Below are 51,439 nucleotides of genomic sequence, written 5' to 3' on the forward strand. Positions count from 1 at the left end.
TAACGTCAGGTGACAATTGCTTAAAAATCTGGAAAAAAATAAAATAAACCAATAGTTAAAGTGACATCCTAACACAAACTCCAAATCTAACCCCAAACTCAGGCGAAAATGGTTTAAAATTAAGAAAAACAATACCAAAATCACTATCACTAGTAACCAATACATGAAACTGAAAAGAAAAAGAAAGTCCATGGTACGGACACGGAAAAATGCAAAGATCCGTTACAATGACATGAATAAATTAGCAAAATATTGATGTCTGCCTTCATCGGCTGAGGTGCCCTTCTCATCAACCCCCAACCTCTCCTTAAAGTGTTCTGTTACTACTTTGCTAAAGATCCACTGACTCCGATAATCCACTTGGTCTTTTTCTGGCCGCTCCAGTGCATCTCTCACAATCTGTGTCCGGTCTTTGGAAAGTGGAGACAACAGTTCCCTAAGTTTGTTACCAGGGCCGTGCACAGGGGGGTGGCCCGGTGGCTAGAGCAACTGCCCTTCTGCCCTAATCGGCTGAGGTGCCCCTCTCGCCAACCCCAATCAAAGTGTTCTGTTACCGCTCGTCTAAAGATCCACTGTTTCTGGTAATCCACTTCGTGATTTCCCATTTGATAGCGCGGTGAATTTAGGGAACGTCTTTAAAGTACTCTATATACGTTTCTACTTTAAACAGCATTAAAATGGAATAACTTAAAGTCAACAAACAGTCACAAAACCCACTGTAAAGTGTTCGTGGTTGTCAACTATAATGCACACTTTTTTAGATGTTTTATATTTATTCAAATAAACTGTTAAATACTATTGAAGATAGAAACGTGTACAGTGCACTTTAGAGATGGTCCCTAAATTCACGAACATCAAACTTTATTTATTTATTAAGTCTATCGACAATTAGCTGGGCGTGGTAACGGCAAAGACTCCATATGCATCAGCAGTCCACTTTAAAATAAATGAAATATTATGGACAGGGAATTACATTATGACATTTGGATTATTATGTCTGGATAGCGAGAAAACAACTTTTGTTATCTCGAGATCATGAGAAAACAAGCAGCAAAAATAAAAATATGGATGACCTCTCTCGGCTTTCCTATGTTTTTGTATTTCTGTGGATGATTTCCTCTCTGTCTTCTTAAAGTGCTAACAACTTAGCAAACATTTTTAGAATTACAGTGATTGTCTAATTAGTAATTTACCCAATGAGATCTAATATAAATAACACCAAATTTGCTGTTGTTGGAACACTTTGTCGACAAAAAATAAAAAACAATGTTTTTTTTAAAAAAGTCAGAGTTGGAAGGGAGGCTGCAAAAGCTGTTCAAAATTGCAAACATGGATTCAAAGCTTCAGCATGTAAATCATATAGAATATTAAGAAGTTTTGTCACACTCTAAATCTTGTTATAAAGTCTATTTTCCATTATAATCACTTATATTATTTGATACTTATCTATAACACATCATATTGTTAAAACCATATAAATTGTGCCCCCCATGCCCCCTTTTTGGTTTGGGCCACTGCCCCTCAAAATGTCTGTGCACGGCCCTGTTTGTTACCTCATAACCTCATTTGTTGATCAGCTGAATTAGTAATTTGGTATTTTGTTTTTGTATTTCGGACGGTAATGATTCGCTCTCTGTCATCTAAAATTGCTTTCTACTTAGCAAGCAAACAGGTACGTCTGTAAGATGTCTGCTAAAGAGCTGTTTTACATACATTCTAAATCAAAGACTTCTTCAATATGTCTATATGACATCTTTTAGTAAACGTCTCAGAGAAGTATTACAGATGAGCAAACAATCAAAAAACAACATCTTGCAGATGTAAATGCAGACAGCAAATAGACATATCTGTATGTGTGCTTTCAGTAACAACAAAACATTCACATTCTTAGAATTACAATGCTTGTCTTATCAAATTGAAATACCCAATCACAAATATCACCAAATATTGGCACACTTTGAAGAGAAAAAAATACAAAAAACAAAAAGTGGAAAGGGTAGGCTTCTAAAGGCAGTTCAACATTGAAAACATTGATTCAAAGCTTTTTTTGGGGGGGCACTGCCTGTGCAATGTCTGTGCATCGCCCTGATCTTAATTCACCTTAACATCTGCCAAACATTGGGTATTGACATGAAAAAACGCTGGCCCTACTTCAAAATCTGACGTAGCTCTGATGTCAAGACCCAACTTTGGCCTAACGTCAAGACCGAACTTTGCCCTGCTGTCAAAATCCAATGTTAATCTGACGTCAGAATCCAACATTCATCTGACATCAAAATCCAACAGTGATCCGATGTCAGGATCCAACGTTGATCCGATGTCAAAATCCAACATTGATCCGACGTCAGGATTTAATGTTGATCTGATGTCAAATTCCAACATTGATCCGACGTCTAGATCCAACGTTATCCAACGTCAAAATCCAAAGTTGATCTGATGTCAAAATCCAACATTGATCCGACGTCAAAATCCAACGTCAGGACCCAACGTTGATCCGACGTCAGGACCCAACGTTGATTTGAATTCAAAATCCAACACAAGTGGAAACAGCAATCTGACAACATAAATGTTTTATCCAGTATAAGTCTGTGGACATTTATTATGAAATATTTGCTTACAACCTAAAGGGTTTCTGCAGATATTAAATAGTCTTAATTCACCTTGAAATCTGCTCAAAATTGGGTATTGACGTCAAAATCCAACATTAGCCTGATGTCAAAATCAGACATTGATCTGACGTCAAGACCAATGTTGGCCTGACAAGTACCAACCCCCTTAGTGCCCCCTTTTTTTTTGGTTTGGGCCAAAAAATGTCTGTGCACGGCCCTGACACCAACACTACACATTTTCCAACTCTTCCTATGCAAACACACCTAAATCCACTCAGCTCATTGACTCCAAGATGTAAAATATTGTGGGAGACATCCAAAACTTGCACCGTTGTTGTGCCTCCAGGATCAGGGTTGGAAAACGCTGCAGTAGGGCAACAGTGTCAGCACTCATAACCATCTCATGTGGAGAAATTTCAGCTATTTTAAATACATACGTTCAAATCTGAGCCACACGCCATGATGCAATCAGTAAGATTGAAACTCGAGCCACCGAACGTGATCAAATCGTCATTTATTTGACAAGCGCATTCATCATTCAATGACAGATTTTTTCCTTCTTTACACCATCTCTAAATCCCTTCATTTGATTTGCTGCACTGCGTCCATGACATCAGTAACCAAAACAATCTTTCAAGTGCTCTGCAAAAGATTTAGAAAAGGTATGCGTTTTTGATCTGCGTAAATCAAATTAGGTCCGCGTATGCGCATATTTGCATATCTGCCAGTCCAGATATCTTCTGTTTTACAAACACTGTGCTTAAACTGCTGGAGTAATTGACAATTTGGCTCACATGAAGTAATATGGGTATCACAGGGTTAAATAAATGCATGAATGATCAAAATACTGCATGTTACACCACAACATTTCTTTCATACATTTATATTCAAATCCAGATGATGCACACCTGCAAATTAAAAACAGGTTATCTAATATTGGCGGTCCTTATATCCTAATTAGGCATATTTACTTAGGCAACAATCACATTCAATTTCACGCCATTTTAACTTTAAGTTAATTAAAACCTGAATGTTCATTTGCACATTGCCAACCCCTCGCGCTTCCACCTCTCTCGCACACCTGCAAAACTGCCAAATGAATAAAGGACACAATTTTGCTGCTTTTCTACAGAACAAACTCACCTAAAAGAGGAGAATTTCGAAGCATGAAAGCAGAAACTTAAATCACCTTTATAAAAAGAGTTAGATGACATTATCTCCAGGTAACCTAATTAGTTTACGAAATATCACTGTTTGTAAATAGCAGGCCATTTCTCAGATAAATTGCTTATTGCATGCGTTTTTACCTAAATAAATCACGGAAGCAAACAAATAAGAGGGGAGACTTTGTCTTTGTACAGGACCCATGCATATTTCTCCAGTTTACCTAGGAATTATTATTGCAAGTTATATGTAAAATTCCTATATGTATCATTTAAATGTGATTAGCATCGTTAACATGCTGGCAGTAGTTATCACTCTTCTACGCGACTAATAATTGTGAGGGAAATACATATACCAGAACCATAAACCATACGACAAGAAGACGTGCAAATGAGAGAACGAGTCATCTAGATTCACAATCATATACATATCTGCATTTTTATGCAAAGCAAATAGTTACCCGTGCATTATGATTGGACTATTTATTAATAGGTCAACAGCCGAATCATTTGGATAGGGCTAAATATATCAGATTTTTATTGTCATATGCATTCGACATATTTATGCCCTCAGACTCTCATTTAATACACTCAGATTCTGCATACAGTGATTAATGCCTCCACGAAATATACATCAGCATCATTTTCTAAAAGCTAAAACTGTGACATCCATCACTGTGCGAGAAAACGCAGCTAATCTGTATTTTAGAGATTCTGCTTTTAAGGTTAGTCTGCTTTACTGTCTGCTGTCTAGATAGGCAGCAAAAATATAACCTCATAAGTAACATATTTGAAACACTCTTTATGCCATAGAAAAAAACAGAAAGTGCACAAGACAATAAATTGTCTGACTTACAGTGCAGTTTAACAATGGTGTATATAGGATAAATACAGTACTGTAAATATTAAATGAGTTTATATATTATATATTATTTTAAACCTAGCCCTGTGTCAAAAAGGGACAAACCCACCCAGGCATTAGCGAAGATTAAAGGGGACATTTCACAAGACTTTTTAAAGATGTAAAATAAATCCCAATATGTACATATGTGAAGTTTTAGCTCATGCTAATTTATTATAACATGTTAAAATTGCCACTTTGTGAGCAAAAATGTGCCGTTTTTGGGTGTGTCCTTTTAAATAATGAGATGATCTCTGCACTAAATTGCAGTGTCGTGGTTGGATAATGCAGATTAAGGGGTGGTATTATCCCATTCTGACATTGCAGGGGGAGTCAATGACCTATTTTTTCATATTCTTGCGAGAATGGTTTACCAAAACTAAGATACTGGGTTGATCTTTTTCACATTTTCTAGGTTGATAAAAGCACTGGTGACCCAATTATAGCACTTTAACATGGAAAAAGTCAGATTTTCATGATATGTCCCCTTTAACTGAAAAATATTTATATTTGACCCAATAATGGGTTAAAACAACCCAGTATTTCGAACTGACCAAAAACAACCATAGGTCAAATTATGGCGCTTTTTCATTGCATAGTACCCCACGGTTTGGTTTGGATTAGGTCGTGTCAGCTCACCTCACTTTGGCTTGGTTAGCTTTTCCATCGAGTTTAGTAACACTTCGGAATGGGAGGGATTATAGGCGTGTCATTATTTTATTTGCCCTGCCTACTGCTGTGACATCATACTAGTGATCGAGAGCATCATTGTACTTTAACATACATTCATTTATTTCTCAGTCTGCCACAAATTTAAAGCTTTTTGAGAGAGGTTTTTTAGGAAGCTTCTAAGGGCGCACTCACATTATCGATACCGCGATTGTCACCCCTCCCTACTCCCCCAGGTGCACGCACTCACACTGTACTTTTTATTGATCCGAGTCCGGGTGCGCTTTCGTCATTAAGATGCGTCTGCAACCTGGCCGCGGTGTGATTAACCAATCCGCACCCGGGCGCGGAACGGAGCGATCACACTAGTCAAACAAACCAGGCTTTGGGGGTCAAACGCGCCCGAACGCGGTTTGGTTTGGATAGTGTGAGTGCGCCCTAAGGCATTACAGACCCAACTAAAATTTTGTGTCTACATGTCACATCACAGAACAAGGATAAATACCCTGTTCAATCATTCTGTGTCACCTTTAAAATTGAACACCACAAATATATGTTTGCACATCGTTTTTATCACTACCTCTGTCTCACATAACAGTTTCTGTACAAATATGCGAACGTGCATGTTGCGAATGTGCCGCCACAAACGGCAAGTCTGAAAAAAACTGGTATGGTATTCCTGATTCCCAACATGTGGATGTTTTTCATCGCTAAAAAGGAGTTTGGGAACTTATAGCAAAGCACAGATGACAACATGTTTATTTGAGATACCGCAAGCTAGCATTAAGGTAAAGCTAATCTTTAACATTATAGCGGTGACGCTGGTAGTGACGATTCTCTCAGACCAATGACTGATCTACAGTGTTTTTGCGTCACGTTTTGGTATCAGCTCGGGGTGCTTGGAACCCCGTACTTGTTGGTGGTACTAAACACCCAATGGAAAAGCCCCCAAAAGTAAGCTAACCCTACCCAAAACAAACCGTGGGGTACTATGCAATGGAAAAGCGCCATTACAATGCAATAGGTTAGATTTGTCCCTTTTTGACCCAACACTGGGTTAAAAATAATCAAATTCTTCCACTTATATTTTCAGTAGTTAAAATGCCTTTACAATTGACTTTTGAAGAGTTTTCACAATGCATTACATTACATGTTGCCTGCAGGAAACATAACACTGCCCTAGATTTTACTAAAACAAGGTTTCTCCCATTTAGCATCCTGTAAATCCTTATAGTGCATATAATGCTTATGTTGTCTATATAGGTTTTAGAACAGAGCAAAAGTCTCTACTAAATGTGACAGAAACAGACACGTAGAGAAATACTGTTTCAGTGTTTTAGTTGAAAGGTGGCCACGGCCTCTTACATTATTGACGTTGTGCTTAACCCGTACCAGACCAGCTCAGATGAACATCTTCATTAGGAAAGCAAAACAGGCCTGGTGAAACCTTTCCCACTATGTCCTGATGGTGCTGCCACATGGCCGTCTCCAGCCTCTACTACAAAGCCTTTGATTGATGTTTTTATAAGTAAGACCTTGCTCTGCTCTCCCCCTTCCGGGTCTGCCCTATGCTTCCTACCATCAATCAGGTGTCATTTCCTTCATCGGTGTCTCTGACAGAAATACAGTGAGCGTGATCCATGCGTGTGTGTATTTAAGTAATTATTAAATGTCTGGCACCTCAAATAAATCACTGGCATTGCCTCTTACTCTTTCTCTCAGTTTCTCTTGAACTGTATTTCCTCTTTTTCAAATATAATAACAGCTCAAATAAATCACATCTACTGTATAAACACTGTGTCCTAACCAGGCATGTCATATCAACTTTCCAGCGAATCAAAGAAATGTCTCTGTCCACATGTTGTACGCAGCACAATAACAAACAAGAGCACATTATGTGTATAGTTGTGTCAAGCAAGATTTTAGTCCAATTACAGTGGGCGAAGCTGCAGAAATATAAACCACCAAGCAATTTACAAAATTCCTACCTTTAGTGGTTAGTTAGTTACACTTTAGTTTATGGTTTGTGACTTTATTAAGTTGTCACTACAACCAAAAATGCTCCCAGGTGGACATAAACAATTATAGATTAAACTCAAGAACGTGCCTTGCGTGAATACTCCCTTATTCATTTTAGTGACTCAAAATCATATTTTCACTAAGCTAATAAGGACATCTTTGCTATAAATAGCATGGGCAATTTAATTGAAGCTATGAGTGAATTCTTAATCAGTTCTTCTAAATTCTGCCCCAGCAGGTTTCTGGACACCTAACCGAGCTCTGGTATAGGAAACACTGATGGATTCTGGCTTGTATGTTAGATCCAGAATAAGCGTACTGCTGCTTTGGAATAACTGAGAAACTGGCCATGACTGTAAATAACACAACAATTACAGACAGGAAGTAACAGACAGGAGGCACTTCCCAGGTAAACACGTATCAAGGTGACAGAGGGGTCGAAGCCAATGTAAACACCACAATCCACCCCATCAGTACTGATAAATAAAGTTTAAGTGCTAACTACCAATGCTACACGGTAAAAAAATCTTTGCTCCCTTAATTTTTTTTAATCAACTCAGATTTACAAGTCATGTCAACTTATGCCGAGTTCAAACTGCATGATTTTCAATGTAGTCAGGTCACAGATCTTTTCACACTGTGTGACTATCTGGAGTAGCGTTCAGTGAGTCATTGCTGTTTTCACACTGCACAATGGATTTGTGAGAGGGGGTTTCACACTGCATGACTTTATTATAGGAAAAATCGCCGGCAACTTTGTCCCGGTCCGCAAACTACGTCTCACAACCAAACGCACGCGAGAAGTGACAAGGGAACAATGCAAGGTCATGCGTGCAAGACCGGAGTTCTCACGTGAGACTGGGATCATACTGTAACTCCTCCCCGAACTTCCAGCTGCCCTGTATGTTGCTCTCTTATGGCTGTAGGTCATCGGCAATGTTATTTTACAGTCAGAACACATTTCACATGGCGTGATTTTGGTCCAGATATCTAGCATGCCAGATATCTTACGCGTGTCAGCGACTTATAGGCGATTCTGTCAAATCGCATCTTTGATAATTCCCACTGTTTTTGTCACTTGCGTGCACGAGCACTGATTTGTCTGTGATTTCTCAAAATCTGTCTGCAAGTCAAAATCAGGGCTAAAATCGTGCAGTCTGAACCAGTGTTGTTTTTGGCAGCCCTTTTAGTTTTAGTCTTTTGGAAAAAAATGCTTTTTAGTTTTAGTCACATTTTAGTCACGTATTAACTTGATATTTTTAGTCAAGTTTTAGTCGACGAAAACACAAAAAGGTTTAAGTCAATTTTAGTAAAAAAGTAGTCTTTAACAAATTAATTTAGGTTAAAAAGTATTGGAAATGGGCTTAGGTTTGACAAGTAGATACATGTAAATCCTTAAGCTTACCATGAAATGTGTCACAAGCCGATTGTCGAGTAAAATTTTATGTATATGTTAACAACGTGACTTATTAGTTACCTTTAAAAAAATATCAGCGTGATGAGCCTTCAGGTGCAGCTTGAGGTTAGTGGTATTCTTCCCACCTAGTTTGTGGCCATATTTACCGTTGTCTCCCAATATGCATTCCGTTTTTCTTTCTGATGGATCATACTGAAAGTATGTCCATAAATAAGTTCGTCATTTCCGTTTATTGGCGTCACCGCCACGGTCCTTCGAACTCGCCACAGCCGCAGGTGTGTTGTTGTTTTGTGAAATCTGGTGTGCGTCATGGTGGCAGCCGGGTGGTGGGCCAAAACAAGGATAGGAAGCGGCAGCATGTCTGATACTTTTAGCTAAAAACAGACAGATTTTATGCAAAATAGGCAGAAATGACATGCATTGTGAACGTCAGACTTATAATCATTTTCGTTCCGTTTCGTCTTGTCAACGAAAACTCGAAAGTGTCTCGTCATGTTTTAGTCACCTTAGAGCCATTTTTAGCTAGTCATCGTCGTGTTATTGTCATTATAAAAGGTGTGTCAACAAAATCATTTTGCTATCGTCATTGTTGATGAAAACAACACTGGTCTGAACTTGGCATTACTATTATTTATCTTGACAAGAGTTGAGTTACTACAACTTATTACACGGCTCTCTGGAATGCTTAATTCTGATTGGTCAGTTGAGACATTTGCAGGTTCGTTCTTTTCAAATAATAACCTCTCCAAAGTAATAACGCATAGCGGGTACTACTTGTACAATTAAAATCGCTCCGCGCGAATAAAGACCAATAAAGATTACTGTTTGGCGCCATCTTGTGACAAACACTGGACAACCACAATTTAGAATGGAAAATTTTGACATTCATTTTAACATGTACGGAAAAAAACAAAACATTTAAACAGTCGATAGAAGAACAAACAACGACAAGACACAGAGAGCTTACTGAGACTGAACTTGACAAAATAGAGCATGACAGCTACGAAGCCAACACACAAAAAAATACAGAATGGGCACTAAAACTTCTCAAAGACTGGCTAAAAGAGAAAAAAATGGAGACAGATAAGTATGAAGCAGAGGATCTTAATAAGGTATTACGATCATTTTATGCATCTGTGCAAAGTTTCGCGGAAGGATAAAAATGTTAATTTAAAACAAATATGCCAATAAAATGTTTCAAATTCATATTCATGTCCGTTTTTTTTCTTATGTGACAAGTAGCCGTGTAATAAGCGGGATAATGTAGAGGCAGCCAGTAGTTATCGGGAAATAAGCCCCTTCAGTGTGATACAAGACCCTCCGCTTCTCGTCGGGTCCTGATCACACTGTCGGGGTTTATTTCCCGATAACTACCGGCTGCCTCTACATTATCCCTTACTTATCAAATGAAGTAGATTTTTTTAAGCTATAAACGTTATAACAACATCCTTAGTCAAGATAAATAATAGTAAGTTGAACTGATTTGTAAATCTGAGTTGATTCAACTAAAAAAATTAAGACAGCAAATATTTTTTTACAGTGTACCAATTTACATATTTTAGGAATTCATTACACCACATTCTTACATTTTTGTACGATTTGCTTATTGTCCCTGTGATGCTGGAGTTAGAGGTGGGGTTTTGTTATATTTGTTTTATGTTATGATAATAGTATGTTTTTGTACGATTCATATGAATCATATGAATTTGGCAACTCGTAAAACTATCATGAGATCAGGCTGGAACTACTCTTTGCTGTCTGCAAAAAGAAACTACAACTTTTTTGTTGCCCAAAGTGCTTCACAATTTGAATAATAAGGGAGGTAGAAGTCTAACATGCACACAAAAGAAAGAAACCATAGTAAAAAATAAGTTACATGACTACAAAACTTCTTAGGAGTCCCTTCCTTCAAAGGCCAAGCTAAGTTTTAGCCGAGTTTTAAAAACGAATGTAGAGAGGAAGACTGGTCCACAATTTCTGAGAATAATCGGTTACCCTTTGACTTCTTCTTTGAATGAGGAACTATCAACAACATTTAATCTGCTGATCTCAGCTGTCTCACTGATATAGTGTATCCAGTATTTTATTTTTTATTTTTACAAGAAACGAAAGAAATAAAAGCGAAATACTAAATCGACTGCAAATTGTTGACTTTAAAATTCGAAGATGTCTTGCCGTAGATGTTTAGTGTGCTAAAGAGAGCGTCTTCTAGTCACTGCTCTTAGATCTTAATCTAGATTTAAAGAAGTTTGACATTTTGGTGCATTTAGACAGATGATGTGATAACACTTAATCTTACTGAGCACAGGTAAGCTAACAAAATCCACTCAGTATGACGCAGCAAAGTGATCCCTTTATCCTCTGTACCAAGACGTATTTTCAATCAACATCATTAGATTCCTGGGGTACCTTAGTAGCAGCATCAGACATTGACATTCATTGACGACATTCATTATTTATTTTTTGTGTATTAATGCTCCGCACAAGCGTAAATTGCTTCTCAGCACACACGTTTATAGAACTGTAACCTTTCATTATCTCTCTCCGTATGCATTGGGTTTCCTTGCAAGTTTTGAAATGTTTGAAGTTAATTCATTATCAAATTAAAATTAAATTACTTTTTTGGGGGGGGCTATTTTATAGTAACACGGCAACTTGCACAGAGGTCACATTAGGTTACCATTTCACAGTGAGGACCGCAGTAATGTTGGGAGGATGATTTTCATCATTAATGTTTAAAAAATATTTGCCCAGGTTTCAGCTAACCATTAAGATTTGAGACACACAAGGCCAGACAAACTCCGGAAATTAAAATTGTACTGAATTTAAAACAAGAAATGTAGGACATACACACAAAAGAAATGCTGAGTCTTAACGCTAAAACACAAATGGCTTCCCCAAGGGCATTGAAAAGAAAACACATTAACTCATTGGGAGGAAGTGCACGGAGTGAACGTTTCTAATACAGATTACTCACAAATATTACTGCTTTCATTTACAGCATTAGGATGATTGAGAAATAAATCCAATATAATTGTGTATTTAACTGCATTTCAGATAAGGTATTTTGTTTCCCTGTGTGCATAGAAAAATAATAATCAAGTTGTCAACATTTGCTCCTAATCTGAAAATAATAATGAAGTAAATAATGTCTAATACTGCATCTGAGAGGTGCAATAAGTCCAGTAAAGGAAAACAATGCTGTTTCATTTAACCAGAAAATGTCCTGGAGCCAGATTTTATGAAATCAGCATAGAGGGATTTTTGCACATTTCAGGTTGTTTGATTAAAAGGGATCAAGCAACACAACAACATAACACAAGGCACATGGAGACATAGCTTGGACCGCTCAGAATTCTGACCATGAACTACACATTCAATAATATGTACCATGGTGATGGAGATATACAAAGAAATCATGTTTTTTTTTCAATTTAATTCTTCCTAATTGCACAGCAAAACACCAACCAACCAAGCAGATTCTCCCAAACATAGCAAATATGTATAAGTGCAATGACACGTGAGATAAAATAATGGCTTTATATAGCTTCAACAGTAGAAAACAAGCATAATTAAGTTTTAGTCTATGTTTGAAGCAGTTCGTCTAGTTGAAACAAGGGAGGAAAATTTGCCAGTCCATCTGTTTGGCAGGGGGGCCCGAGCCCCTGCGGCTTCCGTGGGAGTCTGAAACAACCTCTGACTATAGAGCGCTTGCACAGACCTGCATTCACACCAAATGAGAGTCTGAGTCTCCCGAGGCAGATGAATCTTCAGACAAGTTCGAGATCCATATCTTCCAAACCTACAATCTAAGCCACTAAAATCAGTGGCCTGGATCACCGCCTGGAACAGCTCTGGCACAAACCAGGAAAACAAATCTGTTTTGGTAGAGATGAGATCAGATAAGGCAAGACAGAGCAAAGAGCAAATAGCGATGATCAGGAGGAGTGATATTTTTGGTTGTATGATTTCAATCTAAAATGTTAGCAAGAGAGCGTGTTTAAATTGTACGTCTATGTTACACGTCCAGGGGTGGCGGGTAGAATACAATAATGTAAGATGATGGCATGTAGCCAAAGGCTGAACAAAATGATTACTAGAAAATAAATGATGCTGTCTGTAGAATCTGAAGAGTCATGTTCGAAACTTGTGTTGCATCAACAAAACGAATACACCTGTAACTGCACATCAGTTACATTCATTTCTTCTACAGAAGTCGGAAACTATACATTAAGCCTCAAGAAAACAAGTATTATGGTAGTTCTACTGTATGTCACATTAGTCAAGCTGGGAATTAGGCAAAAACTCGACTGATTCATGATGTTTACCAATGCAATTTAGTTTTACTTGGTTTAACTCCCACTTTTATTTCAAGTCCCACCTCTTGTCTGAAAGATTAAGCTTATCTCTTCAACCATAAGACCAACACTAGAATTGTTTTAATGGTGGACAAAAAGAGGCAAAAAATGGTTACAGATGCACATACATTACGTCAAATATGTTAAATGCTTTGTTTCATGGTTGTGAAAGGAATAGTCTACTCATTTTCAATATTAAAATATGTTATTACCTTAACTAAGAATTGTTGATACATCCCTCTATCATCTGTGTGCGTGCACGTAAGCGCTGGAGGGCGCTGCGACGCTTCGATAGCATTTAGCTTAGCCCCATTCATTCAATGGTACCATTTAGAGATAAAGTTAGAAGTGACCAAACACATCAACGTTTTTCCTATTTAAGACGAGTAGTTATACGAGCAAGTTTGGTGGGACAAAATAAAACGTATCGCTTTTCTAAGCGGATTTAAAAGAGGACCACCAAACTTGCTCGTATAACTACTCGTCTTAAATAGGAAAAACGTTGATGTGTTTGGTCACTTCTAACTTTATCTCTAAATGGTACCATTGAATGAATGGGGCTAAGCTAAATGCTATCGAATCGTCGCAGCGCGCTCCAGCGCTTACGTGCACGCACACAGATGATAGAGGGATGTATCAACAATTCTTAGTTAAGGTAATAACATATTTTAATATTGAAAATGAGTAGACTATTCCTTTAACAAGTCTTATGCAGAATCTGTGTATCAACCTTATTTTTTGACATAAATGCGGATGCCGCCATCTTTGAACTATTTTGTGGAAGACTTCCAGTGAGCCACCAAAGTTAATGGTAGTCTATTGCGAGTAACACGAGTGTGTCGTTTGACTGGCTAGTTAATTTTTATTATGAAATCCAGAAAGACTGGCATAATTTGTGCATTTAGGGGTTGCCATGATAGCTGGTAAAAATGCAGTAAATCTTAACAAAACATTTGTTTTGACCATAATCCACGCACCAGAGCTGAATGTGGCACATGTGCACCCATGGCCTGTATCCACCTTCATCCAGTAATTTTATTGAATCTGCCAGTAAACAATAAATACTATAATTGTTTAAAAACAACTAATATTATTCTGATTTGGCTGGTTTATTTATTCTGCTATATATATTACTTAAAAAATGTGCTTAGGGGGTGTGTACACCAAAGATTTAAAGGAACATGATGACTTTTGGGGACTTTAGCTCATTTAACGTATCCCCCAGAGTTAAATAAGACCATACATACATTTTTCATCTCCATACGTGCCGTAACTCTGGCTGATGCACCCACTGCTAGCCTAGCTGGGCGTGATTGATTAGCCAAACTGATCTCACAAATTTCCGTGGCATTGGCACGGAGCTCCGAATTTTTCTGTGGCCGTACCACAGACTTTCTTTTCCGTGTCATTGTCACGGATTGGTTACTCAACTGTTTTTCCGATTTTCTTACCATTGTCGCTTCGGTTTAGGGTTAGATTTACATAAAATGACATCCTACCCAAACCCAATTCTAACCCTAACGCCAGGCGACAATGGTATAAAATATAGAAAAAATAAAAGAATAAATCAGAAAAAAATAGTATAAACCAATACTTAAAGTGACATCCTAACGCAAACACCAAATCTAACCCTAAACCCAAGTGACAATGATTTCAAATTTGGAAAAAGCAGTTGAGTAACCAATCCGTGACAATGACATGGAAAAGAAAGTCACTGGTACGGCCACGGAATAATTCAGAGATCCGTGACAATGCCACGGAAAAATGAGCGGAATGTTCCGTGACTATACCACGGAAATTTGTGAGATCATGTTGTAACCGTGCAATACTTGCACAAACTTTCTCATCCTCAATACAGGACTTCTCAGGTGCTGCAAGCGATTTAAGTAGCAGTGCTTTGCCTTTTGAGAATATAGTTCCCAGTATGTATACGGTTCAAAGGTGACTGTGTCTCATATGACCTTGTTATCTGTACATGTGACTAAAAAAATCACAACATAAAAATAAAAAAAAATTGGCTGTATTTTGTCACTTATTGGGAGCAGTATGCTAGCTGGAGCCATTTACTTCCAGTCTTTATGCTAAACTAGGCTAGCAGTGGCTGCGTCATTAAACGATGCACTGGTTGAAAAGCTCCGCACTTCCATTGGAAACAATTTAAAAAATAAATTCTTTGGTGTGCACGTTACCTTTCAGTACAGAATATACGACATAAACTGCTTATTAGCTAATGTTTATATTAGTTCTTAATGTGTTATTTGAGCAAACTTTTATTATGTTTTAAATGAAAAGGCAAATAATTTCCTAGAGTAGCTGCCCATGTCTCTCCCTAGTGCGTAAGAAGCTATATAATAATATTTTTTCCTAAAACGAAAACAATACTGAGAAAATGTAATTAGTTAATATGTTTATTATGGTTTGTTCAAATTTCTTAAAATGTGTTGAATGAGAAAGATACTGCTGCTGACTGTCAGGAGGGAGCACCACATTCACGTGATAAGCTTGATGTGTCACCATAGAAACTCTATAACAGTCGATTAAAAAAATGCCATTTATAAAACTCACCCCGGGGGACAGTTGGGACATTTTAAACATACACATGAAAAATGTGTATTTCATGTACAAACACTAGTTGCACAAGACCCATCAACTATTTATTAACTGTTTTTAATTATGTTTTGTGCGTGCTTCCACCAAATTGTTTCTTTCGTCCGGCTATTGAAATGGAAGTCTCGCACAAAAAAAGGAAATATGTCACATCACTTACTTCCGCATTCGAAAATAAGGTGGGTATATCTCCACAGATTTGATTCATGAAGTTTCACATTTGAGAAGCTCATGCAACACTCCGAATATAAAAACTGATGACTTACAATGATAAAAGTGCAACTCTTGGCCAGAAAAAGCCACAAGTATAAAATGCACCACTGCAGCTTATATACACACAGCTCTCTTTCCACTGATTATAAAAAAAATCCAAATTTTTGCTCTCACAGCTCTTCTCTCAGTGATCCTTCTCTGTGGACATGTTTACCTCTTTCACATTAAGTGTTGGGTGTGTTTCAGATGTAGTGTAGGCAGTACGTGCTGCAAAATTCAGTCCAACTGTTGCATCTGGGTGGGACCCCAGCCATAGTGCTTCTTCACGATGGCGTTAATCATGAAAGCCGATAATGGTGCAGACTGGCAGACATGATCCACAGAGATAACCCAGGCATGACACTGATGGAGTTTCTCGCCGCCATTACAGTCCATCAGACGGAATTACAGGGCAAAAACCAGCAGCAATATATGTCATTAGTAGAGTCATGGTTCAGCAGACAGCCGGCTAAAACAGGGGATGAAACTATAGACCCATCAAACACTGTATCCATCTCTCTCTCTCTCTCTCTCTCTCTCTCTCTCTCTCTCTCTCTCTCTCTCTCTCTCTCTCTCTCTCTCTCTCTCTCTCTCTCTCTCTCTCTCTCTCTCTCTCTCTCTCTCTCTCTCTCTCATACAGTTGTACACCTGCTGATTTTATAAAGGTAGAAGTTATTTTTTGTTTGTGTTGTGCTGACCTATATGGCATTCATCTTCGGCTTTATCTGACGCCCAGCAGCCATGAAATTCTCATTCGTAGTTGGTTCTTAATGTTCATTCAATTCATATAAAAGCATTTAAATTTTTCATGTCTTTAAATAATTTTAAAAGCAAGACGAAACCATTTACAAGCAGGCTGTGGACAATTAAGATAACTGTGAACTCATGAAATATTCATTCCTTAAGTGGACCTGGAGAAACACACACACACACATCTTTAGCTTTTCTAATATATATATGGCCTTCGTGTTGCTTTCATGTCAATTTAGAGACTTTATATAGCAATAAATTAATAAAAAAAAAATTATGAAAGGTACTCTCAAAGTTCTCACCATTTATTAATATTGACACATTTGACTTTAACATGCCATTAAATGCCTTTAAAAGCTAGACATGATCATTTGTAGGTTAATTAAACAGGTTCAGGACAAATACTTAATCAAGATAATTATTACAACACATCAAATATTCACTTCTTAAGTGGTCCTGGAGGTGCTCAGAAAAGAATTCAGTGAAATAAAGTGTATCGTGACACAGGAATTAATATTGGATACTTTGAAGGATTTATATTGGTATTGATGAAGTGGAGAGAGAAGTCAGAAAATGGTTCAGGAGGTAACAGAGCCTTTAAAGAAATACATTTTGTGCCAGTACACTATATAACCAAAGCAGTCTGTGTGTGGATGATTTGCTCCAAAACAGGATTATAAATCAAGAGAAAGATTGATTCAGAGAGAGAGAGAGAGAGAGAGAGAGAGAGGGCATGTGCCCCTGTGTAAATCTGCTCTGCCCCAGTATAAATATTAAATGTAAGAATTTACTTAAATTTTAAGTGTATTCGTTTACATTGATAATCGCGGCACAAAAAAAATAAGTCTGTATGCACTACAACATAGTAGTAACCCAATTCACTTTACAAAACACTTGAACCAAAAACATGAAAACTGATGCAGAAGTCCACATCTGCGCGTGACTGTGTTGCCAAGTCCGCTGGCCTCAAGTGGAGTTAAAAATTAGGCTACTTTTAACTATTTCCAAAAGGTTTTTTTCATTCATGAATTGTTGGTATGTGGGTTGTGAATGGTCAATGGGATGCCTTTGTAAGTTTTTAAAGGTCACATTCTTCCTGATCCCATTTTCAAACTTAAGTTAGTGTGTAATATTGCTGTTAGAGCATAAATAATACCTGCAAAATGATAAAGCTCAAAGGTCACTGCCAGGCGATATATTTTCTTTAACAGAATTCGCCTTTCAAAGCCTTCAGCGAACGGCCGGTTTGAACTACAGCCCTCTACTTCCTGCTTTAATGACATCACTAGAACAGTTTTCTGACTAAACTCCGCCCTCATAAGTCAGTCGCCAGCTTTGGCTCGAACAGCTCTGCTAAGCTAAACTGCTATCGAATCACATCACACTAAACAAACTACACAATCAGAACTCTTTACGTATTTCTGAAGGAGGGACTTCATAGAACAAGAAAGACATCAGCCCGTTTTTAAAACATTGAAAAATTGCGGTATACAGATAAGTAAATTGTGTAAAAAATATTGCGTTTTTTACACGTGAAACATAAACATGTTATTTTGCGCACGGTACACACAATCAAAGCTTCAAAAACACAGAAAGAATGGGACCTTTAATATCCATTGGGCTGGTTTTGTTACAAGGATCTGGCAACCCACAGCAGCCCGCACACAGAAGTCCAGGTGACGGTAAGTGATTGAGGTACTAAACTAAAGTGAGATTCTAAAAAATATGAATAATCTTATTTTGACTAGATCATTATGGCTCCTGTCGTTGGACATTTGAATTTCTGTGCGAAGCAGGGAAAGAGAATGAGAAAGGAGATAAGGTGAGGTAATGATAAGGTAAGAGTGCATAAACAAACTAGTCAGGTCAAACGTACATTGTACGTTTCAGCATCTATTCAAACGTACAAAAAGTATGTTTTGTGTTTTTCAAAGTAAATACATATTAACAGTGAGACCAGGCTGTCAGGTCAGTTTTAGATATTAGCTAAAAAAGTCTCAGGAAAACCTCTGTCAAGTCTATCGATTTGAGACAAAACATTTGTCTTTGACTGTGTATGATAACAATGAATCAATTTTTCAGATTTGAAATGAATATTTAATTCACAATTTTTGGATACTACATAAACAGTTGGCAGTAACTACCTGTACTGTATATGGCTGAGAACCTCAGTATTTTAATGCATACATGTTTACCAGTACTTGTTGCAGTGAAGGAAAAGTGGGTTAAGCAAGCATTGTACTGCACACTTCGGCATGCATAAGGCTTTTAAGTAAGTGTTGTAGAGCATACACACCAAACACGAGTTCAACAATTTGCACGAGTAGATTACCTACAAAGTTATTTCAAAGGCGCGATCAGACGCGTCCTCGCATGGGGCGATGCAAATGATGCGGTATGGGCGGTGCGTTTGCCGCGAAAACACGCGCTTATGCGCCTCAAACGCGTCTTCGCCCAAGTTGAAAATATTCAACTCGAGCGAAAAATTCACATGACACGAATTTAAATCCCACGAGTAATCTTGAGCAAGTAGCGCGATGCCCCGGGTTTGGTATATACGTAGCATAAGAAAACATAATAGGGGCACGTACCCCAATACAGCTTTATGTCTAGCAATGCTCCTGAGATTTCATCAATTATGAGCATGATGGCAAATGGTAATGTTTACAAAGGTTTGTTTCCAGTCCTGTGGTGGATATGTGACGCAAACTCGCAGCAAAATGACCAGACACAGACTTAGGGCGTACTCACATTATACAAATCAAACCAAACCGTGCCCCAGCGCGATTGTCCCCCCTCCCCTACTCCCCCTCTGGCCTGCACTCACATAGCGTTTCAGCATTCGTGCCGGAGCACGCTTACGTCATTATGGCGCGTACCGGAGCACGCTTACGTCATTATGGTGCGACGGTTTCGGGATAAACAGGAAGAGCGGCGGTGTGACTGAACACAATGGAGTCCATCGCTCTGTTTACTCTGTGGATAATTTTAAGTCGGTTGGTCCACGGTGGTCCACAGCCTTCTCACAGCCTGTTGCTAAACAAATCTATCGCCTTTGTGGCACGAAAATGGTCACGTAATCGTGCTGCTTGTATGAGGAGGTTTGCAAGGTACCAGCTGAAGTGCAGCAAGGACTTTGCAGCTTTGATTACGGACTACAGTTCCCGTACACCGACAAGGTAAGAATTAAGATACTGAAATGTCATTGAACACAAATGAAAAGTGTATTGTGAAATTTGAAATTCAATATGTTTATATAATATATGTTTATGTTTTTTTATTATTACGACAGTAGCGTTCTAAAGCTAATAATCATGTAACTTGTTGGTTTTGGAGCGTCGCAAAACCGTGACGTCACGCGTCCTGTTCCGTACTCCAGCACAGTTAGCGCTCATACTGCATGCGAACCGCGCCTGAGTCCAACTGAACCGTGCTCTGGCCCACCTCTTCCAAGCGGGCCAGGGCCGGCTAATCGAGCCGCGCCCGGGCACGGTTCGGAGCACTCACACTAGTCAAACGAACCGCGCTTTGGTGGTCAAACGCACTCGGGCACGGTTCAAACTGGCTAGTGTGAGTAGGCCCTAATAGAATCAGGTACGTGTTATTTTTAGAAGCAGAAAGATGCTTCAGTAAGCTTGATGTCCTCCGAATGAATTTTGCACTGATGGAAATGAAACAAACTGCCAGACAGATGATAAGTTGATAAGTACTGAAGCTCATTGTCTGTGTGTTTATTCTCATGTGTTGTAGTCTCGTACTTAAACCGCAATTTTAATCATTTATTAAATGGTTGGAGCATCAGGCCACAAAAAACTCTGTGCACATTGTTTGGGTATTTTTGTAGCCATATTTATTTACTATGCTAAGAATAGTAGGGCTGTGGTTGACAGAAGTGGGGAAAGCCTAAAATATTACAGGAACCCATAACATTTATTTTCTGCGTTCCTCTTATGTTATGCACTACGACCCAATTAATGTTTACTGATCTAAAAATTGAACTAACAGCACTTTAAAATGTATGATCTCAGGTGTAAGGCTAACTTGGAAATATTTGTGAACCTGCCTGTGAAAACCCAAGATTTTTTGTGATTTACCTTTTTTACACAAAACATTATTATTTTTTGAGGACAGTCTGCATATTTAATTTAAAACTATTGTTTATACATTATACCAATTTCTAGCAGCTGGGAGGCAGCATGCATCAAAAATACCTGCTATCCAGCCCAACGCAACATGAACCAGAACTTACAAAGCGCATCTTTAATCTAATAAAAAATGAAACTTCAAATAATTGAAACCATAGCTTCATATTTTCTGAAATAAGAACACTGTAAAATTACAAGATTTTATGAAAATCCCAAGATAAGTGCACCCAACCTATGTGAACTCTTCAGAGGTTTGGTTTGCTCATTGTGCAGTTCTGAGATGTCATTTTCTGGTCCAGTAACATCACAGTGACTTTCATTTTGAGCACCCAGTGGCTCTGGTTCATGACTGGCATCTCAGACACGCATTAAAAACATTCCCTTTAGTGTGTAGATGTTAGGTTTGCGATCTGAAGCGCACTTTTCCCGCAGCTGCTGAGATGAACTCCAAGTGCATTCTGGGAACTCTGCAAGTCAGCCTCTATTAAAAATGACAAGATCTGACATGCACAAACATTCAGTGGCACACGCTGACATGCACCCTCCGAATGTGAACGGGTGGTGTCGTGTCACCTCTTTCCGCAAACAAGTTCCGGAATACATCATCATGCCGAAATAAAGCTCATTAAACACTATTAGCCAGTCATTTCAGCAAATTAAATCCCCTCTCAACGACTCCTGGTTAACAAACAGCTCTAGGGGGGAACTCAAAGAGGGAGGGGAGAACTCAGACCTCCTGTAATGATGGAACATCTGGGATAAACAGACATAATGTGATGTGTTTGGTAATGATCAGAGGCCAAGATCTGATGGTAATTATTTAAAGAGGTCCATAATGTTGATAGAATACACCTGTAATTGGCTTCAGGCATTTGTGAAGACGTGTCCTAAACAAGAATCAACATAAAGACATTACCGAGGAGCAAAATTAGATCAGTGTGTTAAATTGAAATCAAGCTGTAGACACAGGGGGCACAGGGGTGGGAATGAGGTATGTGTTCACATCAAATGACTTAATGGGTTTTTCATTAACAAAGTGCTTGGGAATTTATATCAACTGTTCCTTTTCAAAATGTGTAATCAACCATAAAATATTGCAATTTATTTAAAACAGCAGCTGTAGATGGGATTTTGTGAGAGGCATAAAGGCCAGTGCACATCTGAGAGCATTGGGGAAAACAGAAGGAGGGGCAAAAGAGACCGAGAGAATAAAAGAGAGAGAGAGAGAGAGAGAGAGAGTAAGCTGTGTGCACAGAAAAAGTAATTGCTTATCAGAAGCAGTCAAAATGTTGTTTTGATACAGCAAAATTGGTAGCTAAAACCTACACACATAAGGCTTGTACGTACTGATAATCTCAATGGTACGCACACTGACAGAGCTTGTGCAAACATAAAGAACTTTCTGAAGTAATTTCTTGTTTACTGTGATGTCAGGAGGATTGAAACAGCTCAGAAGACAGACACTTTTTTCAATCAATCCTCTTTAAAATAAAACTTTGTGTTTAAAAGTTAGAGATTTTCATTTTGTAAGCTTTTCAAACTTACAGTCTCCCACGTCTGCCAATACAGATCAACCATTTTATGACATCAATCTACACATCATCTTCTCATTAGAATTTAGACTGTGAAGTAAACTAAATGCTACTTGCTATATTAAAAAGGGGGAGGAGCCACTCAAAGGTCAACTGGGTAGATACTGTTTATGCGGCATCTAGCAGTAATGTGAATTGCAACCATGTGACAAACATGTCATTGTCTGAGACAACGTAGTGACCTAACGCGCTATATAGAGCAATTTGTCCATTAAGGGCTACTGTAGAAACATGGCGTTGACTTACATAAGGGGACCCACCAAGTAATAAAAGCAATACAAGTTTATTTTGTAAGGTCTTTATACACCACTAATATTAAAGTTATGTATATAATATTGCATCTCTGTCATGAGATCCTTCTAAAAGTTACACAATGTACCTTTAATATAAAACATATTTTTTCACTGGAAATTACATGGGTGTGACCAGAGCCGGATTATCCATAGACGGGATTGGGCGAGTCCCATGTGTGGGCACCCGTGACAAAACTACGGAATGCGCAATCGGGTTTTAACCGCTCAATTTCATGACGCATCAATCGTTTAATACGGGTCTTTGAAATCCTTGAAAGTTTGTGAATCTGGGAAAAAAATTAAGGCCCCGGAAGTTTTGAAAATATACATACATAGATACAGGTCATTGAAAGTGCTTGAATCTATTTTATGCAAGAAGTTTTCTGGAAAACATCCATATTATTCCTGTGTAGTGTAGGATAATATCATACAAATTCTAGACTTTTTAAGCTAAACTGTTCGCTTTAAATGCTTATATATTCTGTATGTGAATGTTGATTCATACCAAAATGCTTTTTTGCATAGTTGTGTTTTACACATGAAAACGTCTCGAGTTACGTATGTAACTGTTGTTCCCTGAGAAGGGAACGAGACGCTGCGTCTCCTTTGCCTTACTTCCTGTGTCCCTGTAACGCCGTCTTTGGCAATATTTCAGATAGCAATATACTTCCTGGCTCTCCAGTCACCGTGTCTTCGTGGTTTAGCCTCACCATTGGTTGAATTTGATATACACATTCAGATGCACTTACCCCTGGAGGCGTCCCAAAAGTGTCACCGCAGTGACGCAGCTTGAGTTTCCTCGAAAGGGAACTGTAACAATGTATCTTAAAAGGTAACACGATGTAACCTTGCTCTCACTTGAAATGTGTCCCCACATTTAGTCTTTGAATTTGAGAGTATTGGACCTGGGAAGTCCTTGAAAGGAACCCTGTTTAATGTCAATTAAGTATTTTTTCAGTAATGCAACTATTTTGGGAAAATTAGAATAATTGCATTGCAGTATATATATACTGTATGTAGTCACCCTGGGGCACTACACTGTCTTAATCCGTGCCTGGGTGTGACGAGATCTCATGCGACAAGATCTCATGAAATTAAAATGTCACAAGATTTCTCATGGAGGTGTAATGCTGTCTCGTAAAATCAGCATAAAGTTAAGTTTGTGGCAAAACCTTTAACAGTGCTTGCACTATATTATTCTGTATTTTGTGTGTGCTTTTTTGTTTGGGTTTCCAATAATGTTTGTTTGGGAACCCATACTACAGTCATTGACATGTGAAGTGTCTCAGCAGTTTAAACACCCACTCTGACTTTACATGATTTAGGGGTGGTTTCCTGGATAGGGATTATCTTCAGACAGGACCAGTGTTGGATGTAACAAGTAACTAAGTAATTAGTTACTGTATTTTAATTACTTTTCCCTTAGAAAAGTAAAGTCAGGGATTACTCTTATTTTTCTTGTAATCTAATTACAGTTACTTCTGATGTAACTAAATACTGTGTATGGACTCTAAAACAATAGTGGACTTAACATGGTTTAAGTTTACAATTCTCACTATTAACTGGTTGAATATTAGCATTAATAATAATGAGATGCTGGCTGTTTATTAATACTTAATAGCACATTTTAATGCCTGATTCTGCAAAACCTTATTCTATGTCATTAACCCTCCCCATTTCTACCAATACTTAATATTAACAACTTCTTTAGTACTGTATTAATAAGCAGTAGTTGGAGTATATTGAGGCAGAAGTAGTTAATAGTTAGTTAGAGAGAATTGGAGCTTAGGTGGGACCAGAATAATTGATGTACTTTTATGTATTATTTCTTCAAGCCATTTCAAGCCTATCTTTGTATCGTGTACTAAATAGTGTTACAACCCAGGCTCTAGGGAAGCAACACAAAGGACACAAAACTAGAATAGCCAAACAGAATAACATTTATTGAATTACAAACAAGTTAAAATCAGAGAATGTTAAACATCATTGCTGCTCCAGTGCTGGTTGCCAGAGAGAGAGTGTGTGGAAAGCTGACCAGGGTTTAAATTGGCTTCTCTCAGGTGATGCCAATCAGCCAGTTGATTGTCAATGAGCCACCACTTAACTGAAACAAATCACAAATTAGAACAAAAACCAAAATACAAACCCAAGACATAACACCCCCACCCATAAAGTGTTGCTATTGGACAACCAAAAGCAACATTGTTTACAGGACATGAATCATCAAAATATATCAAAACAAAATAAACAACTTACGACCTTGAAAGTGCATCTGCCAACACATTATCCTTTCCACGAATGTGACAGATCTTGAGATCATACCCCTGTAAAAATAAACTCCATCGCATCAAACGTTGATTTGTATTTCTCATGTTATGGAGAAAAACCAGAGGATTATGATCAGTGTACACAATAAGTGGAACACTGGATGACACATACACATCAAAATGATTTAGTGACAAAATCAGGGCCAAAGCCTCTTTCTCAATGGTAGAGTAGTGTTTTTGATGGACATCAAATTTCCTAGAAAAATAGCAGACTGGATGCTCAATACCCTCTAAATCATCCTGAAGCAGAACTGCACCCACCCCAACATCACTAGCATCTGTAGCTAGCTTAAAAGGTCTATTAAAATCAGGGGCAGCAAGAACAGGAGAATTGCTCAACAACGCCTTTAGGTTGTCAAAGGCCACCTGACATGACTCAGTCCAGGTAAACGAAACCTTTGGACTAAGCAAGTTAGTTAAAGGTTCAGCAACAGTGGCAAAGTTCTTGCAAAAAGCCCTATAATACCCTGCCATGCCTAAGAACCTTTTCAATTCTCTCCTAGATGATGGTACAGGAAAATTCACAATGGCTTCAACCTTTGCTCCTATTGGAGACACATGTCCATGACCAACAACTTTACCTAGATAAGTTACTGTGGCTTGTCCAAACTCACATTTTGAAAGATTTAAGGTTAAATTTGCAGCCATTAGCCGTTTGAAGACCTCCTCAAGCTGGACCAGGTGCTGAAACCAGGTAGAACTAAAAATAACCAAATCATCAAGGTAAGCCTCACATCCAACAACTCCCTCCAACACTTTATTTACCAACCTTTGAAAGGTGGCAGGTGCATTTCTCATTCCAAAAGCCATAACATTATAATGGCAGAAGTGGTCTGGAGTCACAAAAGCAGAAATTTCACGAGCCCTCTGGCTAAGAGGAACCTGCCAATAACCTTTCAGAAGGTCCAACTTGGTGACAAAAGTTGCAGAACGTCTCGGTTACGTATGTAACCCTCGTTCCCTGAAGGAAGGGAACGGAGACGTCACGTCGTGACCGACGAATTGGGAACCGCTTCGCGGGTGACCTATCTACTTCGAGAACTATCAAAAACGCCAATGAACTTGGCATGCAGGTATTTGCATAATGCCGGCGCCGCCCCGCCAGGTGCGTATATAAGGCGCAGGTGCATAATACCAAATCAGCTATATTATTGCTGAGAAGCCGAGCAACAGTGCCCGGCCTGAAACAGCAATGGAACAGCAAACTGTGGCGACGGGACGTGACGTCTCCGTTCCCTTCCTTCAGGGAACGAGGGTTACATACGTAACCGAGACGTTCCCTTTCAGTCGGTCACTACGACGTCACGTCGTGACCGACGAATTGGGAATCCCTACCAAAACGCCACTGCAGCTGAACCCTTCCAGTGCCTGCAAAAGCCCTCCGCCCTCCACATAAAGGGGCGGAACCTAAGGCAAAATGCAGAAGGCTGGTCACTACCTGTTCCTTAACCCACGATAGTGAAGCAGCGAACTGGGGAAGCGTCTAAACTGAGCGGAGTTAGAACACTGCGGAAGCCATCCCCTAAGAAGGTTAAATGGATGACATAAAAATATATGAAACAACCAACAGGTTGCTCAAAATAAGTCTCTGAACAATACATGGTATGTTGAGAGATGCAGAGCAGGCTCTGCTAAGGAAAAACGTGGAGGATTAGAACCCCACGGACTTTACACACAAATGAACCCCACGTAGGGGACAAATGTGGACGCCTAGCCTACACAGGTTTACAGAGAATACATCAGTGATAGGTTGACAGCGGATGCTCCGCAACACCAGCTATCAGGGCGGTGGAGGAGAGGCAAAAACAGTTTTTGTGACATTTTTGCCCCGATGGCCTTCCATATTGGTGCAACTGTACAGCACCAAAATAGAGGCTCCAAGCCGACACACGAGCCGACCCTCGGCATTCTTAACTAGTTAGTAGAAAGAACCCGAGTGGAAACCGGTTCGACACGAACACTATAGAATCTTGTGAACGTATTAGGTGTCGCCCAGCCTGCAGCTCTACAAATATCTGTTAGCGAGGAACCGTGAGCCAGTGCCCAAGATGATGCCACACTGCGTGTAGAGTGGGCACGTAAATTAAATGGACAAGGCACATTCTGCTTTTGATATGCAAGGGCTATAGTATCCACAATCCAATGGGACATCCTCTGCTTGGTGACAGCTTTTCCTTTCTGCTGACCACCGTAACAAACAAAGAGCTGATCTGAGGTCCTAAAACTTTGCGTCCTGTCTATATACACACGTAGTGCACGCACAGGGCATAACAAAGCCATGGCTGGGTCTGCCTCCTCCAAAGGCAGTGCTTGGAGATTCACCACTTGATCTCTAAAAGGAGTGGTGGGAACTTTGGGCACAAAGCCGGGCCGGGGTCTCAGTGTTACGCTGGATGCAGCCGGCCCGAACTGAAGACACAATTCATCGACCGAAAATGCATGAATATCCCCTATCCTCTTAACAGAAGCCAAAGCAAGGAGAGTTAATGTTTTCATTGTAAGAAATTTAACACTCACACTATGCAGAGGCTCAAATGGGGCTTCCTGGAGTGATTTCAGCACCAAGGACAGGTCCCAAGGAGGAATAGAGGGAGGACGCGAAGGATTCAGTCTTCGAGCGCCTCTGAGAAATCTAATGACTAGGTCGTGCTGACCCACTGTTCTACCGTTTACGGGTGAATGGTGAGCTGATATCGCAGCGATATCGACCTTAATAGTGGATGGTGACAGCCTATTCTCCAAACGACGCTGGAGATATAAAAGCACAACACTAATCGGGCATTCTCGGGGGTTTTCACTTTGGGAAGAACACCAGTCGACAAACAGGTTCCATTTAAGCGCGTAAGCCTGTCTCGTAGACGGTGCTCGCGCAGCAGCAATAGTGTTAGATACCTCTTGCGGTAAATCACTCATATCCTCCGTGCCCCGTCCAGAGACCACACATGGAGGTTCCACAGGTCGGGGCGCGGGTGCCATAATGTGCCCTCTTGTTGAGAAAGAAGGTCCTTCCTCAGGGGAATCTTCCACGGAGGGGCTGTCGCGAGGAGAGAGAGTTCTGGAAACCAACTACTGGTTGTCCAATACGGTGCCACCAACAGCACGCTCTCCTCGTCCTCCCGGATTTTGCATAAGGTTTGCGCAATGAGGCTCACCGGAGGGAACGCGTATTTGCGCATGTTTCGCGGCCAGCTGTGTGCCAATGCATCCACGCCGAGCGAGTCGTCGGCTAGTGAATAGAACAGGCGACAATGGGTCGTCTCTGGGGAAGCAAACAGATCTATCTGCGCTTTGCCGAAACGTCTCCAAATTTGCTGAACCGCAATGGGGTGGAGTCGCCATTCGCCGGGACGCGCAGCCCGAGAGAGCGCATCCGCCTCTACATTGAGCGTGCCCGGGATGTAAATGGCACGAAGAGACCTCAAATTCTTCTGACTCCAAGTGAGGAGGTGACGGGCGAGATGCGACAGGTGACGCGAGCGTAAACCGCCTTGACGATTGATGTACGCCACGGTCGCAGTGTTGTCTGTTCGAACTAATACATCTTTGCCCCGTAACTCGTTGCTGAAACGGACGAGCGCAAGATATACAGCCCACATTTCCCGGCAGTTTATGTGCCAATGCAGCTGGGGTGTCGTCCAGACCCCCGAAGCCGCAAGCCCATCGTACGTGGCCCCCCACCCCGTGTCTGACGCATCTGTGCATACTATCGCATGCCTGGAGACCTGTCTCAGAGGCACACCGGCTCGGAGAAACGCACGGTCTAACCACGGAGTGAAAGTGCGACGACACGCAGGTGTACTGATAACACGGTGAATGCCGCGCAGCCACGCTCTCCTCGGGACTCGATCGTGAAGCCAATGCTGAAGCGGTCGCATATGAAGCAGTCCGAGCGGAGTTACAGCTGCGGCTGCTGCCATATGCCCCAAAAGCTTCTGAAATTGTTTCAGCGGGACCGCGCTCTTGCTCTTGAATGTATTCAGGCAAGTCAGAATCGACTGTACACGCGCTTCTGTTAGACGAGCTGTCAAATCGATCGAGTCCAGTTCCATACCGAGAAAAGAGATTCTCTGCACGGGGCAAAGCTTGCTCTTTTCCCAGTTGACCCGAAGACCCAAACGAGCGAGGTGTTTTAAAGTTAAATCTCTGTGATCGCACAGCGTCTGACGTGTTTGAGCTATTATTAGCCAATCATCCAGATACGCGAGAATGCGCACACCTCTCTCTCTCAGGGGTTTTAAAGCCCCCTCCACTACTTTGGTGAATACACGGGGCGACAGAGAGAGCCCGAATGGGAGGACTTTGTACTGGTATGCTCGCCCCTCGAATGCAAAGCGGAGAAACGGCCTGTGTCGGGGGAGAATCGATACGTGAAAGTACGCGTCCTTCAGGTCGATAGATGCGACCCAATCGTTTGGACGAATGCATGGAAATATGCGTTTGGGCGTCAGCATTTTGAACGGCATTCTGTGAAGTGCACGGTTCAGCGAACGCAGGTCCAGGATCGGTCGCAAGCCGCCGCTTTTCTTGGGTACAATAAAGTAAGGGCTGTAAAACCCCGACCTCATCTCGGCTGGAGGGATCGGCTGGATCGCGTCTTTCGCCAATAAGACAGCGATCTCCGCACGGAGGACGTGCGCATCGGCAGCTCTCACCGTAGTGAAACGAACGCCGGAGAATTTGGGGGGACGCCGGGCAAATTGGATCGCATAGCCAAGACGAATCGTGCGTAAAAGCCAACGCGACGGGCTGGGAAGCTGTTCCCACGCCCCCAGATACCGTGCGAGGAGGACTAAAGGCACGATCGGTGTACCCGCGGCGGGCGCAACGGAGGTGATCGCCGGTGTGTGCGTAACGGCCGCACCGACAGCAGTGTTGTGTGTGATAACACTCACCTGAGTCCGTTGCTGGGTGGTTGAGTAAGGGAGGCTCTGCTGAAGACACCTCACACCACTCGATGCACCCTCTGGCGAAGGAGGAGGGAGATGATGGGTTATGAGCCCGTAGCTGTGTCCTACCGCCTGAGAAGTTGGAGAGCGCGGTGGGGTTATGAGCCCGTGCGTCGCTCTCGTTCTCCTCTGATGAGTCGGAGAACGAGGGGGGGTTATGAGCCCGCTCGTGTCTCCGGCGCTCATCTGAAGACCTAGAGATGGAAGTGGAATTCGCTCTTTTTGTGGATTTGTGGGTGCCGACTGAAAAGTCGGCGGAACAGAAAAAGGAAACAAAAGATTCCCCAACCGGCCCTCCTCCGGTGGGGGGAGTGGTGCCTTCACCATCTCCCGAAGAGCGATCCCCTCCATCTCTAGGTCGCCCGTCTCAGGGCCGCTTAGATCTTCTTTTACCACCCTTTGAAGCGGGCTGAGCAGGCGGGGCGGGCTGCTGACGACCGGTTCCTCGCTTCTTAGAAGAGCCCCGGGGAGGAACGGAGGCGGCCGCCGCAGGACGCCCTCGGTGAGGAGCAGGCTGAGGCGCCGACGTGGATGGGGCAGGCGCAGGACGCTTCCGACGTGGCATGATCTGAGCGATGGCCTCAGTCTGCTTCTTGGCCGCGGAGAATTGCTGCGCAAACTCCTCGACCGTCTCGCCGAACAGGCTGGTCTGGGAAACCGGAGCATTCAGGAGCCGGGTTTTATCGGCGTCCTTCATGTCCGCCAGACACAGCCAGAGATGGCGTTCCTGGACTACCAGGGTAGACATCGCACGCCCGACGGCGCGTGCGGTGACCTTGGTCGCACGAAGCGCCAGATCTGGGGCCGCACGTAGTTCAGAGAACTCCGCCAAGTCGTGACCTCCCGCGTGCAGGTCCCTCAGAGCCTTAGCCTGGTGAACCTGCAGCAATGCCATGGCATGCAGGGCAGAGGCTGCCTCCCCACAAGCCTTGTAAGCAGCACCGGACAGCGCCGAAGACTGCTTACAGGCCCGTGAGGGGAGAGTAGGCTGGTCCCGCCAGGAGGAAGCGACACCGGCCGGACACAACTGCATCGCGACCGGGCGCTCCACTGACGGGATACCAGTGTACCCCTTGGCATCCCCACCCTCGAGAGAGGTGAGAGGCGAAGGCTGATACGGCCGGTTCCGGGCGGAAAACGGGGTTTTCCACGACCGCGTCAGCTCTTCATGCACCTCGGGGAAGAAAGGCACCGGGGGCGAGGACTGAGAAGCCCTGGCACCCCCGAAGAACCAATCATCGAGGCGGGACGGTTCAGGTGGGGGAGGTTTAGTCCACTCCAAGCCGACCGCCTCCGCCGCCCGAGCGAGCATGGCTGCCATCTCAGGGTCGGACGTTACGGTGGACATCGCGTCAGGTGGAGGCTCGACAGAGCGCGAGGACACCGTAGAACACGGGCCGCTCGTCTCCATCGGGACCTCCGCTGGCAACGGATCAGGGCGCTGGGAGCTACTGGACGAACCCAGCACCGTTATACGGAGGTCATCCTTCGCAAGTTTGGTAGCTGCGCCCTTAGCAGCACCAGACTGGGAAGGCGGGAGCCGTTGCCGGAGGAACGACACCCGTCTCCGCAAATCCGCCATAGTCATGCCCTCGCAGATGGGGCATGAGCTATCACGCAACGCTGCCTCTGCGTGCTGGAGCCCCAGACACGAAAGACAACGCTTGTGGCCATCCTGGGGGGCGATGAACACACCGCATCCAGAAACGGAGCACGGACGGAAATCCATCTTTAAAAAGACGACCCCGACCGTGACACGAATGAGTGGCTGTCTTTAAAAAGACACAAAGCTCAAACGTGCTGCTCTTTTAGGGAAATCACTCTTTGTGCAAGCTGGTGAAACACACAGGGAGAGGCAACGCACTCACTCGAACTCAAGTCCTAAATTAAAGAGACAGAGAGAGAGAGAGAAAGGGTGGAGAAAAAACACTGCGAGCCTCCGCTGAGGTGTCTTCGCCCAACCAACTTTGGCAAGCTGAGATCTTTTTTCTTCCCACAGAACAGGATCTACGAAGATCAGTTTAGAATAGCTTCTCGTGAGCAGATGTCTGCCGGCTTCGAAGCAATAAAAAGCTGATTTGGTATTATGCACCTGCGCCTTATATACGCACCTGGCGGGGCGGCGCCGGCATTATGCAAATACCTGCATGCCAAGTTCATTGGCGTTTTTGATAGTTCTCGAAGTAGATAGGTCACCCGCGAAGCGGTTCCCAATTCGTCGGTCACGACGTGACGTCGTAGTGACCGACTGAAAGGGAACCAACTCGGTCAATGCAATCATCTAAACGTGGAAGAGGATAGGAGTCAGGCTTAGTGATGGCATTTACCTTGCGAAAATCTGTACAAAAACGATGTGTCCCATCAGGTTTCTTAACCAACAAACATGGAGAACTCCATGCACTAGAAGAGGGTTCAGCTATGCCATACTGTAACATATACTTTACCTCCTTACACAAAAGCTGACGCTTACCAGGATTCACCCTATATGGATGTTGCTTAATAGGGATTGCTTGGCCCACATCAATGTCATGCTCTAAGACATTTGTACAAGAGGGAACATCAGAGAACAGGGACAAATGTTGCTGAACTAACTGAATAATATCAGAACGCTCAGAGGGATTAAGATAGGACAAATAAGAGTCCACATCAGCCAGAATTTTTGAATTTGGCAACCTACTTTGAACAGTCTCAGAAACAGCAGCAACTTCTGACTCTGTAGATGGAGCATGCAACATTGCTAAAGTCTTGACATTTGTAAACCCTGTTTGACTACGGTCAACATAAGGCTTCAATAGATTAACATGGCACAATCTGGTTTTCCGTGTGCGATCAGGTGTCTGAACCAAATAGTTAAACTCTCCCACTTTACGATCAATAACATATGGTCCACTGTATTTGGCCTCCAACGCAGAACCAACTATTGGTAAAAGTACAAGGACTTGGTCTCCTGAGCTAAACACACGTTCTTTAGCCTTCGATCATACCACAACTTCATCTTCGTTTGAGCTGTCTTCAAGTTTTCCTTTGCCAGTTCACATGCTCTACTAAGTCTGGAATTAAAATTAGACACATAATCCAAGAGGTTCATTGGAGCAGAATGCTCAACAGCTAACCATCTCTCCTTTAACAGCTTCAAGGGCCCTCTCACTGTATGGCCAAACACAAGGTCAGCTGGACTGAAACCAAGGGACTCTTGGGCCACTTCTCTAACAGCAAAGAGGAGTAATGGAATACCCTCATCCCAGTCCCTTTCAAATTCCTTGCAATAAGTCTTCAACATTGTCTTTAAAGTTTGATGGAACCTCTCAAGTGCTCCTTGAGACTCTGGATGGTATGCAGAAGAGATGTTATGCTGAATTGACAATTGCTTTAACACCTGAGAAAAGAGGCGGGACACAAAATTAGACCCCTGATCAGACTGGACTACTTTAGGAAGTCCAAACAGTGTAAAAAACTTAATAAGGGCTTTGGAAATGGCAGGTGCTGTAATCCTACGCAAAGGTACAGCTTCAGGAAATCGAGTTGCTGCACACATAATTGTAAGCAGGAATTGATTACCAGACTTAGTACGTGGAAGAGGTCCAACACAGTCGATCAAAACGTGTTCAAATGGTTCTCCAATGGCTGGAATTGGATACAATGGAGCAGTCGGTATCAGCTGGTTAGGTTTTCCGACAACCTGACAAACATGACATGACCTGCAATGCTGAGCCACATCGGTTTTCACTCCAGGCCAGAAAAAATGCCTTAACACCCGATCCAAAGTTTTCTTAACACCCAAGTGACCAGAAAGACAGTGATCATGAGCAAGATACAGGATGTCAGATCGATAAACTGCTGGAACAACAACTTGAAATACACTACACCAGTCATCCTGACTTGACATTTTTGGATCTGTCCACTTTCTCATCAGAACACCATCACTAACAAAATAGCCAGAAGCTACATCCAACTGTGCTTCTTCCAACACAACATCCTCAAATAAAGATGCTAAAGTAGGATCCTGTTTCTGCTCATGAATTAATTTCTCACGAGATGGAAACATCTCTCCAAATCCTGTCAAACTCATCTCATCTTTGGCTATAAAAGTATCATAAAGTGAAACTTCAGATTGATTATTGGAAGGTTTACACTTATGCCTTTTAGCAGACATGGCACAAGTAGTTACACAAACGGGAAATGTTTCTGGATATACCAATTCAAGCTGATCTGGTCCATCTGATTTATAAGGAGTAACCGTAACTTCAGGAGCAGGTAGCACTTTACCCCCAGCTAAATCATTTCCCAAAATAAAAGACACTCCATCTATAGGGATTTGGGAACAAAGTGCCACCACAACATCCCCAGTAATCAAATCTGATTGAAGATGAATATTGTGTAAAGGCATTGATAAATAATCAGCACCAAAGCCTTTAACTAGTACCTCAGAACCAAGGGCTGATCTTTCTGCAAATGGCAAGATATCCTGCAAAATTACAGACTGAAAAGCTCCTGTGTCTCTCCAAATCTTTATAGGTTGTTTAAATTCAGGGTCTGAAGACAAACAAACAACACCATCCATTAAAAATACTGAAGAACCAGCCAAATGGTCTTTCCTAGGTTGAGTTTCAACAATTGATGGTACTAGAGACACAGAATCAATATTATTCACAGGACTTACACAGGCTACAGTCTTGGAGGACTTCTGTTTTTTACTTAAAACAGGACAATCTGCAATAAGATGGCCGAACTTCTTACAGTAAAAACAAGCTCTTTCTGAATTTAAGTTATCGTTAGTGCTTTTCTTCACAGATGGTAACACAGGAAACACAGATTTTACAAATCTGGATTTGTGCTGACCTTTGCTCTGAAACTCAGCTTGTCTATCACCAAAGTTTACCTTATGGGTTAAAACAAACTCATCTGCTAAAATTGCAGCTTGCTCTAGAGTTTTTGGCTTCTGCTCATTTAAATAAACAGACACAACCTCAGGCAAACAATTCTTAAACTCTTCAAGCAAAATGAGTTGCCTCAGTTCTTCTTGACTTGTGACACCCTGAGAAGTACACCACCTATCAAACAGATTTTCCTTCTGCTTTGCAAATTCAACATAAGTGTGCTGAGCCATTTTGGTACAACTACGAAAACGTTGGCGGTAAGCCTCAGGAACCAACTCGTATGCCTTTAATATAGCTGCTTTAACCTCATCATAATCAGCACTTTTTTCAAGGCTTAAGGCAGAGTAAGCTTCCTGAGCTCTACCAACCAAAACACTCTGCAGAAGTAAGGTCCACACTGCTTTTGGCCACTTTGAAGTGATTGCCACTCGCTCAAAATGAGAAAAGTATCTCTCAACATCCTTCTCAGAAAAAGGAGGCACTAACCGAATATGATATCCTACATCAAATGAAGAAACATCAGATCTAGGAGTTGATGTTCCTGAAGCCATCTTCCAATCCATCTCCCTAAGAAACCTCTCGTGTTCATAATTCATCTGCTTCTCTTTAATTTGTCTTTCTCTTTCCTTATCCTCCAGCTGTCTCTCCTGTAAGGCTATCTCTCTTAGTCGTAATTCAAATGCAGCCTCAGACAAAGGAGTAATCACAGGTTTTGGAGAAACCTTCTGAACCTTTAAAACTCCCTTATCACTGAGGACATTCCTAATTTGAGGTTATCCCACCCAGGATAACCTCAAAAATAAAAAAGGAAAAATAACAAATGAGTGAACCGATGGAAGGATTGAAAATCAACCCAGCTGGAACACTCCCTATCTAACCAGGGAAACTCATGCAAAAAAATTAACAACCATACTCACCAGAATAAGGTCAAACAAATGGGAATCAAAAATCCAGCACTGAAGTATCAATGAGAACATTCTACTAAACAAAATTGGACGAGCCCCCATTATGCTACAACCCAGGCTCTAGGGAAGCAACACAAAGGACACAAAACTAGAATAGCCAAACAGAATAACATTTATTGAATTACAAACAAGTTAAAATCAGAGAATGTTAAACATCATTGCTGCTCCAGTGCTGGTTGCCAGAGAGAGAGCGTGTGGAAAGCTGACCAGGGTTTAAATTGGCTTCTCTCAGGTGATGCCAATCAGCCAGTTGATTGTCAATGAGCCACCACTTAACTGAAACAAATCACAAATTAGAACAAAAACCAAAATACAAACCCAAGACATAACAATAGGAATTAGAAAGTAATTAGTAAAAAGTAATTAAATACTTTTTGGAGAGAGTAATTTGTAAAGTAATCTAATTACAGTATTGTTCAAAATATAAGCAGTACAATGTGACTAACCAGAATAATCAAGGTTTTTAGTATATTTTTTTATTGCTACGTGGCAAACAAGTTACCAGTAGGTTCAGTAGATTCTCAGAAAACAAATGAGACCCAGCATTCATGATATGCACGCTCTTAAGGCTGTGCAATTGGGGTATTAGTTGAATTGGTTGAAAGGGGTGTGTTCAAAAAATAGCAGTGTGGCATTCAATCACTGAGGTCATCAATTTTGTGAAGAAACAGGTGTGAATCAGGTGGTCCCTATTTAAGGATGAAGCCAACACTTGTTGAACATGCATTTGAAAGCTGAGGAAAATGGGTCGTTCAAGACATTGTTCAGAAGAACAGCGTACTTTGATTAAAAAGTTGATTGGAGAGGGGAAAACCTATAAGAAAGGTGCAAAAAATGATAGGCTGTTCAGCTAAAATGATCTCCAATGCCTTAAAATGGAGGGCAAAACCAGAGAGACGTGGAAGAAAACGGAAGACAACCATCAAAATGGATAGAAGAATAACCAGAATGGCAAAGGGTCAGCCAATGATCACCTCCAGGATGATCAAAGACAGTCTGGAGTTACCTGTAAGTACTGTGACAGTTAGAAGACGTCTGTGTGAAGCTAATCTATTTTCAAGAATCCCCCGCAAAGTCCCTCTGTTAAAAAAAAGGCATGTGCAGAAGAGGTTACAATTTGCCAAAGAACACATCAACTGGCCTAAAGAGAAATGGAGGAACATTTTGTGGACTGATGAGAGTAAAATTGTTCTTTTTGGGTCCAAGGGCCACAGGCAGTTTGTGAGACGACCCCCAAACTCTGAATTCAAGCCACAGTACACAGTGAAGACAGTGAAGCATGGAGGTGCAAGCATCATGATATGGGCATGTTTCTGTGTTGGGCCTATTTATCGCATACCAGGGATCATGGATCAGTTTGCATATGTTAAAATACTTGAAGAGGTCATGTTGCCCTATGCTGAAGAGGACATGCCCTTGAAATGGTTGTTTCAACAAGACAATGACCCAAAACACACTAGTAAACGGGCAAAGTCTTGGTTCCAAACCAACAAAATTAATGTTATGGAGTGGCCAGCCCAATCTCCAGACCTTAATCCAATTGAGAACTTGTGGGGTGATATCAAAAATGCTGTTTCTGAAGCAAAACCAATAAATGTGAATGAATTGTGGAATGTTGTTAAAGAATCATGGAGTGGAATAACAGCTGAGAGGTGCCACAAGTTGGTTGACTCCATGCCACACAGATGTCAAGCAGTTTTAAAAAACTGTGGTCATACAACTAAATATTAGTTTAGTGATTCACAGGATTGCTAAATCCCAGAAAAAAAAAATGTTTGTACAAAATAGTTTTGAGTTTGTACAGTCAAAGGTAGACACTGCTGTTTTTTTAACACACCCCTTTCAACTAATTGACCAATTGCACAGCCTTAAGAGCGTGCATATCATGAATGCTGGGTCTTGTTTGTTTTCTGAGAATCTACTGAACCTACTGGTAACTTGTTTGCCACGTAGCAATTAAAAAATATACTAAAAACCTTGATTATTCTGGTTAGTCACATTGTACTGCTATTATTTTGAACAATGCTGTACATGATTGAAGATGTAATAAGTAACTAGTAATTAATTACTTTTTTTGAGTAACTTACCCAACACTGGACAGGACTAGGCCTTAGTTTAATTAGAAAATATAACAAGTTTTAACAAACGTGCAGGGCCGTTGCCACATGGAAAGCAAACCAAGCAATTGCTTGGGGCCCCGAGCTGGCCTGGGGCCCCAACACAATGACTGGTTAAGAATAAAATGCAACGACAAAATGTGTGAGCACCCCTTTGATAGTCAATGCCGTAAAGTGCAATGACACTGTTATCGGGATCCCTCTCAAGGGGGCCTCTCTTAGTAGTCGCTGACAGCAGTCAGCCAAGCCCATAATAACTTGGATGCGGTCAAATATAGACGCATACCTTCACTGCATGCGTGTGCGGCGCTACCGGAGCTGATCGCGGCCACCCTAAATGCTTGATACAGCCGCGGGACGTATACCAGAAGCGGCTTTTATGCGATTCAAAGCAAAAGAAATTAAGTTTCTATCGGTCTCCCATGGTGCTCCCTGAGAAGTAAAGTAAAGAAACTTTTAGAAAGCTTGTCAGTACAATCCCTGTCAACACCAGCAATGACAAGGTAAATTAATGTTGCTATGGTTACAGTACGATAGATTGCTAGGCTATTCATATGCTATCTACAGTTTTATTACAAACAGAAACCTAAACTACAACATAACATTAATGTAGACTTAACCAATCTAAATAAATTAAATTTAGCCCATTTAAACATTGCTGTTTTAAGTTTTTACCAGCCTTTATAGCCTATATATTTTAGGCATTGTTTGGCAAAAAGCAGTGTTCCTCTGTTTGTCTGTGTTTTATTAAGCAATTATATGTTAGCCTACATGTAATCCTTATATTGGACTGAAATGAGCTGTATTCCTTGAGGCCTGATCCTCCAATAGCACTTTTTATAAGTTGTGTCAACCCAGTGCATGCCAGGTTTGTGTTGTGAATCTGAATTTAAAGTGAATTAAAGAATAGAAATGAGGTTGTGTATCTTGCCATGTTATTAGGCTATATGTTGCATTATAGTGGGCTCTAGCTCTATTTTGTTTGGTATGTGTACCATAATTTATCAGACTTTTACCAGATCATTTGTCTATGTTTATGATTCTGACAGTGATTGTTACTGTATTATGCTATGGGTCTTCACTGTGCCTATTCAAAGCTCGAGGGCCATCATATAACTTCTAGATTTATAAGCAGCAATAAACTACATTTTAACATTTTATAATGCCTAGTCATATTCTGTTATTTAGATGAAAGTAACTTAGTGTAACTCATTACAGTTCAGAGACAGTAATATTGTAATGTAACTAATTACTTTTGGGGGGCCTCCATGTCCATTTTGCTCGGGGCCCCCAAATTCTTTTAAACGGCCCTGCAAGCATGCCTTACTAAAACATTACTTGTGTGCATTTTGAGGCAAAACAAAGGGCACTGGTGTATTTTAAGATATGTCAGTGCAAGTTGTTTTCAGTTTGGACAGCTCTTAACTCATTCCCCACCAGCCTTTTTTTTATTGCCCCCCAGTATTTTTTGTGATTTTCACAAAAGTTTCAAAAAATGTGTTCCAGGAAAATTTCTTCTAAAAATATATAAACTATGAACTCTTAAATATGGGTATTTTTCTTAAAAAATAAAACATTTTAGCAAAAAGCTGAAATAATTGCATATTTGTAAAGGATTTTTTTAGAGATCAGACTCAAAACGATTATCAAAACATACACATTTATTAATAAATAATTTTGCTTCAGCGTTTGCATAAATTGTGTAAGTGCACCATAGTGGATAATCGCAGCATTACAGATAACCATAAAACCTCATCATACGTTTTTTTGCTGCCTGTCCGCTGATCAAACTTTAAAAAAAAGCATGATCTCTGTAGACAGCCCAGGCTTCCACAAACTGCAATACCAAAGTGGCCAAACCTACAAACAGAAACCATAACAACGGGTTCCAGCCAAAAAGCGACCAGAAGGATTTGAGGGTGAGGGTTGGGCGCGTTCATGAAGGCACGGAGGGGAGGGGGAGCGGGGGGAGTTAACTATGCGCCGTCTGTTTGAAAACAATTCAAACATCAACAAAAACTGACGTCACACAGATTCGCTTAGAGCGCCTTTAATTGACAAGATAACTTGTCAATGGCGGGGAAAGAGTTAAACTGATTTTAGTCTAGGACTAGTCTAATCCCTGTCCGGGAAACCGCCCCTTAATGTCTCCATGTTCTTGCTCACGAATTACAGTGGCTGTATCATTTCTAATGGTAAAGATTTGAAAGCGCTCTAAGCGAATCTGTGTGACGTCACTTCTTGTTGACGTTCAAAGTGTTGTCAAACTAAACGAAGCGTAGCTAACTCCTCCCCCTCCCTACCTTGCTTTCTGAAAGAGTCATGAACGCACCCAACACACACTCCGAAATCCTTTTTGTCGTTTACTGGCTGGAACACCTTGTTATGTTTTGTGGTGGTAGGTTTGACCACTTTGTTTTTGTTGCAGTTTGTGTAGCCTGTGCTGTCTACAGAGACGGCGTTTTTTACAGTGTGTTCAGGGGACAGGCAGCTAGCAGATAATGAGGAAATGTTTACTGTATGAAGCAAAAAATGTTTTATGGCCTAAAATGCGTGAATTCGCTTAGAGCATATTTAAATGGATTTAATGGCAGGCATTTGTGACCCATCACGGAAACCAGGGACACAAGTCGGCAGCACAAGTTTCGAGAAAATGAGAAACAAAGTTTTTTTTTCAAAATTTGTGATTTTTGTTTTATTGCAGAATCTGTTAGTTGAGATCACGAAGAAGCCTCTCCATGTTTGAGATAGCAGTTTTTGTATATTTAAAAACGTACATTTTGCGCTTAAAATAGGCTTGTTTTTTCAGATATTCTAGCGTGCAGCGGGGGGCGTCATTGTCTGTGTATATTTACATACTGTATAAGCTTGTGTTTTCACCTCCGCCCCCAAAGGGAACAGCGTGACTACTAAACAAGGATAGTTCGCCCAAAAATGAAAGTAATGTTATTAATGACTTACCCTTATGTCGTTCTAAACTCGTAAGACCTCCATTCATCTTCGGAACACAGTTTAAGATGTTTTATCGCTAGATTTAGTCCGAGAGCTTTCTATCTCCTTCATTGAAAATCTATGTATGGTTTCCATGTCCAGAAAGGTAATAAAAACATCATCAGAGTAGTCCATGTGACTTAGTAGGTCAGTAAGATTGTGTTGAAGCATCAGAAATACAGTTTGGTCCAAAAATAGCAGAATTACGACTTTATTCAGCATTGTCTTCTCGAGCGTGAAGTCACGTGACTGTAGTGACGCGGCTGCCCTGTTCCTCAGACATGTTTGCTAAGTTTTTTTTTTTTTCAAACTTATAGCGTGCATCTCCCCAGACTGTAAAGCTCGGGCGCACAAAACAAAAGAAAAATAAAAGAAGCTGGGGCGGAACAAATAACAGTCAGCCGCATCGTACGTCAGCCGCGTCACTGACTTTATGCGGCGCCGCAGTCGAATGACGTCAAAGTACCGCGAGAGCTCTTCAAGAAATCTTACGGAGTAGTTTAATTTCGACTCGCTCTCGCGGTACTTTGACGTCATCTCTATGTCAGTTCTTGCAGCGCAGAATGAGTCCAAACACACAGAAGTTACACAGAGATCGTTGTATTCTTTATATAATTGGCTACATGTTTTGTCTATCAATATTTTCCATGAAGTTATTGGCTGATGGAGGAACAAGCGAGCGATTGGTAACATCTCTAAAGGACGTCACGTTTTCGAAGGCGCTGTTTGGATGATCTATTATACTGCCTCACTATTTTAAATACAAACTTTGAAGGCGGATTCATGTGTTTAACGGAGTGTAATCTGATATACCCTTACATGTAACGATGTAAATAGTCTTCAGATTGTATATTATATTGTATTACCAGACATTCATGCGAGATATGATGTAACAATCTATATTTCACGGATATACGCATTTGTGGACAAAATGGTCATTGGATAATCTGAAACAGACTGGATTCGACTTGTGATCAACACAAAGGTAAAAAGTCATGTTTATTTTTGCATGTTGTCATTTGGACTTCTGTCATAAAAAACTATATATGATGCTAGAACATGTATCTCATAACGGCTTTACAGGGGGTATGGCTTAGCTAAATGAGATGTAAATGAGCCCTTTTGTCTCCCCCAGTTGGAAAGAAGAGTCCCTTTCGTCTCGATTTTCTCGGTTTGAGTATTTCTGAGTTCCTATATTCAAATGGCCACAACTTCTCCAAATCTTATCAGATTTCCATGTGTTACACATCGTTTGAAAGGTAGAAACTGCACTTTCAGAATCTACTAAAAATGCCCCAGATCCGACTTGTGTCCCTGCTTTCCGTGGCTGGTCACATTTATTATAATAATAATAAAAATAACCTTCATTTTTATAGTGCCTTTAAATGTACATCTCAAAGTGCTTTAAAAAAACTATTAAAACAACAAAGATACAGCACACAAATCAGGGCTGGACTGGTAATCTGGCAAACCGGGCAAATGCCCGGTGGGCCGACGTCCTTGGGGGCCGGTGAATATAATATGATATATATATTTTTTTAATTGGCCAACGACCGGCCTCATAAAGCATGGACAGCGGCCCATTGGTTCATTTCCATACTGACACTGGGCTGGCCCAATCATCTCTTAACAAGCTCCACCCCTCCCCTTCTGTTTCTTGTGTCAGATGGAAACAGAGAGCGATGATCTGACACACACAAGAAACAGAGAGCGAGTATCATACAGACGTATCATACATCTCGCACTATTTTTGTCTGACCAGCCCATAACACTTGGTCATCGCGCAACGCAGCCCGTTGCTTTCTTTCTTTGTTTTAAAGAGCCAGTAAGATGACAATTTTAAGCATCCTATCACTATTTATAAGTCCCGGACAACAGGTTTAAATGCATGCAAGCAAGCAAGCAAGCAAGCAACTTTATTTATATAGCACATTTTTTAAACAACAGACGTTGTCCCAAAGTGCTTTACAAAATAATAACATTAAAATCATACAACACAACAAACATACTTCATTCAAAAGCTAAAGAAAATAAATAAGTTTTTAGATAAGACTTAAAAGTTGTAACTGATGGAGCTGACCTCACATGTAATGGGAGACTGTTCCAGAGTTTTGGACCTACCACGGAAAAAGCACGATCTCCTTTTGTTTTAAAATTACAACGAGGTACCTTTAAAAGTAGTTGATCTGAAGACCTGAGAGTTCTAAAAGGAGAGTAGGGAACTAAAAGGTCACTAATATACCGTGGGGCAGGCCCTGACAATGCCTTGTAAACAAACAAGAGAATTTTAAAATCAATCCTAAATTTGACCGGAAGCCAGTGTAGAGATTGAAGTACAGGACTAATATGATCTCTCTTTCTCACCCCCGTTAAAAGCCTTGCCGCTGCATTCAAAACATGCATGCAAGGTCATAAAACACTGTAATTTTCTCAAAATATAAATTTAAAATTACCCCATTTCTCAGAGATCCCCAAACGATTCGTGTGAAGCCATTCAACGACTCAGCCTGCCTAAACCCCACCTTTCAGTAGCCTACTCTGCTCTGATTGGTCAACTGACAGAGTGTCTTTGCACACAATGCACAGATCACAGATCAGTCTCACAGACCACAGATCGGTGGCACAGACCAACAACAGTGCAACATGTATTGACCTCGTGCTAACATGATTTACTGAGAAGACATTGTCAACATCAATACACATCATTCATCATTAATCCAAGCAATAAAAACGACGATTGAAACTAACATTTTACACTCATTTAAGCATTTATCTAAACTAACCGGGTCATAGCAAAACCGTAAATAAGCATGCGTTAGCCGTTTGCTAACGTGACTCTCTGACAGTAAATTAACAGTTTAAACACACAACAACATTCATCATTAATCCAAACAATACAAACGATGATTGAAACTAACAATTTTACACTCATTTAAGCATTTATCTAAACTAACCGGGTCATAGCAAAACTGCTTGCTATCGTGGCTCTGACAGTATATAAGTTAGAGTTTAAACAACCATATCATTCATCATTAATCCAAGCAATAAAACGACTATAGACATTTTACACTCATTTAAGCAAGTATGTAGCTATAATCATACTTACAGGTTGTGGTTAGGAGACATATGTTGTTCCAAATAAAGTGGGTACTGAACCATCTTGCATTGCCAAACGTCTAAATCCCTCCGTTAAAAATTAATTTTAACCACTGATTCTTCACAGCCAGACACTTTTAGTATATCCCTCCTTGAAAAAGTCTCCTTTGGTAGTGAAAACAACAAAAGCTGAAAACAGCGTGAGCTGATGTTTACACTCACACACTAGCTAGCTAGTGGGCGGGTCATAGTTTTCGTTTCTCCCGCAGGCAGGGCTGTGGGCGGAGATTAGTATCTCATGTGACGTGGATGCGTTCGTGTGACGTGGCAAATATCAGGAAGAAGACTTACTCCCGATAAAGACTCGTTTCAGCGATTCAGAGTCGACTCCCTGCTTTAGAAGCCAATAACTTTATTAATCATGCACTTTTTGGTTCAACTACTTTACAAGTTGTTTACATTGATGGACAGCTACACGACACACTGCAATAAAGGTTAGTTTCGATTTTGGATCTGTGTGGTTCTTTAATGTAATTCATTAATGGCGCTAAAAGGTGCGGTGGCAATGTACTGCATTTTCCAAAAAAGTTAGCATAAGATGTTATTTTTTTCCGGACAGACCGGCCCAGGAGACACCTAATCAGCAGCCCATTGGTTCTTTTTGATTTGACATTTGGCTAGCCCAATAACAACTTTTAGGGCATTTTATGAAGCATGCAGCGTCAGTTTACGTCTGTCAAAATAAGAGACGACTGAGAAGCGAGTTGACATGCGGTAAGCAGAACTGCTTTTAAAACACTGTTGTTAGATATCCTCTTAATAAAACACAGACAAAAACACAAATGATAGATCAATGTCTGTTTGCAACATGACAGTGATTACACTGCAATAAAATACAGTGTGGGCAGAATTATTACATCAAACTTTTGATCACAGTTTTTATCAAACATATTTTACTTATTACAAACCAAATAAATTTTAATAACTACCGTTAATTTTGTAAATAAAGCATTTATAAGTAATACATTATTGTTAATGATGGCTGACTGGAGAAAAAAGCGCCTTATTCAAGTGTGCAGAATTATTAGGCACAGTTTCTTTTACATTTAAAATGGGCCAAAAATGTTTAACACACACTGGACATTCATTATTTATGTCCATAAGAAAGATGCCATGCATGGAAATTGCAAAATTGAGGTATGACCATTATACAAGAAATCCTGATTCGGGCAGCAAGGGCATAAAATAGGATGAAAGGAAAATATATATACAAAATTAATGTTGGTTATTAAAATTACTTTGGTTTGGAATTGGTAAAAGGTGTTCAGAAAAAAAGTGATCAAAATTTTCAGCACACACTGTAATGGGGCTTGTGACTTGTCATTGTAACATTTATCTTGTCTCAGTGTTATCATAAGGTGCACAACATTGTGCACTCACATGGCTTATACTATTATTTTTAAAACCTGCAAAGCCTTTTACAGCGCTTACATTTTTGTAATGTCACGTGTCAGCTCTTATACTTTTCTACTTAATCATTATATGGAGTTATAGTCAAGGTTGCACAAAGATTTGTGATCCTATGCAGTGGGCCGGTCTGGGCCAAAATGCCAGGGCCAATTTTTTGTCCCAGTCCAGCCCTGACACAAATAATATTAAAGTTAAAGAGACCCAATTCACTGTAAAATAAACATTAAAAAACAATAAATCAATTAAAATCTAACCTAAAAATTAGTTTTAAGCTGAGATTTAAAAATATAGAAATTTAGCTTGCCTAATCTCAATCGGTAAAGAATTCCAAAGTTTTGGAGCTAATGAAGATAAAGCCCCGTCTCCCATCAATGGGTTGGAGTATATGGAATTAAAAGCTCTGTCAAATATTTACCCATGTAAGACCTTGTAATTGAGCATCAAAATGTTGAAGTCCATCCTAAAACCTAAAGCCAGTGCAAACACTCCAAGATAGGAGTCTAACACATAATGCTGTTTTTATTGCATATTAAAGGGCACCTATTTCTTCTTCTTCTTCTTCCTTTATTTCTTAACGCCATTCCAGCATCTACGGCTATATTCATGGCGAGAACCAGGTAATTTATACACAAGTTTTATTCAGACACAAGTTGATTCATACACAAGTTGGGGAAGGGACAATTTGGTATCTCCAATTTGCCTAACTTGCATGTTTTTGGCCTGTGGGAGGAAACCGGAGTACCCAGAGTAAACCCACGCTGACACAGGGAGAACATGCAGAAACTCCACACAGAAAAGCCACCTGCCCTAGCCGGGGCTCGAACAGGGAATCTTGGCACCTGTGTCATTGCTAAAAAAAAACGTTCTTTTGTGTATTTGTTACAATACAATGTGTTTGTGTGGTTCATTTATGGTTCAAAAAACACATTATTTTCCACATACCATACATTTTTGTAGCTCCTGATATTCCTGTTTTCCTAAAAATGCACTGATTTTGTACAAAACTCATCGATCTGAAAAGCACTGTGTCCCTCACTGGCTAGCTAATCTGTACGTTCTGATTGGCCTGAACACCTCTGACGTCAGCTGGAAATGTGACGCTCCTTACCATGTTTGAAAGATTCGGTTGCTAACAGGAGTTAATTTACAGGCTGTGAGTCCAAACCGGAAGGAATTATGATAATGTCGGTCTTGTCTACATCAACAGGCCCAGAAAGTAAACTATTGCCTACAATCTGTGTTTTTATTGTAGAAAAGAGATTTACTTTGGAGACGATAACTTGCGTCATCGTTTACTTTGGGGTTTGTACCTTTTGCACATCGTTAACATACTAATACACACTTACACACAAAAGGAAATGTAAAATCGTGAATTAGAAGATAGGTGCTCTTTAATGTTTTTGTTTAATAAAACAAATGTGTTTACTTGGTTTTGATAATTTTTTGGACCAATTGTTATTGCATCATCATTATTATATTTAATTTTAAAAGTTATTGCTTATTTGACTTGTTTTTATTACAAAAAAAATATCAAATTACTACATTATCAATTACCAAAATTGTTAGGGACAGTCCTAGAATAGTTAAAACATTTGAAAATTATGGGATTTCTGTTCCCATTCATATAATTAAGATTTAATTCAAAAAGTTAAAAAAATCTCGTCTCATTCTCGTGAACCCAATCTTGTCTCGTCTCGTGGAATAAGTGTCTCGTCACACCCCTAAAATTACGTCATTGGATTAAACAAAGCTGTGCATTTCAGTTGCAATTCAGTTGGCATTTAAATGTTTTTGTATGTGTTGTATATAATCAATAAAACAGAAACAAAACAGATCTCTGTCGGACAGATCGCTTCACACCAACTCAATCTCTATGATTGATAAAACGCATCTCATCGGTTTAATTTCCAATGAGGGAGAAATATTTTTGCCCGACACAAAAGGGAACAAATGTCCTGAAATAAAACAAAACGGGCGCCACATCAGGGGATTCTAAAGTGATCTCACATCAATAGCTCAGGAGCTGTCACAGAGGGACATTTGTTCCGGAACCAGGAGGATAAAATGATGACATTCAGTGGCCCGTTTCGTGAGATGATGTCTGGAGCCACCCGCCCGACACCTCCATAAATCAGAATGACTTTGCGGAGTCACACTAATGGAGACAAAACAGAAGATTAATACGTCTCAAGGTTTTGATAAAGGTTAATTTGGTAAAAGTATGCATCCGTTTGAAGCAATTACCAGCCACGAATGGTCGGTACCTGCAGAATTAGGGTTGCCATGGATACCTGTGGAGCAAGTAATAGGAATGTTTCCCTGCATGACAACATCTTGAATTTATTCATCCTTCTTTTATTTACCAGTTTAAGAAAAAACACACAAAAATTGAGGTCGTGAAAATGAGACGGCAGACCTAGACAGTACGTTATGGTTATGAATACAGCATCAGTTATCTTCTCAATATTTTGACTAGCTGTGATCATGCAATCTCGGAAATATCTGCTATACATCTAAAGTCACAAAGGTGTAATAACAGGATAGGAGTGTTTTGTACTGGAATTGATATTGAAAAAAAGCTTTACTTTGGTAGAGAACCACTAAGTTGCCAAGAAAACATGTCCACAAATAAAATAAAGTAATATAAAAATCTACCCAACATTAGTCAGTGCAACTACCCTAATATAACTGTCCTAATTTCATATTTCAGTAAAAAATATCTAAGATGGAAAAATAAGATTTTGTAACCATTTCTAGTTAATGCTGGGCTGATGCTGACCTGATTATTATTGCTTTTAGACCAACTTAATCCGAACTGCTATATGTATGAAGGTTTTATACATATATTAATAATTTGATGAGATATTCCTCTAGATGTATGTTTAGAATAAACTATATCTGCTAATGTCAGTGAGCCAGAGTTCTTACTGAGTATCTTGAACGTAAAGTGTTAATGACTGTCGTTTGAAAATTCCCTAATATGCTGCTTGAACATCTTTGCACGTATCAGGAAAAACAATCCTGACCTGCCAGATGTACTGCAGCATGACAATAAATAATCTAGAGACCAATTACTTGTCTATGAGGCCATGGGTCAGACAAAACAAATGTATCCCCACAGGATACGAACACGAGCTGCGTTCACGTCAACATGTTCTGCCTCATCTGCTCCTCTTGGGAAAAACATGGCAGGACACACATAATAAGCCGTTTATTTTGTTTTAATTAGATAGATTTATATATTTATGGGGAAGTAAGTCAAAAATGCTTGATACTAAATTCTACTAAAAACTTCATACTACATTAGAGACATTTTTCAGATTGTTGAAATAAACTTTCAGAAATTAGCTGTTGTGAGATTAACAGGATACCCACAGACAGTGGAAACTGCTTTAACAGACTGTGAGGTATTGTTTATGCCCATAAAATGCGATGCTACACTGTAGACATTATAACAAACTTGTTATTTTTGTCTGCTACCTTTCATCACATGCCAAGATCAAAGGGAACTTAATTAATCTATTAGGACAGATAGCAACACAAAGGTATTGCGATGAGATACTATTATGCTACAATTTCAGCATCAACATTTAATGTCGCTAAACCTATATATCAAAACCATAGGTTGCATGTGAAATTATTTGAGAATGTAATAAAGTAAGTATGAGATTTAAATACTGATACCACTCTAAAGAAATTGAAACATCACTGTGGTCTTCACTTTTAAAGGGGTCATATCACGAGGAATCAAATTTACCTTTATCTTATGAGATTAAAATATTCATAATGTAAAGCTGCATGGGACTGATCCTCATTTTTGTTCAAAATTAAGGCTCTGGCACTTAAGCAGTGGCGGCTCGTGACTGCTCATCCGAGGGGCTCTAAAATAAGTGTTCGGAGTGTCATGTGTGTTGCTTGTATCATGTAAACCATGTGCATCACGTGTTTTGTCAAAAAAGTGCCTGCTGCACATGCCTCAAAACCATTTATGATAAAAGAGACGCTCACGTTCACAAAATACACGCAAGACACTCCCTTAAAGGGACATTCCACTTTTTAAAAAAATACGCTCATCCAGCTCCCCTAGAGTTAAACATTTGATTTTTATCATTTTTGGAATCCATTCAGCTGATTTTCGGGTCTGGCGGTACCACTTTTAGCATAGCTTAGCACAATACATTGAATCTGATTAGACCATTAGGATCGCCCTCAAAAATAACCAGTTTCGACATTTTTCCTATTTAAAACTTGACTCTTCTGTAGTTACATCGTGTACTAAGACTGATGTAAAATTAAAATGTGCTATTTTCTAGGCAGATATGGTTAGGAACTATACTCTCATTCTGGCGTAATAATCAAGGACTTTGCTGCCGTAACATGGCTGCAGCAGGCCCAATGATATTACCCAGTGCCCGAAAATAGTCCCCTTGATAACTTTCAATAGCTGGGGACTATTTTCAGGCACTGTGTAATAACATTACAGAACTACAGAAGAGTCAAGCTTTAAATAGGAAAAATATGGAAAGTCTTTGATAATTTTTGAGCATGATGCTAATAGTCTAATCAGATTCATTGGATTATGCTAAGCTATGCTAAAACTGGTGCCCCCAGACCCCGAGATTGGCTGAATGGATTCCAAAACGGTAAAAATCTATTTTTTCACTCTAGGGGAGCTGGAAAATGAGCCTATTTTCAAAAAAAGTGGAGTGTCCCTTTAACAGTAAACTCTGATTACGCATGAGATTATGCGAGTGTCTGGCAAACACAACCTTCTCTTTTATCATAAACCCTTTAGACCAGTGTTCTTCAACCCTGGTCCTGGAGGACCCCCTTCCAGAAAGTTTTAGATGTCTCCTTATTTAAAACACCTGAACCAACTCATCAGCCTCCTTTCAGAATGTCTCCCTAATAAGCTGATAAGTTAAAACAGGTGTGTTGATTAAGGAGACATCGAAAACATTCTGGAAGGGGGTCCTCCAGGACCAGGGTTGAAGAACACTGCTTCAGACACATCTGCAGCAGGCACCTATTTTGAAATGTGATGCACACAGGATCTCTCGATGTGCAGAACATATTTTGAAAAAAGGAACCACACACATGATGGCATATACATGTTGTGACGAACTTCGCATCGAGCGTCCTCGATAAAGTCACTGGCCACCGTTGCACTTTAGTGGAACTTGTGGAACATATCTATAGTAAAGGTGATGAATTACACCAGTGTGGACCCTGCAATACCTGAACTGACATTACCTACACTTAAAACCACAGTGGATAACAGTAAATCAGAAAGTTAGTTCTGACATCTTGTATTTCTGTGCAGTCACTTGATTCTGTGTTACCTAATGCAATAAAATTCACACATTTTATGTGTGGCATAAGTATCCAATTGACTTTGGGGTTACTTTGTTGCATTCAGGAAAATGTACAGAAGAAATTCACTCGTATGTCCTCGTGACAGCTAAAACAGCAGATGTCAACCTGAAATATTACTTGGCATTCAGTAGCAAGGACCAGAAGCTGACTTTATATAAAATTCATACAAGCATTATACAAGATTAAACAATCAACAGTGTTCTAAATATGTTCCTTATGTGGAAGTGCAGTATGTTGTATAGTATACTGCTGTAAGTGCATGAGCAGTCCACCCAGGAGGACTCTATGGTTAAGTCTCTTGTTCAAAGATGAAGTCATTGCAGGTGATTTCAGTTGGCAGGTCACCAGCCAAGTTAGAACTGATAAGCTTTGACCTCAGATATTTCAATGTTACACCATTACCATTGGTCTCAGTTCTAGATGTTTAAAGGGGACATTTAACAAGACTTTTTTAAATCTTTGGTGTCCCCAAAGTACATATATGAAGTTCTAGCTCAAA

At 40.4% G+C, this 51,439-nt stretch overlaps 1 long non-coding RNA gene across 1 annotated transcript; it reads right to left on the reverse strand.

Annotated features, from left to right (window-relative positions):
• Positions 1–24,697: 24,697 nt before the first annotated feature.
• Positions 24,698–26,010, reverse strand: LOC141350196 (uncharacterized). The gene is made up of 2 exons (XR_012358182.1): positions 25,032–26,010; positions 24,698–24,879 (listed from the first exon to the last, which is right to left on the reverse strand). It is a non-coding gene; the product is annotated as an uncharacterized lncRNA (long non-coding RNA).
• Between the last annotated feature and the right edge of the window lie 25,429 nt (positions 26,011–51,439).

This window comes from Misgurnus anguillicaudatus, chromosome 17 (genome assembly GCF_027580225.2).
Source record: "Misgurnus anguillicaudatus chromosome 17, ASM2758022v2, whole genome shotgun sequence".
NCBI lineage: Eukaryota > Metazoa > Chordata > Actinopteri > Cypriniformes > Cobitidae > Misgurnus > Misgurnus anguillicaudatus.